This window comes from Schistocerca gregaria, chromosome 5 (genome assembly GCF_023897955.1).
Source record: "Schistocerca gregaria isolate iqSchGreg1 chromosome 5, iqSchGreg1.2, whole genome shotgun sequence".
In the NCBI taxonomy this organism is placed as follows: domain Eukaryota; kingdom Metazoa; phylum Arthropoda; class Insecta; order Orthoptera; family Acrididae; genus Schistocerca; species Schistocerca gregaria.
The window spans coordinates 368496944-368569032 of NC_064924.1; positions in this window are offsets into that span (position 1 = coordinate 368496944).

Genomic DNA, 72089 nt, shown 5'->3' on the forward strand with positions numbered 1-72089 from the left:
AAAACAGGCGTCTGACACAGGCAAAGTAGTATCTATACGGTTTTTAGATTGCTTTCTCAAAGAGAATAAAAAGGGAGAATTTGGAACATTTACAGAGTGAATCACATTTGATAAACCACATCTTAAAGTGTTTATGGGGAAACAAACAAGCAACAACTTGCATTCACGAAGTTATGAAAGAATTGAAAAGAAACTATCCAAAGACAAATGCTTAGGAGTAAAAGAGAGATTTACGATAAAGGAAGTAAAAAAAAAAGGGTCACAAACAGACCTAAACAAATCTAAAAGAAACACAGAGAAACAAAGAATGAGTACTGTGAAGTGGATCAATCGGAGACGTTTCATGAACATCGCCTTTATGACGCACCTTGAGTGCTCACTGCGCCGATATTACGTGGCTCCTACTCTACCGGTAATCAGCCTCTGCAGGAGGGATAAGCGAATGCGTTCGTTTATTTAGCTTATATAACTCATTAGGTTAAGGAACTGCAAACCTACGTTTCTAGCATTTGTAGAATTAGAGAAAGCTGTTGACAACTTTGGATGGAATGCTTTCTTTCAAATTCTGCCGGTGGGAGGGATAAAATACAGGAAGCGAAAGGCTATTTACAATTTGTACAGAAACCAGATGGCAATTATAAGAGTCGAGGGGCATGAAAGTGAGTGCAGTGATTGGGAATGGAGTAAGATAGGGTTGTAGCCTATCCCCGGTGTTACTCAATATGTATATTGAGCAAGCAGTAAAGGAAACAAAACAAAAATTCGAAGTAGGAATTAAAATCCATGGAGAAGAAATAAATACTTTAAGTTTTGCCGATGACATTGTAATTCTGTCACAGACCGCAAGTGACCTGGAAGAGAGTTGAACGGAATCGACAGTGTCTTGAAAAGAAGATATAAAATGAATATCAACAAAAGCAAAACGACGATAATGGAATGCAGTCGAATTACATCTTGTGATGGTGAGGGAACTAGATTAGGAAATGAAACACTTAAAGTATTAGACGGGTTTTGCTACTTGGGGAGCAAAATAAATGATGATGGACGAAGTAGAGAGAATATAAAATGTAGACTAGCTATGGCAAGGAAAGCGCTCTCAAAGAAGAAAAATTTGTTAACATCCGGTATAGATTTAAGTGTCAAGAAGTCTATCTGAACGTATTTGTGTGGAGTGTAGCCGTGTATAAAAGTGAAACATGGACGATAAATAGTTTAGACAAGAAGAGAATAGAGGCGTTCGAAATGTGCTGCTACAGAAGAATGCTGAAGATTAGATGGGTAAACCACGTAACTAATGAGGAAGTACTGAACAGAATTTGGGAGAAAATGAATTTGTGACACAACTTGACTAGAAGAAGGGCTCGGTTGGTAGGATGTGTTCTGAGGCATCAAAGGATGACCAACTTAATAATGGAGGGCAACGTAGAGGGTAAAAATCGTAGAGGGAGACCGAGAGATGAATACATTAAGCAGATTCAGAAGGACGTATATTGCAGTACTTGTTTGGAGATAAAGAAGATGGTACAGCATGGAGTAGGGTGGAGAGCTGCATCAAACCAGTCTCTGAACTGAAGACCACAACAATAGCAACAATTCATCTCCATTAGCTATGCTTCCTATAAGGTACACCGAACGGATGTGTGTGTACAAATGGTCTCCGAATATTTTCGCGAGCAGTCAGAGTTGACAGACACAGCGAATCGCCATTGACAAGTCAACCTCGTGGAGAGAAACAGCAGAGGAAGAAAAGCAGTGGTTGACTCCAAAGAGAAATAGCAGGTCCGGTAGTCGTGGTGTGCAGTTGCTGAGACACAGCGAAATCAAATGGGTTCAAATGGCTCTGAGCACTATGGAACTTAACAGCTGTGGTCATCAGTCGCCTACCACTTAGAACTAGTTAAACCTAACTGACCTAAGGACATCACACACATCCACGCCCGAGGCAGGATTAGAACCTGCGACCGTAGCAGTCACGCGGTTCCGGACTAAGCGCCTTAACCGGGAGACCACCGCGGCCGGCGCAGCGGAATCCCCATCTGTTGGAAAGCGGAACCGTTCCGAAGTAGCAACCACATTCGTCTGTCTTGCGGTTCTTTGTCAGTCCTGCCTGGTAAGGATACCACACAGCGTATCAGTACTCCAGAAGGGGATAGACAATAAAACGCAGACTTTGGTACCCCTCTCCCACATTTCTAGGTGGTATTTAGAATTTACGTTGCTCATAATCGTATTTAGTTGAACTGTCAACGATTTAAATTTGAGTGATATAGTGTATAACAGAGTTTTAGTTGAAATTAGTATCACTCAGGTGAAAGACTTCTTCCATTTTCATTTTTCAGGATCAGATGACCCCATTGACTCAATACAGGTACATTGCCTAAATCATATCAGACACACACAACAGTCTTCTAGCCTTAGGAACTACTAGGTTGTTATTCAATAAAGAAAAACGAATAGACTGAGCAACGTTAAAAGGAAAGACAGGATGAGAAGGACTCACATACTTTGAGGACGAGAGAATCGTTAATCAATGAGGAAAAATAAGGAGGTGAAACGAGAACTTTGGTCTCGTTATGCTTTCATGGGGTACGTCCAATGGTACTGTCATTTCTCTCTTTCTGTCTTAATCGTTAGGGTAACCCTAGGTATTACTGAGGAGAGAATAGTATCGAATAGTAAACGTAACAATCGTTGTCTGTCTTTTGAACAGTTTGATGTGTACCAAACAGACTGGAATGAGCAGAAAAAAAAGAGGGTCGCACTTGAGAGCAGACGTCAGGCGGTAGTTTCGCTGCACCATTCAGCCAGATTAAAAGCACAGAGCTTTTCCACCGTTGCAGAGAAAGAGTGCGAGAGGAGCTCTGAAAGAGACATCGGCGATTAGGAAGGGCGCTCAGGCCAGTCTGTGATTGATAGCGCCGCCGGAGCAGAGCGGCAATTACGCGTTCCGGACCGCTTATCGCGTAGGGAGGCGAGGAAATTATCAGCGTAAATCAAAGCGCCGCGCCGCTGTCCGCGCCCTCTGTCGCTGCGGCCGTGCGTGGCCGAGGTGCACCCAGAGCGGGGGTCACTTCCCGCGGACCCCCGGCGGATTCATTGCAGACCGTACCAACTGAACCACGTTCGCCATGAAAGTCAGCAGCAAGCGTAACTGCACACAAAAAGTAAGTGCGCCTTTTTCGTAAACGTATTACTTGTTTGTTGCTATTCATTGAGGAAAAAAAGATCACAATTTAACGTTTCGTCGACGACGGTTTCCGACATAATTACTCAACAGCCACAAAACGGAAGAACGTCACATATTGACGGTTCTTCTACTTCTACTTCTCCTTGTGCCTTTGTTCTGCATTTACACACGGTCGGCATGGTTACGGTCGGATTTGGCAGGGTTAAATTCAAGTGGCGGCCGGATGCCTTTCCTGTTGCCATCCCGGTGGAGAAATGGTGAAGATGAAGACAACGATGACATAGAAGACAACACAACACCCAGTCCATGACAGAATAAAATCTCCGGCTCCCAGCCGGGAATCGAACGCGAGTACCTTGACACGACAGTCGACCGCGCTGACCACTTTCTTGACACCCGTTTGAGTTCGTCGTTGATCCATTAACTCAGTTTTTTTTTTTTTATTACAGGAGGCAGCTAACCCTCTGACCGAACACGCCGAGTTACCATGCCGGCATCACTGACCTATTGGGGCGGACCGGATATTGGCTGTTCATAGAGATCATTTAAAGTTACCCTAGGAAACAAAATATAGCTGAGAAAATTTTTTACTAGAAGCATGAAAAAGCAGCAGGAAGTGCTGGTAGGAACTAAGAGTGCAAAAACTTTTAAAACAGGAGAAAGGAAAAGAGATATAAAAGGAACATGGGTACAAGGCGTAAGGAAACGAGTTATCGTTAAGTGTTATGAACGGGATATAAAACTGCTGAATTGTTTGTTTCAATGTGGAGAGTACATAACTTCTATAAATTTTTGTGACATTTATGATCTTATGAAGTACTGTACAACTGATGGAAAGAGTGTGAAATGAATTCGCTACATTCAGTGGTTAGAGTTAGTACTCTATCTGTTTGTAACGAGTGTCTAGTCTAATCTAGTTGTTACTTCAATAATCAGAAGTAACTTTAGCAGCCAGAGACAGTATTTACATATAAACTGTCCGTTCTTAATTTTACCTCATCGTATACACCGTCTCTTTGACAAACTTATTAAATAAGTACTTTCCTCAAGAAGAGGAAAGTACTTGTTCTGCAAAGACTTTTGTTTTCAAGTTATCGACAGAGATATTAGTAACTGTGTTAGCTCTGCTGTCTGCATTACGTACTTCTAACTCCATTGAATGATTTAGTTGTGGAAATTAAAGTAATTGTATGAGAGCACGAAATCTAATAGGATCAGTGGTTTCGTAGTTTTCTCTTTAGTTATCATCTTTGTCCCACATAGTTATTTTAACAGTATTGAATCATCTGTTGGCTATCGTCTTGAGATCATCGAACTGTTTTAATAATATGTGTACTGTCGTTAACTGATTTGATATCGTACAGGGCAACTATGTCTCACTGTACAAAAAGGATCAAAATGCGAACATGAATCTTAATATCATTAATTTCATTCTCCAGGACATACCTGACGCAGCATACCACTCTTCATATGTGTATTATTGTTCGTTAGACTATTAGTTTCATTGATGTGTCTATGTTGGGCTGCTACTGCGGTTAAAAATAGGTATAATTAAGATTCCGCTTTTATAAAACTTCGTAGGAACCCTCAACACAAACGCTCTCTCCACAGTAGGTATACTCATACAGCTCACAAACACGATGGAGAAATGCCACAAGAAACTCATTGCAATTAAAGAAATACGATTTACCGTTCAAAATCAGGAAGCTTCAGAATCTACAAAGGAAAACTTGTAGTTCAGCTGGACAAGTTACCCAAACGGTTTCGCACAGCTTTGTTGTGGACAAATCAATTATGTATGCAGCAATAAACTTCCACTCAACTTCAGAAAGGATCTCCACAATCTCAGTAAAATCTGTAAACAAGACATATACACTGATAAATGTTCACGCTCCCACTAAAGACTAGAATAGAAGAAATCCACAAGCAATAGATTACTTTTGGGAACTTAGGACGTCTCAAATAAAATCCCTACAACCCACGTGATTAATTCCGTTAGGAGAAAGCAAGGGACAACTCGGCACAGAGAAAAAATTCAGGAAAATAACAGTAATTCAAAAGGCTCAGAAGACAACAAATAAAAATGGCGAGAGACCAATCTACTTCTGCAAAACTTTTGATCTTAATAACGTGTCCACACAATTTCTTAAACCTGTAAACACAATTACGATAAGGAAATACATAACAGGACTATGGGGGAGTTTCACACAAGCCATGCTGCTATATACAATACGAATAGTAGAGAAATACTTGATGTAAAACAAGAAATGGATCTTTTTTGTTAGACCACCGTTTGCTGCAAATGAAGGTTAGGTTTCAACCTAACAGGAAAAAACCACAAATGAATAAAACATTCAGAATTGATCGAGAATACCCGAAACTCAACAAGAGGAAATTAGGCAATCAAAAACAAAAAAACTGGAAGGAACTTGCACAAGTATTGAAAAACACTGAAATTAGGCAAACCCCAAGAAAGAGAAAACATAGGTGGTGGAATAGGGCATGTGATCAAGCAACAGAAGAGTGAATACAAGCATGGAAAACTTTCAGTAGCAACAAAACTCCTGGAAGATGACAGGAATTGTCGAGAATACTAAAAAATTCATCTAAGGCAGTAGGAAGAGAAAAAAGTAGATATGGTATAGACCGGCTTAAAGAACCTGAACAAGAGTTTATCAAGAATAACACCTGAAACGTTTACAAAATTTTCAGAGAAAATCTGACAGGATATCAACCAACTAATCTGTGATTTCGCCGGCGTGACTGATCACCGGAAACCAACTCGAGAAAAAACTGTCAAATTTTAGCTAAGCATCTTCTCTCACTTCTCAATTGCGAGCCTGCGATAGGAAAACTTGATTTTGAAAAACCCCATCCAATCTTGAGTCGTAAACACCACCTCTTAAAGAATCAAAAGAAATAATTTTGAAGAACAACAAATCTTCCTGGGAAGACTGGATCGTTTGCAGAAATAGGGAATTTAGGTGACAATTGTCTCACACAAGCAACTCACAGAACTATACCAAAGATTTGGGAAACTGAACAAATACCTGTAGAATGGAAACGTGCATTAATTCTACGTCTCCATAAAAAAGGAACGAAAATTGATCGAAATAACGAGAGAGGAATTTCACTGCTCCCTACAGTATACAAAATTCTTTCAAAAGTCCTGCTAAGTCGACTAGAAGAACAGGCGGAGCAATCAGTTGGTGAATATCACGCAGGGCTTCGCAAACGTCGATCTTGTATTAAACTGGCATGGAACAAAACGACAATTTTCTAAATGGGAAGACGTAGAAATACTGTGGTAACTTTTGTCGACTTTAAAAAGGCTTTTTATTCAGCAGATAGGCAAACATTATTCCACACTTGAGAGGGATTCATGATTGACGGAAAAAATAGATCAGTTATCCAACAGACAGTAACAGGTACAACCTCCAAAGTCAAATTAATATGACAAACGTAAGAAGCATTTAATAGTTATACTGGTGTTCCCCAAGGCGATAGTCTCTCCCTCCGTTTATTTAGCATGATTATGGAAAAACTGTGAGAACATGGGAAAGGAAATAAAGGGAACTAAGCTCGAGATTTAAAAAGAGCAAAGAATCAATGTGAAGTGTCTTCCTTTCGCGGACGATCTTGCCTTTCTAACCAACAGTAGAGAAGAACCAAACTAGCACTAGAGAAGCTTAACAAAACCTCACAAAAAAGTGGTCTACAAATCTCCTACGAGAAGACTCAATACATGGAAAAAACCTGCAGGTAAGCTCCCCAGTACATGTCAGTATAGGAAAGTGACACGAGTTGCGTACTTTTTATATCTAGGAGAGATAATCCAACCATCAGGACTGAACTCCATAGTCAATCAAGAAAGAATCTTCAAATTACAAAAAGCATATACTCTCACTTGCAATAACTACAACAAAAATCTATTTCTGTCAATTCAAAGCTAAGGTATTACAACGCAGTGGTTCTACTACAAGCACTCTACGCTGCAGAAACTATAGTGATCCATGGTCGTACGCAAATAAGGGAGATTATAAAGTACGAAAGAAATATTCTGTGGAAAACATATAGACCAGTGTATATTGAAGGAATTTGGATAAAGAGGCCAAAAAGAGAGATCTACAAAGAGATAAAAAAAATAATGGACACCTTCAGAAAGAAAAGGACGAAATTTTTAGACATACCAGCAGGAGGAATAAGGACAGGCTCACATGACAAATCTTTGACATAGCAAATAGTAGCAAGAACACTGAAACAGAGGAACACATTAAGGAACTGGGAATCACACAAGACAACATAAACAACTGTCATCAGTTCAAGAAAAGAACAGAAAAAATGGTCGAAAGAACTCACGAAAGAGCACAGCGAGTGTACAAAGAGAATTTGGGAAGAACGAAGGAAGAAGAAGAAATCACAGCTACTCAAGTTCAATCGTCTCTTAAAAGCGACTAATCGAAACAAGTAATAAATAATTCATCAAAGTAAGTAACACCAGGCGTAAATAAATTCATCATTGGAGAAATAGCATCCAACATGGAGGCTTAACAAATTGTGCACAAGAAACTGTATAATAAAAGTGAACCTTAGTTATATCAAGTAAGCTAACATCTGTTGATACAAATAAAATATTTTGTATATATCGTCTGTCCCTCACAAGATTGTTAGGGAATTATTTTTTTTTTTTTGCTTCCCAAATATCGCCAATTCCGATGGAAAGGATCAGAAAGATTTCAGTCAGAAGAACACAGTATTTCTTTACTTCACTTCTGGGAACTTAATTTGATGACAAATGAACTGACGTTTTTGGTTGATTTCTGCAAGCCAGTAGTACAAAGACACAATAGGGCTTAGAACCGTACTAGGTTAGCATCCGGGGCTATGCTTGGGTAGACAAAATGGTCTATAGAGATATTTTTTATCCAGTATTTATGTCGTTTACAAACTGCAATACTCGTAGCATCTAATGTGCCCACATTAATTAATGCCATTGTTTTTTTTGGAACGTAGCTCTGACCAGAAAGGGATCCTGGTAGCTGGAGTATTAGGATTCTGTTAATCGTGCCTCTTGTGTTCTTTTGGCGATATTTCGATAGGATTTTTCATCCACCCACACATATTTCCTTATGTCTAATCGGGACGTGTAATACTAATTTTAATAGATTTAGCTTTAGATGACTTTTAATGTAAGGAAATATTTTCTTAAAAATTTCTATTCCCTATTTCACCGACTTATGGACTAAATTTCCAAAAAGAGTGAAACATAATTTTTTTTGTTAATTTCCTACAGACAAGCCTGATACAAATTTTTACAAATTTAACTTTGAAAATTCTTTCATAATGAAAGAATTCCATAAAGCCTTTCATCCTCTATTTCACTGCCTTATGCAGATGAATTCACAGAGATACTGAATCAAGCATTTTTTTATTTGTATCCAAGAAGTCAAATACCAAGGTTCATAGATGTAGGTTTGAAAATGTTTTAGTAGTTCTTTAATAATGACTTATTTTCAGAAAAACTTTCAGCTATTATTTCACCCATATACGGATTAAATTTCCAAATAAAGTGAAACATGTATTCCTTTATTATTGACCGAGAAACAAAATACTAATCTTCGTAGGCTCAGCTTCGAAACTGCCTTGTTAGCTACATATTTTCAAATAGCGTGTCATCAACTATTTTACCTTTTTTTTTAGTCATCCGTCTTTTGACTGGTTTGATGCTCCCCTCCAGAAATTCCTCTCCTGTGCCAACCTCTTCATCTCAGAGTAGCACTTCCAATCTTTGTCCTTAATTATTTGCTGGTTGTATTCCAATCTCTGTCTTCCTCTACAGTTTTTACTCTATACAGCTCCCTCTACTACCGTTGAATTCATTCCCTGATGTCTTAACAGATGTCCACATATTCCTTTCCTCTCCGATTCTGTGCAGAACCTCCTCATTCTGTACCTTATCAGTCCACCTAATTTTCAACATTAGTATGTAGCACCACATAACGAATGCTTCGATTCTCTTTTGTTCCGATTTTCCTGCAGTTCTAAGTAGGCTGTTTAGGTTTTCTTATTGGTAACGCCACGTAGCGCTCTGTATAAAAAAACACTGGCTGTGCTGTGTGCAGTCAGTGGCTGGTTGGCATTGTTGTAATACTCGCCATTGTAGTGTTGGGCAGCTGGATGCTAACAGCGCGTAGCGTTGCGCAGTTGGAGGTGAGCCGCCAGCAGTGGTGGACGTGGGGAGAGAGATGGCGGAGTTTAGAAATTTGTAAGAATTGATGTCATGAACTGATACATATATTATGATTATTAAGGTAAATACATTGTTTGTTCTCTATCAAAATCTTTCATTTGCTAACTATGCCTATTAGTAGTTAGTGCCTTCCGTAGTTTGAATCTTTTAGTTAGCTGGAAGTAGTGGCGCTCGCTGTATTGCAGTAGTTTGAGTAACCAAGATTTTTGTGAGGTAAGTGATTTGTGAAATATAAAGGTTAATGTTAGTCAGGGCCATTCTCTTGTAGGGATTATTGAAAGTCAGATTGCGTTGCGCTAAAAACTATTGTGTGTCAGTTTAAGCACAGTCATGTATAATTGTTCTAAGGGGACGTTTCATATGTCGCCCCTTAGCCGAGGATACCTCACTGGAATCTTCTGATTTTTTCCTTGTAGTTTGTGTAATTAGTCTAGACTTTGTTTATTGCTAGCGGGTAATTGTAGAGAGAATCTCCTTTGTAGTTGTAGTCTTTCATTGTTGTACAGTAAAACAGTTGTGGCATGCATGTAGATTTGCACCAAGTATTTCGCAGCTGCGCTTGCAATTAACTAGATATTATTTTCAGTGCTATGTTAATGTGTTCTCTTATATTTGCTCTTCAAATTGTGTTTTTCTGTGTTGTCGTCTGAAATATTGTGACAATAATGGCGTGTGAAAAACGTAATACTAGGCTCCAAAGTAAACTGAGAAATGATAGTGAAGACGAAAGCAGTATGTTAGCGCCACCATGTAATGAATTAACTAATGTTCAAAGTAGTAATTTGGTATTAGTGCATAGGGAAATGGAGCGGGCTTCAAATAATGGCGTAGACAGTGAAACAATTAGTGAACAGGGAAGCATTATCGAACGATCGGTCGGCAACAGCTCGCGTCAGGAATCCGAAACGACAGGACAAAATCTAGGAAATACTGTACATTCTGGTTTTGCGTCCTCACCGTTTTCTCAAATAAGTCAAGACACATTTTCTGCTTGTCAAAATGTGAATGTTGCCGGTGCAAATGCACTGCCGAAAAGCATAGAGGAACAGATTCCAGTCACTAATACATTATTATTGCAATTAATGCAGCAAATGAAACAAAATCAGAGACAAACACACCAACAGTTCGACACAATGGAACAAAATCTTCAAAAGTTAGACACAATGGAACAAAATCTTCAAAAGTTAGACACTATGGAACAAAAGCTTCAAAAGTTAGACACCACACTTCAACAAACACGTGAAGATTTAACTAATGAGTTACATAACATCGAATCTAAATGTCAAAAAGTCTGTAATGACGTAAAAACACAAATTTGTGAGCATTTCCAACCTATTTTTTCGCGGCATGAAAATGCATTACAGAATCACGAAGCAGCCATAAAAGAACTGCAAACTATTATTCATGAAAATCATGAGACCATGCAAGCTAAAATTGACTCAGTTGCATCTACCGATTCGGTTACACAACTTGCAAAAACTCAAGCGAACTTAAAGGACACAGTAGATACCCTGAAAATTGGTTCAGAAAGACACAAAGAGGAAATAATTTCACTATCGGATAAAGTAGCCGAACTTTCAGATCAGTTCACTAACTTATCTACAAAGGTAGATGATGATCTGAATGACACAAAACCTGTAGCCTTCACTGATACTGAAGAGTATGAACAAATTAGAAAATTCAAACAGAATCAAAATCAAATCAACACACAGTACAAAAGAGAAATGCGGGAAGTACAAGATCAATTGGCTCAAGTAATACAAGAATTACATATTTCAGAGGACATTCGCGCCGCAGTACGGGAAGAGGGACATAGCAATACAGAACAACCACAAAATAATAACACAGGGCATTTCGGAAATCATGAAAGAAATTGGCAAGGTACACTGAATTTTGAGATGGAACCGCCGAAACGATGTAACAATGACCGACATGCGACTCGCCGACATGATGATTTTGACTATAAGCTGTTCATTACTACACGTAAATTCAAAAGATTTAAAAAATCTGGCAACGACATTCATCCACAAGCGTAGCTTCATCAATTCTCTCCTTGTTTTCCTTACAACTGGTAATTAGAACACAGATTACAATTTATGTGTGGCTACTTGGAGGATGAATCAGCTGTAAGAATGCGATCGGTCATTCACGATTGCCACAGTGAAGGAGAATTTTATCATGCCTTCCTCTCAGCATATTGGTCTCAAGCTACACAAGACCGAGTAAAACATGGCATCATAATGATGAAACATTTCGAACAATCTGAATTTTCCAGTCTTGTGAAATATTTTGAAAACATGTTGCACAAGAATCAGTACCTGTCAAACCCATACAGCCCCTCAGAACTCATCCGCATTTGCTTAATCAAATTACCGGAACATTTACGGCATATTAATTTGGCAGGACGTTGCAAAGACGACATTGAAGCTTTTCAGGGGCTCTTACAAGAATTAAGAATTGACACTGACAATCGCGGAACGCGAAAACAGGAACACAACAATTACAGGCCACATCCGTCGCAATTCCGCAATGAAAGAAATAATAACTGGACACGACAAGGCTATTCTCACAATACAAATCGTGACTATACCAGACACCACCCGTATGACAACCGTTGGCAGAGTAGTAATAATTACAGGGAAAGATCACCTCTCCGTGCTAGTGACTATCACAGAGACAATCAGAGAAACAAACAATATGGGAAGCAAAATAATTACTATCAAGGGAGACAGAATAACTTTAGACGCAACGGTCCAGCGCGCATTTACGATTCAGAGAGAAATTCTCCACCAAGTGACCGACAAGAAAGAAACTATGGAATCTACCGACATGACGACAGACGATATGATCGTAACGACAGACCTGAATTGCAGCAGAACTGGTGGGATTCAAACAGAGCAGGGCCCTCTAGACAAGGTGAATTTGTAGAAGTTAGATCTCCAAATGCCAATAACGACGCGCGCCAACAAAGACACAATAGGCAATGACTCATACCGCTGGCAGCCACGAAACGTACTTCTGAAACTGACGACGCAGCTGCCGTAGATAGTAATTACGTAAAAATGGAAGACATTAGGGACATCTTACTCCAGGAACAGGACGTAAAATATAACAACATTGCATATTCTGTGATTCACATTACAGTGAATGACGTAAAATTCACGGCAGTACTTGACTCTGGGAGTCCCATTTCAGTCATTAGTGAAACAGCCTTTAGCAAATGCAACAAATCGAACGATTGCCCCACACTTCCGTTACGTAAGATTAAATTACAAGGTGCAATCTTTGGGAAAAGTGTAGATGTACGCTAACAAACTAACTTAGAATTCTCTTGTCAAAGCCACAGCTTCTCTATGAACTTTCTTTTGTTCCATTGTTGTCGACGGAAATTATATTGGGAGTAGAATTTTTCAATGAATACAAAGCAATCTTAAACTTTCACGATGCTGAAATAAGTTTAGAGAAAGAAGGTAAGTCAATAGCTTTGAAATTTGAAGATTGGCTCTCAAACCATGACGAGGAAATTAATCGGCTTTACCTTCTGTTAGACAACAGTTCGGAATTTTCTATGGAACTAGACACTAACAATCACTCAGCCAGTACTGAAACTAATGAGTTAATTCAGAATAAAATTCAAACAATTAAGAATTGTAATGACGCTGATAGGCAGGACCTTTTTGAGATTTTACAAGCACATTCCACAGTTTTTACTCACAAAACAGGAACAATCAAGGGATTTCAGTACCATACGTAATTCCAGCGCATTATAGGGACGTGTTAGAACAGAAATACAATCTATGCTTGACGAGAGCATTATTGAGCCTGCAGTAAGCTCATACAACAACCCATTACATGTTTTTGAGAAGAAACTTGTCTTAGATTCGAGACAAATCAATACTATCATTATTCCTGAAACAGACAGGCCGCAAACGTTGGAAAAACTTCTTCAAAATTTTAATGGTGTAAAAGTATTGTCTTCCACTGATCTCAGATCCAGCTTTTATCAGATCGAACCTCATCCAGAATGTAGAAAATACACAGCTTTCCTTTGTTTCGGCGTTTGTTATCAGTTTCGGAAACTTCCTTTTGGTTTGAACATTTCTTCGGCAGCATTCATTCGCGGGCTAAATTCCATATTATCTGAGCTCTTAAAACGTAACATCACCTTATATGTGGACGATATTCTGGTAACAGAAGCCTCATGGGAACAACATAATCCCTTCCTCAACAGCGTGTTACATGTTTTTGCAGAATCTGGAATTACAGTTAACTTGGAGAACTCTGAATTCGGTAGGACAAAGGTGAAGTTTTTGGGACATATTATTTCTTGTGAAGGCATTCAGCCGGATCCTGAGAAGTTAAAAGCTATCAGAGCCATTCCAGTTCCATCCACAAAAAAACAAGTCCGCAGTTTTCTAGGTCTCGTAAATTTTTATCGTCGTTTTCTGAATATGCAAAATTCTAGTTACACCAAAACTTTGTTCTCTCACTGGAAAAAATACTATTTGGAACTGGGACGAACAAGCACAGTTGGAATTCAATTCTTTGAAAGAATCGCTACTTAACTCGCCAATACTAGCTCATCCAGATCTCTCACAAGATTTTTGCCTTAGCACAGATTCTTCTAAAGTTGGTCTTGGTGCCCATTTATTTCAAGAAGCCATAGAACATGACACTACCGTTCAGAAAACCATTGCTTTTGCTAGCCGAGTGCTAACAAAATCTGAAAAAAATTATTCCGTTACTGAATTACAAGCTTTAGCTATCGTTTGGGCATTTAACAAATTCCGTTTCTTTCTTTATGGTAAGTACGTAAAAGTATACAGTGATCATCGTGCATTACAATTTCTTATGTCTTCAAAATTAAATCATGACAGGTTCAAACGTTGGGCATTGTTTTTGCAAGAATTCCAATTCACAATAGTCTACATTCCCGGCAAGGAGAACATTGTTGCGGACGCACTGTCACGCGCACCGGCTGGGCTTGAGAAAAGTAACACAGAAAGCCACCTCGAGAAAAATATCAGTATTCTTTACATTCAGAAAGACGCCTTTGAAAACTTCATCACCACATCTTTAAAGGACATTGCTCATGAACAAGATAAAGATCCGATTTGGAAAGACTTCAAAAGTAAATGACATGAAAAGACACACACACAGATTCGGCATTATTATCGGGTTAGAAACAACATACTGTTCAAACGATGCACTTTTGATGACAAGCTATGGGTACTTTGCATTCCAGACGATTTTGTTAATAAGCTCATTTACTACATTCATTTCAGCTATGCACATTTTGGTCCACGAAAATGTTATCATATTCTTCGAACGACTTGTTATTTTAACAATATGGAAAAGAGAATTCGAAGAGTCTTGTCTATTTGTGAACTTTGTCAAAAGGCGAAACCATCTACTGTCTCGCATCGTGCTCCATTTTTTCCTATCATTCCTACTAAATTAAAAGAATTTGCTGCTGTTGATCTCTTGGGACCGCTTGTTAGAACATCTAATGGATTTTCGTACGTTCTAGTCGCTGTTGAACTTACTTCAAAATTTGTTTCTTTCACTCCGTTACGTAAAGCCACTGGACGGTCTGTATCCAACGCCTTTCTTAAAAATTTCTTACGTGAAGTTGGACACGTTAGTAAAGTCAGTTCAGATAACGGACCGCAATTCAGATCTGCTGTTTGGTCACGCATGCTTCGTAACCATAAAATCAAATCTGTTTTTATTTCATTGTACTCACCACATTGTAACACGTCTGAACGGATTATGAAAGAAATCAATAAGCTTTGCAGACTTTATTGTCACAGAAAGCATCAGCATTGGGACAGATATTTACACTTATTTCAAAACGTGCTGAATGAAATGCCTCCTGACTCCACTGCGTTACCACCTGTTCTTGTACTGAAGAATAAAGAACCACCGAACAGAATCAGAGAGGTTGTACCTTTTCCGAATACACGTAAACTTCGACACAAAGACATAATTGATTTGGCTAATAAAAATATAAATTCTGCTGCAGACAAAAGGAGAAAATTACACAGCAAAGCAAATGCAAAGAAATTATATATTGGTCAGAAAGTTCTCTTTAAAGCTTATTCATTGTCACATAAGAAGCAACACTTGAGTCACAAATTCTTTCTAGTTTACAATGGACCTTACAGAATCCGACGTGTTGTTGTTGTTGTTGTCTTCAGTCCTGAGACTGGTTTGATGCAGCTCTCCATGCTACTCTATCCTGTGCAAGCTGCTTCATCTCCCAGTACCTACTGCAACCTACATCCTTCTGAATCTGCTTAGTGTACTCATCTCTCGGTCTCCCTCTACGATTTTTACCCTCCACGCTGCCCTCCAATGCTAAATTTGTGATCCCTTGATGCCTCAAAACATGTCCTACCAACCGATCCCTTCTTCTAGTCAAGTTGTGCCACAAACTTCTCTTCTCCCCAATCATATTCAATACCTCCTCATTAGTTACGTGATCTATCCACCTTATCTTCAGTATTCTTCTGTAGCACCACATTTCGAAAGCTTCTATTCTCTTCTTGTGCAAACTAGTTATCGTCCATGTTTCACTTCCATACATGGCTACACTCCATACAAATACTTTCAGAAACGACTTCCTGATCCATAAATCTATATTCGATGTTAACAAATTTCTCTTCTTCAGAAACGCTTTCCTTGCCATTGCCAGTCTACATTTTATATCCTCTCTATTTCGACCATCATCAGTTATTTTACTTCCTAAATAGCAAAACTCCTTTACTACTTTAAGTGTCTCATTTCCTAATCTAATTCCCTCAGCATCACCCGATTTAATTTGACTACATTCCATTATCCTCGTTTTGCTTTTGTTAATGTTCATCTTATATCCTCCTTTCAAGACACTGTCCATTCCGTTCAACTGCTCTTCCAAGTCCTTTGCCGTCTCTGACAGAATTACAACGTCATCGCCGAACCTCAAAGTTTTTACTTCGTCTCCATGAATTTTAATACCTATCCCGAATTTTTCTTTTGTTTCCTTTACTGCTTGCTCAATATACAGATTGAATAACATCGGGGAGAGGCTACAACCCTGTCTCACTCCTTTCCCAACCACTGCTTCCCTTTCATGCCCCTCGACTCTTATGACTGCCATCTGGTTTCTGTACAAATTATAAATAGCCTTTCGCTCCCTGTATATTACCCCTGCCACCTTTAGAATTGGAAAAAGAGTATTCCAGTCAACATTGTCAAAAGCTTTCTCTAAGTCTACAAATGCTAGAAACGTAGGTTTGCCCTTCCTTAATCTTTCTTCTAAGATAAGTCGTAAGGTCAGTATTGCCTCACGTGTTCCAACATTTCGACGGAATCCAAACTGATCCTCCCCGAGGTCTGCATCTACCAGTTTTTCCATTCGTCTGTAAAGAATTCGCGTTAGTATTTTGCAGCCGTGGCTTATTAAACTGATAGTTCGGTAATTTTCACATCTGTCAGCACCTGCTTTCTTTGGGATTGGAATTATTATATTCTTCTTGAAGTCTGAGGGTATTTCGCCTGTCTCATACATCTTGCTCACCAGCTGGTAGAGATTTGTCAGGGCTGGTTGTCCCAAGGCCGTCAGTAGTTCTAATGGAATGTTGTCTACTCCGGGGGTCTTGTTTCAACTCAGGTCTTTCAGTGCTCTGTCAAACTCTTCACGCAGTATCGTATCTCCCATTTCGTCTTCATCTACATCCTCTTCCATCCTCAGGGATGGCTAGAGGACAAATGTAAGGATGTAGAAGCTTATCTCACTAGGAGTAAGATAGATACTGCCTACAGGAAAATTAAAGAGACCTTTGGAGAGAAGAGAACCAAGTGTATGAATATCAAGAGCTCAGATGGCAGCCCAGTTCTAAGCAAAGAAGGGAAGGTAGAAAGGTGGAAGGAGTATATAGAAGGTTTATACAAGGGCGATGTACTTGAGGACAATCCGACGTATACCACATAATAATTGCGTTGAAGTTGAAACTCTGCGTACTAGGAAGAGTAAAGGTTTACACCACATTTCACATGTAAAACCATTTATTGAAATATAATCTGCTTTTAACTTTGTCTTCGCCATAAAAGATTTCACTTCACATTTGTAGTATGGTTTGTCACACTGAGAAACTGTTAACATGCAAGAATGTTTTGAAGTTAACTATCCAGTCTAGAACCCACGGGACATTTTTAAACAGAAATTACGAATGCATTGTTATAGTGAACAGACGACAAAGTGCTATTATTTGTACATTCTTGCTTGTTAGTTGCACGATTACGTAACGACTATAAGGCTTACATACTTAGAACATATACTGTTAATGAGGTTTTAATGCAACATTTTGGTTTAGTTGAAAAGACATTCTTTATTTGAAGTACTTTCTGTGAGATAAAAGATAACTTAGCATTTGGTTTCTTTGATAGCTACACGATTATATCACGACGCTATTAATGTGTGACACAATTTACATTGTGCTTTTGCGGTGTATCTGTTTTATATCTGCATAGTTTTTCTGAATTCTTCTGGAAAGGAAAACATGTTTTAGTAGTTACTTTGTGGTATAGCTACAATGAGACAGCCTTTTCTGTAGCACAATAATACATTGCCGTACAGTACGTACTTCATCACAGCAATAAGCGTAGTAACTACTACACTCCTGGAAATTGAAATAAGAACACCGTGAATTCATTGTCACAGGAAGGGGAAACTCTATTGACACATTCCTGGGGTCAGATACATCACATGATCACACTGACAGAACCACAGGCACATAGACACAGGCAACAGAGCATGCACAATGTCGGCACTAGTACAGTGTATATCCACCTTTCGCAGCAATGCAGGCTGCTATTCTCCCATGGAGACGATCGTAGAGATGCTGGATGTAGTCCTGTGGAACGGCTTGCCATAACATTTCCACCTGGCGTCTCAGTTGGACCAGCGTTCGAGCTGGACGTGCAGACCGCGTGAGACGACGCTTCATCCAGTCTCAAACATGCTCAATGGGGGACAGATCCGGAGATCTTGCTGGCCAGGGTAGTTGACTTACACCTTCTAGAGCACGTTGGGTGGCACGGGATACATGCGGACGTGCATTGTCCTGTTGGAACAGCAAGTTCTCTTGCCGGTCTAGGAATGGTAGAACGATGGGTTCGATGACGGTTTGGATGTACCGTGCACTATTCAGTGTCCCCTCGACGATCACCAGAGGTGTACGGCCAGTGTAGGAGATCGCTCCTCACACCATGATGCCGTGTGTTGGCCCTGTGTGCTTCGGTCGTATGCAGTCCTGATTGTGGCGCTCACCTGCACGGCGCCAAAGACGCATACGACCATCATTGGCACCAAGGCAGAAGCGACTGTCATCGCTGAAGACGACACGTCTCCATTCGTCCCTCCATTCACGCCTGTCGCGACACCACTGGAGGCGGGCTGCACCATGTTGGGGCGTGAGCGGAAGACGGCCTAACGGTGTGCGGGACCGTAGCCCAGCTTCATGGAGACGGTTGCGAATGGTCCTCGCCGATACCCCAGGAGCAACAGTGTCCCTAATTTGCTGGGAAGTGGCGGTGCGGTCCCCTACGGCACTGTGTAGGATCCTACGGTCTTGGCGTGCATCGGTGCGTCGCTGCGGTCCGGTCCCAGGTCGACGGGCACGTGCACCTTCCGCCGACCACTGGCGACAACATCGATGTACTGTGGAGACCTCACGCCCCACGTGTTGAGCAATTCGGCGGTACGTCCACCCGACCTCCCGCATGCCCACTATACGCCCTCGCTCAAAGTCCGTCAGCTGCACATACGGTTCACGTCCACGCTGTCGCGGCATGCTACCAGTGTTAAAGACTTCGATGGAGCTCCGTATGCCACGGCAAACTGGCTGACACTGACGGCGGCGGTGCACAAATGCTGCGCAGCTAGCGCCATTCGACGGCCAACACCGCGGTTCCTGGTGTGTCCGCTGTGCCGTGCGTGTGATCATTGCTTGTACAGCCCTCTCGCAGTGTCCGGAGCAAGTATGGTGGGTCTGACACACCGGTGTCAATGTGTTCTTTTTTCCATTTCCAGGAGTGTATATCTATACGCAAAGCATTTCACTTTTGTTTATCATGAGGTAGGTACATTGACTTCTGCAGAACTTAGCTTTCGGAGGACGATAACTACGACACTTCCACAGAGATTATCTTACAAAAAGACGCACAGTTTAGCGCTACAGTACTCGTATTTGAGTGATTAATTTTGTACCAATAACATTTATTTTTAAAGATATTTGAATTACAATGATACAAATGTTTTCCGTGATACATTTCATTCCATTGCTGTAATCTGTAACACCTGAGGATATAATTACATTAATCCTCAGGGGGGTACACGCTTACTTTGTGTACCATGTGTTTGGCTAGCACAAGGAGCCATAGCTAATATCTTATTTGCTTATACAATTTTACACATCGGTACCATATTACTCTAACACATAAATTACACAGCTATCTGATTATTTAACAGAGGAACAAACATTTTTTTTTTTAATCCATCAGTAACAGATGTTTACGTAATTACACAGTTGGATAACTTCATACTTACGAAATTGTATTTTGTCTGTACTTTGTGAACTGTTCATATTTTTTCAGAACCATTGTGATACTATGAGAGCTTTGAATGATGTATTTGGTATGGGATCACGATTTTTAAAGTATGTTTGAGGTAAATGACACTTTTGACATGAGTAGAGAATTTTTTTAGGTTTTGAAATTATTGGAGGAAGCTACGACGATTTTGAGAATTTGACTGAGGTGTTATGATGTTATTATTACGATGACTATGTGTATTACGCTGTTGCGGTATGTTTATGATCAATAAGCTGATGCTATATGAGTTATCTGATTATACTACGTATCTGTTATGATGAAATATTGAAGAAGTGTCGACGAATAAGGTAAGGAATAATGAGTAGTGGTTAAGGACTCTGGTTTGTGCAAAAGGTTGTTGGAAATCAAGAATCGTACTTTAAGGGGTTATGAAATGTGTGTATATGCGTTAATATATCACTATGGTGGCGAAAAGTGTTTGGACACTATTATATTTATAGGATTTTATTTTCTACACATTTGTAACGCAAATTCTCAACCTGTGAAAATATTTTTAAATGAGACTGCCACTGTAGCGGAAACTGGAGTCGTAAATATTTCGGTAAGAAAGTTAAGTGACCATCTGCACGTAATGCGTCATGGGCACCCAGCTGGGTGACAGCCACGTGGAAACAAGCCATCAGTGTGAGCCTTTCAGAGGCACAGGTGGAGAAAAAAATAAAGTGGTCATTATCCTCGCTATTGACATTTCTTTGTAGAAAGCATCGCAAAAGCGACACGCTCATTACTTGGAAAGATATTTTCTTACATCTGCATACCTGACAATGACAAGCGTCTTTCTACGAGAGTTGAGAGAATTTGTACTAACTTATGAAATGTCACATGACTATTGAATGATATTTTTATGCTTTGCCTTTCATAGTTGCTTGTTTCATTTGATATCTGTTTTCCAGCGGTGTTACAGCGTTGGTTTTATAAAATAAAATTAAATGCATTTGCTAATGTGAAAACTTTCTGTCAACAGATATGTTAAATAATGATTTTATGATCCACATTCTTCAAAAAAAGGAGCACTTGGAAAGGAAAAAACAATGAGAAAGGACTAGTAACAGTAACTGCATATATAATTTTCTTTTCCAGTACTTGGTAATTTTTTTAGAATTAGTTTTTGTAGTGTGCCACTTTAATTTCATAGACATTTAGTGTACTATTTTTTTCTGCTTGTGGGTTTGTCATGTTTAGATATAAGTTATTACATTTACTGCTGCTTGCTTTGCCAATTTCCATTGTTTTTTTTGTTATTGTTGTTTGTGTTAATTTGTTTTGTGATGGTGCATTGCGTCGTCCCTTAGTTTAGCATCTCAGCTCAGCTCAGTAAAGATGTTTAAACATTATTTATTCTGTTTTGTTCGAATGCTCATGTGTGAAGTTGAGGTTTCAAAAGTTATTCTGATCTTTTATGTATGTAATTTTTCTAACACTGATGTATTTGTTATTTCGATTCTTTTGTAAAGCCCCTATTACTACAAATGTTATCTGTATTGTTATGTTCTTTAATGATGTATTTTGTACCTTTGTTATTGTATTCTTATGTTATAAAATTGTAATTGACACCAGTTGATCAAATGAAGTAATTTGTAAGTTACATTTCACTGCACACGTTACTGTTGGTCATAATATATGGACAATATGTGAGAAGTAGGGACTGTTAGTGTTTGCACGTGTGTTAATAATTGAGCAAGGGACTGGTCAACAGCATTGCTCATTCTAAGGACATTTCCAAAAAAAAAAAAAAATTGTGAGTGCACAAGTGGTGGTTTATGGACTTGCTATATTGTCCACAAGACTCTTCGATGGTGATTGTGCACCTACACAGTCGCAACAGATGGTTGCTGGCCATCTCTACAAGGACTGAAGTGGGTCTGCACCTTCGATGGCCCACCAATACCATTATTTCTACAAGGACTGCAGTGGGTCTGCACCTCTGGTGGCCCACCAATACCATAATCTCTACCAAGACTACAGTGGGTTTACTCTGTGATGACCTACCTAACAATAGTCTTCAACTTCGACTGACTCTACTGTGGGTTTGCTCTGTTGTGGCCCATTACCTGTCTGCATGTAAAGAGTCAGCACTGTCTTTCCGTTGGAAGGACAACACTACTTCTTCAAGACTGCATGGAAATCCACTACTTCCGTGTGCATTTTCTTTTATAGCTCAGTCTTTGAGAAAAACACTACTATTTTACTGTGATGAATGATCAGGACTGTCTATATGGACTGTTATAAAATTTTAGCTTTTGACCAACATTGTATCAATAAGTGTGTGCATTTGATTTCTTTGCTATTGTAATCATAATTATGAAAAAAAATTTCAGATCTGTATTGGCCACTGCCCAAAACAATTTGTAAATTTTTGTTGTGGGGAGCATGGGGGCTATGTAAGTAGGCTGTTTAGGTTTTCTTATTGGTAACGCCACGTAGCGCTCTGTATAAAAAAAAACACTGGCTGTGCTGTGTGCAGACAGTGGCTGGTTGGCATTGTTGTAAAACTCGCCGTTGTAGTGTTGGGCAGCTGGATGCTAACAGCGCGTAGCATTGCGCAGTTGGAGGTGAGGCGGTAGCAGTGGTGGACGTGGGGAGAGAGATGGCGGAGTTTTGAAATTTGTAAGAATTGATGTCATGAACTGATACATATATTATGATTATTAAGGTAAATACATTGTTTGTTCTCTATCAAAATCTTTCATTTGCTAACTATCCATATTAGTAGTTAGTGCCTTCTGTAGTTTGAATCTTTTAGTTAGCTGGAAGTAGTGGCGCTCGCTGTATTGCAGTAGTTTGAGTAACCAAGATTTTTGTGAGGTAAGTGATTTGTGGAACATGTAGGTTAATGTTAGTCAGGGCCATTGTCTTGTAGGGACAATTGATAGTCAGATTGCGTTGCGCTAAAAACTATTGTGTGTCAGTTTAAGCACAATCATGTATAATTGTTCAAAGAGGACGTTTCACATAGACGAGTCTTGTAAAATTTTTCTAAGGGGACGTTTCACAGTGCATGTTTCACTACCATAGAATGATGTGCTCCAAACGTACATTCTCAGAAATTTTATTTCTCAAATACGGCCTATGTTTGATGCTACCACATTTCTTTTGGCCAGGAATGCCCTTTTTGCCAATGTTAGTATGATTTTGATGTCGTCCTTGCCCTGTCCGTCATCGGTTATTTTGCTGCCTAGGTAACTTCATAAACATTGTTACCATCAATCCTAATGTTAAGTTTTCTGCTGTTCTCATTTCTGCTGCTTCTCATTACTTTTGTCTTTCTTCCACTTACTCTCAATCCATCTACTGTACTCAATAGACTATTCATTCCATTCAGTATATCATGTAGTTCTTCTTCACTTTCACTGAGGATAGCAATGTCTTCAGCGAATTGTATCATTGATATTCTTTCACCTTTAATTTTAATTCATCTCCCGAACCTTTCTTTTATTCCCACCATTACTTCTTTGAGGTACCGATTGAACAGCAGAGGGAAAAACCTACATTCCTGTCCTACAACCTTTTTAATCCAAGCGCATCATTCTTGGTAGTCCATTCTTACTATTCGCTCTTGGCCTTTGTACATATTGTATAATCCCAGTCTCGCCCTACAGTTTTCTTCTGTTTTTCTCAGAATTTCGTGCATCTTACACGATTTTACATTGCGGAACTCTTTTTCCAGGTCAAAAAATCCAATGAACATGTCTACATTTTTCTTTAGTCTTGCCTCCATTATCAACCGCAATGTCAGAATTGCCTCTCAGATACCTTTACCTTTCCTATAGCCAAACTGATTGTTATTTAGCACATCCTCAGTTTTCTTTTCCAATCTTCGGTACGTTATTCTTGTCAGCAACCTGGATGCATCAATTTTTTAGCTAATTTGTGATAATTTTCGCACTTGTCAGCTCTTTCAGTATTCGGAATTGTGTGGCTGATATTTTTCCGGAAGTCAGATCGTATATCGACAGACTCATCCATTCTATACACCAACACGAAGAGTCGTTTTGTTGGCACTTCCACCAATGGTTTTAGAAATTATGATGGAAGATGTAATGTTATCTAACCCTTCTGCTTTATTTGATCTTAAGCCCTCCAAAGCTCTTTTAAATTCTGATTCTAATACTGGATCCGATATCTTTTCTAAATCGATTCCTGTTTCTTCTTTTATCACATCAGACAAATCTTCCCCTTATAGTGGCCTTCAATGTACTGTTTCCACATACCAGCCCTCGCATCCGCTTTTAGCATTGAAATTCCTGTTGCACTCTTCATGCTACCACGCTTGGATTTAATGTCACCGAAGGTTATTTTGACTTTCAGATTTGCTGAGTCTGTCCTTCCAACAAACATTTCTTATTCGATTTCTTCACATCTTTCATCAGCCATTTTGTCTTAGCTTCCCTGCACTTCCTAGTTATTTCATTCTTCAGCGACTTGCATTTATGTATTCCTGATACTCCTGAGCGTATTTGTACTTCCTTCTTTCATTAACTGAAGTATTTTTTCTGTTACCCATAGTTTCTTCGTAGTTACCTTCTTTGTTCCTATGTTGTTCTTCCTACTTTCTGTGATTGCGCTCTGTAGAGTTGTCCATTCCTCTTCAATTGTACTACCTACTGAGCAATTATTTATTGCTGTATCTATAGTCTTAGAGAACTTCAAGCGTGTCTCGTCACCCCTTAGTACATCCATACCCACTTCTTTGCGTATTGATCCTTCCTTAATAATGTCAGGCTACTCATCATCACTACTGTATTCTGATACGATTCTACATCTGCTCCTGCGTACGCCTTACAATGCAGTATCTGATTTCGGAATCTCTGTCTGACCACGATGTAATCTAACTGAAATCTTCCCGCATCATCCACCTCCTCTTCTGATTGTTGAACAGAGTATTCGCTATTACTAGCTGGAATTTTTTACAGAACACAATTAGTCATTATCCTCTCTCATTTCTTTTCCTTAGCCCATATTCTACTGTAACCTTTTCTTCTACTCCTTCCGCTACAACTGCATTCCAATCCTCCATGTCTCTTATATGTTCATCTCCGTTTATGTGCTGTATTATCCCATCATTGTGCTCTATACTTTCTCTGTCGCTTCATCTCCAGCTTACGATGTCGGCAACTATCGTTGTCTGTGTTGGTTTGCTATAGATTCTGATAAGAATAACCCAATCACTTAACTGTTAATTGTAACACAGTCTACTCCCTACCTTTCTATTCATAACGTATCCTACTCTCGTTATACCACTTTCTGTTGCTGTTGATGTTACTCTGTACTCATCTGACCAGAATTCCTTGTCTTCTTTCCATTTCACTTCACTGACCCCTACTATATTTAGATTGAGGCTTTGCGTTTCCCATCTCAGATTTTCTGTCTTCCCTATCACATTCAAATTTCGGACAGTCCACGCCTTATCTCCTATAACATTATCCTTTCGTTGATTATTCAACCTATTTATGATGGTCACCTCCCTCTTGACAGTCCCCTCCCGGAGATCCGAATGCAGGACTATTCCTGAATCTTCTGCCAATGGAGAGATCATCCTGACACTTTTTCATTTACAGGCCACACGTCCTTGCGGATACACGTTACGTGTCTTTATTGCAGTTTTTCCGATTGCTTTCTGCATCCTCGTGCCGTTGATCTTTGCTGATTCCTCCACCTTTATTGACAATTTCCCATCCCAAGGACAAGAGAATGCCCTGAATCTCTATCCGCTCCTCCACCCTCTTTGACGAGGTCGTTGACAGAATGAGGATGTCTTGTTACGTTGAAAGTCTTCGGCCGCCGATGATGATTATTAATCATAATTCAAAAGGTGGCGGGTTTCGAACTCGGTATCGAGGTCGTATTGATCACTAATCAAAGACGCTACCTCTAGACAACGGGTGTAAGCTTCCCTAAGAAGTGGAATTTCGAAAAATCCCTTTCAAAACTACTGCTACAATAGAAGATCACTTCAGTTATTCACCATGTAAATTTGTGTTTTCTGTAATTTGGTCTGAGCGGTTAACAACGAATGACGGCTCTAAATCTCAAATCAACTTCCAGTAAATTTTTCGCGACGGTTTCTGATTGCACACTCTGTCTCACTAAGATACTCCCATGCTAATGATTCGATCTTTCTCAGTCCGTAAGGTGGTGATACGATGTACAAAGTTCCCTCTGGATTTTACAGTCTCCTGATGTGAGGTGGAGAAAGGAATTTTACTTCTGTATCGAAAATCCTGACGACAAACTTACATAAGGATAAAATTTCAATGTTTGTATGCAACAGAAATTGAAATACTGCACTCTGAGTTTGGTAGTGATAGTGTAAGACTGTTGCATAAGTTGCTCATCCTTTAACAGTCTCTATTTCTGTCAGTGTAATTGTCCGATTAAAGCAAAACATTCAACATTACTGATTCTACCTGGAATCACATTAAGCTGATACGCAAATGCTGTAACGTAGATCAAAAGATACACACATTACTTCAGTTGTAATATTCAGAGTCAGTTCGTTGGATATTGCATCAATATACAATTCCACGAGATGTATGCTACATGGGGACCAGTCGGTTACAAACAAATGAAATATCAACGTGTAAAAACATTTCACACGAGGAAAAGTAAGTCCTAATGACAATGATCCTTTTCCAGATTTCATGAGATAATGATGGTGTCATTTCCAATCCTGAAGGACTGTTACTAACGTCCTTTAAATATTTCACTAAGAGACTTGCGTCATAGCGCTTCTTGTTTCGATGGCAGTCTGCCCAAAGGCGTGCCACAATTTGGCAAATGTACAACAGAATATTCAAAACACGCATGTACGACGAAGTGTCAGCCTGAATCAGGAATTTCTGGGAATGGCTTAAGAATTTTCCCAGGTGAATTGAGAGCATCAGTTCCACATTACGAAAGTGAAGAGTAAAATTAATTACATACAAAAGGAAGACACTAGCGAGAGCTTTAGATTGGTGTTAAAGTGGTATTACATAGCAACGTGCTCAAAATTATCTCTTATGGAAACGTTTATCTTTGGATCAAAGAATAAAAAGGGCTGGATAATTTAGGACTGTTGGACATTTCGATCATGGCTGAGAGTTGAGAAGTTGAGCGACATGTAGGCAGTGTGGACATGGTCTAACAAGCGTATTAGTTCACAGAAGGTGTTGACAAACACAAAGATGTTAATTGAGGATGAAACAGCAGGCAATACTAATGAAATTAACTGAATTTGGAATTTCTTTTTGCAAAGATCGTACATCACAATTAGTAAGTCGGACACCACGTCAGCAAAGGCGAAGGAAGGTGCATTGACAATGCCATACTGAGTACCTAACTAGGAGGAGCGTCCAAAAAGTCATGCAAAACTTTTATTGTCAGTTCAGTTGTAAAATTAATTCAAAATTTTCTGTGGGACATCGTGGAATATTCCCACTCCAGCCTCTACAGTTTCATGAAGTTGCAGTAGCTGGCGGAGCTATAATTAGCCCTCAAAAAGGTACCTGTAACGGAGGTACGTCTCAAGTAGAAAGCTGTCATTGAGCTTCTTCTGGCGGAAAACCATACCATCGCAGATATTCGTAGGCGCTTCTAGAATGTCTACGAGACATGGCGGTGAACAAAATCACGGTATGTCATTGGGCGAGAAGTTCGTCATAGTCGCAACGAGGTCGTGTAAACCATTCTGATACCCCTTTGCCGGCTGGCCGCTCACAGCTGTGAATTCTGCAAATGTTGGAACGTGGGGATACTCATTCGAGGTGATCGACGGACTACAATTAAACGTCTTGCTACTTAGCCATTGGTAGTACCGATACACTCGTCTACCATTTGGTGTACTCAGAGGTGTAGGTTCCTCGCCGCCTGACACAAGACCATAAAAAGCAACGAACGATCATCCATGTGGACCTGCTTGCATGTTATGAGGCTGATAGTGACGATTTGTTTTGGAACATCGTTATAGGCTATGAGACATTGGTTCATCACTTCGAACCGGAAACAGAACAACAATCCATATAAATGCGGCTCCTCCTACACAACCGAGAAGGCTCACAAAACATCATTACAACTTTCTTCCTCATCCACTCTGAAACCTGTATCTACCACCTTTCGACTTCCATCTACTTGGCTCGATTAAGGATGCACTCCGCGGGAAGGAGTACATGGATGATGTGAAGATTATTGACCCAGCAAGACGTTGGCCTCTATATCAACTAGTAGAGTGGTGCCATGTGTGCGGACAGGATCTCCCAGTAGAGCGGCGTAAGGCCGCTGCATTGAACGGAGATTGTGTTGAAATATAAGGTTTTGTAACCAAACGAGTGGAGAACAATGTGGTGTACTGGAATCCTGAAACAAACCAAACCGTTTTCAGTGAAAATGATTGCATTGTTTACTGAACATCCCTCGTATCAAAAGAAATGGTTCAAATGGCTCTGAGCACTATGGGACTTAACATCTATGGTCATCAGTCCCCTAGAACTTAGAATTACTTAAATCTAACTAACCTAAGGACAGCACACAACACCCAGTCATCATGAGGCGGAGAAAATCCCTTACCCCGCCAGGAATCGAACCCGGGAACCCGGGCGTGGGATGCGGACTCCCTGGTATCACCTCGGACCACTGTTCGATTATAGTCTGTCACTGCTGTAAGCCAGAGTGGAACAGAAATCTGAGACCAAGAGATGATAAGCGTACCTAAGCGCAGGCGGCGTATCAGTCGGATACATTCAAAAGGAACGGCACTCCAAAGACACACTTTCGGCAAAACGTCCTTGAAATTCAACTTCGGCCGCGCCGAGTGTTCACACAAAATTCAACTTCACGTTGTTCTACTGTGCTTGAAAGATTTAATAATTTGGAATTCAAGTTCACATCTCCGTTTTCTTTCCGGTTTATTTCTTTTGTGGATGAGGGGCCGCGCTAATCAGTGCCGAATGAGAGAGCAAATTCAGTGAGTGCTCACCGTATGTCACAACTATTCAGTTCAGAATTTCCATGTCTTCACTGAAATTTAGCAGCCTCCTGTTACAGCTCTCGCACTTGCAAACAATTTACCAAATTGGTTCAAACCTCACTTAGACAACGGAATCCTAGCTTTGTAACAGTAGTAAAAAAAACTTAAACGTTCACAGGTATTCCAGTCCCTAAAGCTGAACAGCCTTTCCAAAACTTGTAGAATATTACGAAGTCTCCGCAACGCTATACAGCGGAAGAGTTCGTCGTAATCAGGTATCCACTCCTAAGTTCCCAAGTTGCACGGAATGGATGCCGACTATGAGAAGACGCTACCCAGTCCGACACAGCTTCCACGCGGTCCAACGTCCAAGTTGGAACTATGCTACGCTCTCTGACCTTTCGCCTCACAAAGTACCATCCTGTTCCGCTGCTCGTGAACCACCTAATGTTAATGTAAATCATCCACAAACGGCAGTCACAGAACTACAACGCTCACTTATATTTCAAACCTCACGTCGTTCCACGTCCTGTGTCTTCATACATTGAACATATTACTACGGCATTTGATATTGGAGCTGTAGTTTGATTGAATAGCACTTTGCAAATCTGTGCAAACTACATACAGAAATTTTCTTAATTCTAATGATTAACAAAAATTTAAAATATCTGTCACACAGAATGTTCAAGGGTTTTGCCTCTGATGTACGTAAGTTTGTCCCTCATAGAGTGTATTAATTGCTAATTAAATCAGGTTTGTTGACCTAACAGTTTTTTGGGTATCATACCGCGTCGTAATATGTGTATGAAACCACCATTTCTGCCAAGACCTTCGGTATTGTACCGTGCCATACTTTTCAAAAAAGTATTCTGGGGAAACCAACGTTATGGCCATGGTTATAGCGGCCTTATTCTGGGTCAGTGGACACAGAAGAACGACAGTGTAGCCGCCGTCGTAAAATTAGTTTCTCCAGTACACTTTTTTATCTTATGACGCGGTGCGCGACTCAGGAAAATTTTATGTCAAGTGACGCTTCCGCGAAGCCAATGTAAATATATTTCATCAGGTTAATTAATGTTGTATTAGCTAGTAAAATGTCTACATCTATACTTATTGTTCCAGTTATTCTGTGTGATTATATAACATACTGCTGTGTGTGGCAGATAGTTTTCTATGATTAAAGGATGAATTTCCGCAATAATCCTTGGCAAGAGCCGGCTATATACGTCTACTGTAGCAAATCTAAATGTGTTTCAACCGGTCACTTGTTCCTGTATCCCTATGTCTAAGGAAGCTGGTAACTACTATACAACTATATTACCTAAGCAATGTTCTCCTGATATTGTAAATACTGTGGGGGGGAATGGAATTTATTACTCCTAATTAGGGTCTAAAATTCTTTATTGAAAAGTATATCATGATTTTATACACGGCTTCTGGCTGCATGTGTTCCCTTCTTACGAATATTCGTACGCATTCGTGGCGACATTTCAAAGTCTTTCACCGCTCAATAGAATCGGCATTAGACGTGCATTGTAACATTTGTATGCGATCTAATGCACCCTCCCACGTCTTAGAAATGTTCACCAATAACTGGAAGAGGAAATCCGGCCACAAAAGTCTTTCCTTGGACTGCACATTCTTTAGTCATAAGTTAACAGGAAATATGTGGGCCAACATCATCCGCTTAGTTCTTTGTGTAAGTAATTCACACACTATCGCCTACTTTTGTGAGAGATATCCCAAGACAATGTGGTTCTAGACAAGGTGTTCCCAAACTTCTGCTCTTACGGAGCAGTTTGGGAATCAGGTATGTTGATGGAAAACGTTTCTAATTTTGAAGGTTAATATAATTAATCCAATTTTGAAAACTATTTTTTATTCAGTGATTACTTCAGTTCTAAATTCTAATCAAATCTTTAAAAATGGAAGAAAAATTTTGAAAGATACCTTGTTATTAATAGTTTTTCTCGAAGCTATTATTCCCTTCCTGCGGAACACAGGTTGCAAATTCCTGCTCTAGGCACTCCTAGAGTCTGAGTGCTTTGTGAGATGCCTATGTCTGTAGGACGACCCTGGGTGCAAGTTCATGTGTGAAAGGCAGCTTCTACATCTACATCTACATCTCTGGGCGGTTACACCAAAATAACACGCCAGCGATGTTTTCCACCGCGACACTGTGTAACCGCCAAGAACAGCTCCCCAATCCGAAGCGCTCCTCGTAAGAGAGCAGCCGGAAGGAACGGCGGTTGTCGCGCCGCTGCTGCTGGTGCAGCGCCAGAGTGGCGCGCCGGCGCGTTTCTACGAATAACAATGCAGTGGGGCCGGCCGGCTACGCTCTGCTCTGCCGCCGTTTTCTTTCTGTTTCCTCGAGGACCTCATTAGCATTAAGAGGCGGCTGCTGTTTGCAAACGCTTACCTCCCCCCTACCCCCACCCTCACCCTCAAGAGCAGCCCACCCTCTAATTAGGCTTATCCGCGTGCTCTGCAGGCAACCACCCTAATTACCGGCGGCTCCCGTGTCCGCTGCTACTTGCCTTGCCCCTCCCTCACGTCCTCCTCGTGGACCACTGCCGGCGCCACTGGTGCAGCTATTGAAATCGCGGTCCGAGTTTTCACAGGAGCTCGACGCAGCGACAACATTTGGCAAATGCGCTTGAGGCGATAGACTGTGCACCGGAGCCTACCGACGCTCCCGCACTATGTCGGAACTGGGGGTGCGTCAAGTACGCATGGGCTCTTGTGACTCCCTCTCCAGTGGAGCACGTCTGTAATTGGGAGTTTTCCCACTGGGCCGACAGCTGCTGAGTCTGGCTGCCGAAGAGCTCCCGCATGAGATTTCAGATCTGTGACTTGATTTGCTTTGTTAATGTCAACAGGCGGAGCATATGCTATCCCTCTGCCCAGACACAATGAATCATCACATACATTGCTACCTACTTTTTTCCCTATTGAGTTCTTGGTGCTGCCCACGGAGTAGCAGAAACACCCTTGGAATATCTGTTCAGACACTGAAACGTTGCTACAGTATCGAAATGGCAGGTCTCTCTGCTGTATATCTCACACTAAGCTCTTCTCCTACGTATGTTGTTATGACTATTGTCTCCTCAGAACTTTCTACCGTCACTTGAAGTGTTCGTTTCCGCATAAATTTTGGTCTGACTTGAGTTAATTTTTGTACTTAATTTATATATTCCGCATCTAAAGATAATTTTGTATGTATTTCATCATAAAACGCTATTTTTCTGATAATATAATTTCCTTTTTCAAGTAGATCCATTACGGAACATGTTTTGTGTCACAGAAATTGGTAGTCATAACTTTTAAACGAGTCAAAAACCACTTTACAATGAAACTAATATTATTACTCTTCAGTTTCCTTGTAAACAACATTTTTTCATTTTTACATCTTTTAATTTTATTACCGATAATTTAATCGAAAATTTAACAATGAGAGAAAGCTGATAGTTTTTTATGTTGACGAAATATGCAGCCTTATTATTGATTATTAAGCGCATAGGTTTATAAGTAAGAAATCGCTTCCAGAAAGCATTACCCAAATTAAAGTGGGAAAGTTATTTCAATTAAGACGTTATAATTAAATTCATTGTTATAGGAGGATCTGTAAGCTAGGTACGTAATACTTATAGAAATAATAGGCGCCAAATGCGCGATAATAGTTTCAGTCGTTCTCGAGACTGGTCGATCTATCAAGTTCTTTATGTTGTGTTGAAATATTGCACACTGCGTTTACTTAACAAGTGGATTCAACGTAGGATATTTACTATCTTTACATCTAACGACATTTTTGTACTAAGGGATATATAACAATATGGAGTGTAGAAAAGAGACTCTCTGGATTCCGAAGTTTATGTTGTTGTCAAGTAGGCATTGCGCAAGAGAGAGAGAGAGAGAGAGAGAGAGAGAGAGAGAGAGAGAGGCCGTGAGACCCTGTTGTCATCCGTCTTAAAATTCGCACTCGACCTTTATTATTTTTTTTTTCAAGAACAATATGTGATACTGGCAGATTTCTTTTAGGGAAGAATGCCCCACATTCTTGAGCTTCCTACTTCACGCGTTGTTTGGTCTCTAAGGAAACACAGTTGTTTCACTTCGAGTGTTATAAGGAACACAGTTTTGACGTTACGATCAACGTTAATCTCTTCGGAGTTGTCTATATCTTCTGCCTTGATTGGAGGCAAGCCTTTCAGAGCGGCACCCACTTCTTCGCTAATCACGTCAGCAGTACCTACATCTAGTAGAATCTCTCGAAGTACTCTTTCCCCTCATTCTTCTACTTTGTGTTTTGCCATGGAATCTTCTTTGCACTCTTAACGTTCTTGCGTTTGCTAAACAATTTTTCCGATGGTCACTTTGACCTTTCTCTTTTCCAAATCAACTCTTACGACTACCATTCTCCCTTCGATTTAAATGCATTCTTTCAGGTGCACTTACAGTGTGCTTAACGGCTTTTTTATACTGATTCCATTCTTAAGAGAATTCTATTTCCTACCTTTCTTTTCTTAAAAGGTTTCATCTTTCCTTCTTTCTACGATTAGTTTTATTAATCCATTATTACCGAAGGTTTCTTCAAAATTACCTTCCTTGGACCTATATTTGTCTGTCCACCTACTGTGATTGCCCCTTTTTGGATGTGTCATATACTCTTCGACTGAACTACTAACTGTGGTATTCACTATCGCTGTACCTTTTGCTTCGGAGATCGTCGAGTGCAATCACCGTTCCTCATTATTTCAATATCGCTCCTCTTTATGCATTGACTATTCTTTAAAATTCTCGTAAAATTCAGTCTACTAGTAGACATTTCTACATTGAGATCTGAGTCTACACAATCTGATTAGATGTATCTGGACATCTGTTAAGGGACCCTCATATGGGTCATGAACAGCTTTTACTTTAGCGACGGCCTGAATCATTTTGGGAAACTTACAGTGAGGCGATGGAATATTTTTGGAGGAATGACCTTCAGAAGGAAGGAAGGAAGATTAATGTTTATGGTCCTGCCGACAACGGGGTCAGTAGAGAAGGAGCATAAGCGCAAATAACAGAAAGACGGAGATGGAAGTTATCAGCGACCTGCAAAGGAATCATCCCTGAATTCGCCTTACGTGATATACTGAAATCCACAAAGATCTAAATCTCTGTGGATGGATGGATATTTGAATCGTTGTGCTTCAGAATGCGAGTCCGGTGTGCTAATCACTGCGCCTCCTCGCTCAATAATTCTTCCTCGGGAGTCGAAACCAGAGAAAGTAGTGGTGTTAGAGAAAGGGAACAAGAGTGAAGTCGACATTCTACATCAGTGATGACGAAACATTTTTGTTTCAGGACCAAAATGGACACAGAAAGTTATGGTAGTGAGACATGGACAGTGGGTAAGCCTGAACAGAAGAGAATTGAAGCATTTGAGAGGTCGTGCTACAGACGAATGTTGAAAATTAGGTGGACTCATAGGTTAAGGAATGAGGAGGTTTTGATCAGAATCGGAGAGGAAAGGCATATGTGGAAAACACTGACAAAGATAACGGACAGGATGACTGGACATTTGTTAGGACATCAGGGAAAATTTCCGTGGTACTAGAGGGATCTGTAGAGGGCAAGAACTGTAGATGAAGACAGAGATAGGAATACATCCAGCAAATAGTTGAGGACATAGATTGCAAGTGATATTCTGAGATGAAGAGGTTGGCACAGGAGAGGAATTCGTGGCGGACTGCATCAAAGCAATCATAAAAAAAGAAAAATGACACTTTAGGGTGAAGCCTCGAGCCGCACAGGAAACAGGTAAGGAGGAGGGGAGGGGGGGGGGGGGGGGGGGGGGGGGAGGGAAGAGTGGGCACCCAAGGAGAAATTTTCAATTTTCACCAAACGCTATTGGTAGAAGCTTAATTCTTACACACTTCACGTAGTATAAATTTCCACACTTAATATATTCGAGGGAAGGAGGAAGTAGTATATTGGAAATACATGATTCTTCTCTAGTGACTACTTTTCCTTACCTAAGCGGTAAAGTGGCCAGTGTCATCGCAATAGCGCCCGGCGTTTGTTGCGCCAGTATACGGGCATACGTTGATCAGCCAAAACATTATGACCACAGACCACCGTACCACTGGATGCCGTCTGGTGGCGTTTCGGTCAGTGACGTGGTGGGAAAAGTATGTAAGTGGAGCAGACACGGACGGGGGATCACCGTAGCGAAGATGTTTGCTAAAAATTGAGAAATCCATTGAGATAAGCGACTCCGACAAAGCGCAGATTACTATTACTAAGAGCCTGCCAACGAATATCTCGAAAACGGTGAAGTTAGTCTAACGTTCACTTGCTATTATCGTGAACATCTAGTGAAAGAGAACTACAACCAGGCGCTAAATGCTAGGACGTCCATGACTCTTCAGAAAACGTTTGTATCGGAGACTTGTCTTCTGTGTAAAGTAGGACAGAAGATCTGTGGCATCTCTGTCCGAAGAACACAATGCTGGTGCATGCACAAGTGTTTCCGAGTACACCGTTCGTCGTACACTGTTGATCATGGAGCTCCGCAGCAGACCACCCCTACGTGTTCACACGTTGGCCCAGCGACATTGTCAATTATGAGTGCAGTGGGTAAGGAATTATGAGTGCAGTGGGTAAGGGACGGCGATCAATGTTGATGTCTCGGCGATCATTTCGCCTGATGTCAATCCTGTGGACCCCGTCTTGGTGGTTATCGGGTGCTATCACCGCGTACGGAAATCAGTGGGCCGTTAGTTACGCGAATAACATGACCTTTGGATAGACATCTAATGTCACGTACCTTTACGAACATACTTGATTTGCAGAATCAGTAATTTATTTCGGTCCAAATATAGAAAAACTAGCTATTAAACGGGTGGTCGTAATGTTTAGGCGCATCAGCAAATTTTCTAGACATCTTCAGGCTCTATTATCTGAAGTAATACCAAGCGGCTGCAGCAGTCGGTTCCACATGGGATTTTTCTATTAGACACAATACAACAGAAAACGGAAGGTTTTAAATATTTTGGAAATTTATGGTATGGTCTTATGGGACCAAACTACTTGTGTCATCGGTCACTAATCCTGCACACTACTTGCTCTCTCTAGCTTAAACTAACCTATGCTATGAACAACACACACACTCATGCCAGAGGGAGGACTCGAACCTCCGGCGGGAAGAGCGGTTTGAAATAATATAGCTTAATAAATTTAAAATTAGCAGATAGTTGTAGGTTGGCAGATGATAGCTTTGTACTTAAAAGGGTTTAGAAGTCAGTATTATAAGCGTTTCTTGGAAGTAAATAACTGTCATTGAGGTGAACAGCTCGGCCACCTTCCCTGACGAGTATTGTGGCCACTTTTCGCGAAGGGACACCGTGTCGTCATTAGTGATCCGCAGACGAAACCTTCAGACTGAAATAAATACAGGTAACAAGGAACTACATTTGTAAGCCAAACCACCTTGTTTAGACACTAATATTGTAAAAATTATTTCTCTCTTTGTATGTTAGGTAACAAGAGTAATATAAATAACTTACCTTACATCATACGACTCAACAACAATAAAGGTTTTACTAAAACACAACGGAACAAGTTTCCTTTGTCAGTCTCACTGACATCAGTGGCGATGTATATGAGAACTGATCTTAACAAGTTTTCGACAGTAGCACTCTTCATTGCAAAAGCAATGCAATGATCACATTTCCCATCCCGGTACTGGTAAGCTACATAAATTAATGTGTTATAATTAAAAACCAAAACTGTAATACGAGACACCTTCACAAATGTTTAGTAACCGTTTTTTATTTCTTTTGGCTTTTACTCCTACAGACATTTTCTTGAAATCTGTGTTTATAAAAAATTTTTTATTGGATGTGTAATGTTGCGTAAGGTGTAATGGATGTCTGCTGTAAGAAAGAAACATTTAAGATGCGTAATGTAATGGACGTGTAATGTGACCGATCGGTTCTAGGCGCTTCAGTCCGCAACCGCGATGCTGCTACGGTCGCAGGTTCGAATCCTGCTTCGGTCATGGATGTTTGTGATGTCATTTGGACAGTTAGGTTTAAGTAGTTCTAAGTCTAGGGGACTGATGACCTCAGATGTTGATCTGGGAAGATTCTAAAATCTTCTTGAATGCTCATTCTCATCGATGTGTCTAATGTAAATCTTTTTCTGGTTTGATACTGCCTGCCCAGGGGCAGCGAAGATAACAAATAATAAAATTTCACATTTATACACCTCCTGTAATTATGTTATTGGTATCTCAATATTTATAAATGGTTGCTCATTTGTTTAAATGCTCTTTTAAGGAAGAAGTCCTTGGCTAAATTATTACTAACTAAATGACATTATGAATCTTTCAATATCTTAAAAATTCTTTGAGCTGTAAGAGTCGTCCAGCCTGCTGCTGTAAACAAGCGTAATACAATAAAATCACAGTGGAATATCTGGTTGTCTGTGGTAACTAATTTTAATTGCTGTTTTCAAATAAATGTCTTTTCTGGTGCGAATGTCAAGTTTTATTTCCCAATGCTTTATAGCTCCAAGCTGACAGCTTATAGCCCCATTTCAGTGGTAGCCATACTGTGGTTGTTGGTATCGGAGTTCTTTCATAACAGAAAAGACGTTTGAGACTAAAATTGTAGTTGTAACATTATTATCTACTTACATGTGTTCTTGTGCACTCTTCAAGTGGTTTTGTGTTCGCAGTTAATTCAGTTTATTACAGTGGAGACTCTAGATGTGCTGGGGATTGCGCATCAAAAGAAGGAACATCTTCTTTGCGACTAAAAATTATTCAAAGCCAGCCGCTTGAAGGCAGCGTTAATGAGTTGGCCCAGGTTGGCGATTTACGTGAAGCTGAGGTTGGCGATGTATGTCAAGCTGGGCTTGTTTTTCGCTAGTCGCTCATAGGTGTGCAGAATAACACAGACTCGCTTCAGGACAGTGTCCCTTCCCGGTATCAGTTATTTGGAGTGCAAGCACATCTTGATTATTTAACCAGACGGATGCAGGACTTGTGCTAAGTTTGAGCTGAACCTAAGCAAGGAGAAATATTTATAAAGTTGCAAGGACAGTTAGAAAACTTAAACACCGCGCTAATTTACTGCTGTGGAAAGGATGTCGTGATGAGCACACCGGGTTAGAAAATAGGCAACAGACGAAGTGTATTTTGTGTAATGGTGAAGGAATGGGGCTATGGACATTTTAGGCGTCTACCCAACTGTGTTATGGCTATTGTACAAGGCATTACGAAGTTGTGAGATACACGTGACCACATGAGGGACTTTTTGTATTAGTCGGTTGGGTTACAAGTGTAAGATACGGTGTTGCAGATTCTTGACCTTGTGCTTTTTCATATTATTTGCACACTAACTAGCGCCTGCTTGGCTAGTATGTTTGGTCTGGTTATTCAGTAATGGGACACTTTGAGTGGTTTGCGAAGTAGAATTGTTAATGAAGGTTTGTGAAATAGACTGAGGAATGACTTAATCAACAGCTCTCTTCAGACTACAACGTCAACAAGTCACCCTCCTGGATAGCATTAAGAGCATTACACGTGTCCAGTTACAACTGTGTGTAGGGTTAAGCGAAACCGTGCTCGCCAATGATATAGTCGACGGCATGAATGCGAAGGACCATTCCCAAATGATTTTCGGCAACAGACCTAGCAGCTTTTGCGACTTAGATTGAGTGGCGCGAAAAATGGAGAGTAACAATTTTGCAGATCAGGAAGGATTTCTTACAGCCAGGGAAAATAGCTTGCCTGGATCCTTTTCCGTCAGTATCATGGGAGTAAACAATCCTGAACGGATTAGCGGGAATATCTTCATATGTAATAAACTGGGATATTTTGCTAGACAATATCTAACAGATCGTTGAAAAGTTAATCGCAGATGATGGTTTCGTAAGTGAGGCTGGAGGCGACGACCACGTTGCCCACCTGAGGCTTGCTGTAAGCTAAGCGGAGCTATAAGTCTTCCCTCCGCCTGACATGTTCCGCCTCAATCATGAATTGGCCTATGGACTGCTTGATTCCGACAGTAGCATTTTCTTACTGAATTATTCTTCATATCTGAAGAATAAGCATGTTTGTAAACTTCCAAATTTAAAACCACTGGATAAACAAGGGCGCACCGTTACTGACCAGACATTGCTCTTGTTAGGTGAGATGATATTTCGTTTAAGAGGTCAGCGATTCTCACGGCCGGTCAGGATACTTACTGCCGAATAGCAATCAGTTGACCTACTGCTGCGTTGATACTTTATACACAGGTCAATTTGTGTTTCAGACAACTCTGGGAACACGTTTTTTTTTTAAATTACCTCCTAATGAGGAGTTTCAGTTTTGTAATCATGGACAACATTCAGGCACTAGTAATGTGGACTCAATGGCATTTCAATTTGATGCCGAACATTTACGGCCAGGTGCAGCCCGGAGGTTATTGGATTTGCTAGGACAATTTCTAGATGTGCTGACAGACTAGTTGGGTGTCATGGATCAGATGGAGTATGAGATCCAACTCACTGTCTAGATCCCAGTGAGGCAATCTCCCTACAGTGTGTTGCCACCCAAGACGCAGGAACTAAGGAAGTTGTTGAAAAGTTGCTTGTGGACGTGTAATTAGGCCCTCTGCATCCCCGTAAGCTTCGACAATGTTTTTGGTTCCAGAGGGGAATGGTGAATGGTACAGACCCGTGGTCGAAGCCTGATCTTCACACATGTTCTACTTGATTTGTAGATGTGGGTTCTTTTGCGGTTTTTGCTCTGAAATTCTTGCAATTGTCGGCTCTCAGTATCTCCGGACGTTTGTGTATGATGGTTTTCCGAATGTCTGCTCAAATATCTCCAGTTTCATACATTGTACCCACAGAATGAATAATCATTTGATTGAAATTTTAGACACTGTGATGGAATGTTATTCGTCTCCCTATGTGATCTTAAGTCGGCCACAGCTCTATTAAATTCAGATTCTAATACTGGATCGCCAATCTCTTACCTATCGACAGTTGTTTCTTTTTCAATCGCCATCGGACAAGTCCTCCTCCTCATAGCTGCCTCCACCGTACTCTTTCAGCCTATCCGTTTTCTCTTCTGTATGTGTAATTCCGTTAACATTCTTAATGTCAACGAAATTGCTTTTAAATTCATTGAATGATGACTTTTCCATGTGTGGAGTCAGTCCTTCCGGCATTCATTTCTTCTTCGATTTCTTCACCTTTTTCATGAAGTCGTTTACCTTAGCTTCCCTGCACTTCCTATTTATGTCATTCCCAAGAAACTTTCCCGAAGATTTTTGTACTTCCTTCTTTCGTCGACCGGCAGTAGTATTTCTTCAGTTACCCATGGTCTCCTCGCTGTTACCTTCCTTGTCCCGACGATTTTCTTTCCACCTTCTGTGTTTGCCTATCTTAGAGATGTCCATTTCTCTTCAACTGAAATGCGTACAGAGCTATTCCTTATCGCAATATCGATACCTCCAGATAGTTTCAAGCATGTTTCCTAATTCCTTAGTACTGCCGTATCCCACTTCTTTGTCCATTTATTCTTCCTGATTTGTATCTTCAATTTCAACCCACTCTTTATCATTACTTAACTATGATATGAGTCTATATCTGCTCTTGTGTACGTCATAGACTCCAGTATCTGATTTCGGAATACGTTCCTGGCCATGATGTAATCTAATTAGTATCTTGCTGTGTTTCCCAGTCATCTCCAAAACAATCTTCTCCTTTTTGCAATTTTTAAACAGAGTATTAGCTAATGCTAGCTAAAACTTATTTCTGAATTTAGTTAGGTTTCCTCCTCTGTCAGTCTTACAACCAAGTACATATTCTCCCGTAAACCTTCCATTACTCCTTTCCTTACAACCGAATTCCATCTCCAAGGCTTGTTAGATTTTCATCTCTATTTGAGTATTGAATTACCCGTTCGTATCCTCATATACTCTCCCTAGGAGAACGGTTGTTCTCAGTGTTGGTTTGCTATCGATTATGACGAGAACAGTCCTATCATTGAACTGTTCACAGTAACTCACTCTCTGCTCTACCTTCCTATTTACGACGAACCAAACTCCCATTATAACACATTTTGCTGCTGTTGATATTACCTTATACGTGTCTGACCAGAAATCATGGGCTTCTTTGAACTTCACCTGGCTGAATTCCATTGTATTTTGATTGAGCCTTATCATTTCCCTTTTCAGATTTTCTGGTTTCTTCATCACGGTCTAACTTGTAACATTCTAGAACCCGACACGTTGAACGGTACTTTTTCGTCGGTTATTCGATCTCTCTCTCATGGTCACCTCTCTCTTGGCAGTCATCTCCCATGTATCCTAAGGGGGAATCACGTCTTGAAGATGTACACTGATTAGCAAGAACATTACGATCATCTATCTAGTAGCCGCTAAGTCCACCTTTCGTACGGATAACAGCGGCGACGCGTTGTAGTTCTGAAGCAATGAGGCCATAGTAGATTGCTGGAGGGAATTGCCACCACATCTGTACACACAATTCACCGAATTGCTTTAAATTCCGTGGATGGCGATGGGGTGGGTAGGGTGGGGGGAGCGATGAGCTTTGACTCCACGTTCAATCACATCCCACATATGTGCGATCGGGTTCAGATCTGGAGAGCTGGGGCATCAGCACATCAATTGGAAATTGTCATAGTGTTCCTCGAACCACTTCATCAAACTTCTACCCTTGTAACATAGCGCAATATCTTACTGAAAAATACCACTGCAGTCGGAGTGTACGTGGTTATCAACCAGTGTACAATACTTCCTGACCATCATGGTGCCTTCTATGAGCTCCACTGGACCCATTGACGCCCGTGTAAATGTTCCCCAGTGCATAATGGAGCGCCGCCAGCTTATCTCGGTCCTGCAAGGAGATGTTCCTCTGGAGGACAACGCATTCACGCTCTCCCAGTGGCATGATGAAGAAGGTATCGGGATTCGTCAGACCGTACAAAGATCCGCCACAGCACCAACGTCCAGTGCCGACGGCTACGTGTCCATCTGAGTCGTAGTTGCTGAGGTCGTGGTGTTATTACCAGTCTGACCAGCCTACAACATCCGACAACTGTAATAAGGGGTGGCCGCCCAACCCCACGATATCTGGACGAGGTTTCGCCTTGATTTCGCTATGTGTTGAAGACATGCACCACAGCACTCTTCAGACACCAGACAAGTCCTGCAGTTTCCGAAATGCTCCTGTCAAGCCTGTAGACCATCACAGTCTGCCCTCGGTCAGACTCAGATAGATCGCGCTCTTTCCGGATTCCACACACGGACAGCAAGCTCGCTGCTACTACATGCACCGTGCGTGTGTGAGACTATCAGTCATTCTTCGTCTGGAGACGTCGCTATCGCCTGGAAGGACTTACATCGGTGGTAGATCGGTGGACATAACTTTCTGGTTGATCAATGGACGTTGCGTATGTAGTGGTTTCCATTGCCTTGTGCATCCTCATGTTGATCAGTGCTGATTTTTCCACCTTTTACGGGCGTCTCCCCACCCTAAAGATAGGAGAGTGATGTGAATCTCTGTCCGCTCCACTGCCCTCTTTGACAAGACTGTTGGCAGAGTGAGGGTGATTTCTAAGCCAGGAAGTCTTTGTCTGCCGTTTCTATGAATTTTATTAAAATTTTAAGCTACAGCGATATCAGAAACATGAGCTCAGGGTGTTGTGATTGCCAGTCAAAGACGCTACCTCTAGATTACGGGCGAACATTGGGGAGATTTAGAAGGATTCAGACTTCCTGATGGATTTCCTATTTAGGTAATACGTAATTAGAAGTCCATGTTCGAAGTGCCTGAGCTACCCTGAGCGTGTTACTGTTGCTCTACAGACAACACAGTACTAGCCGTCTTCTCTGATACTGACATTGCTGCCTTTAGTGACATCTAGTGATCGATTCTGGAAAACATTGTGGTTCCTGCATACTTTTGATAAGGTTGTGTATATATGTTGGGTACCCCTTACAATCCTATAGTTTCGGACTCACGCACACCATGATCTAATTCGTTTAGTATTGTCCTGTAATTCCACGTCTTTTCCTCATCCTTTTTATGGTGTATAAACAGTGCATTTGTTACGAACACCTGAAATATACTACAGAACTCACACAGTTTTTCTCATTCTCACTGCCGAAACTGTACGCTCTCACAGCTCTCTCTCTTTTTTTTTTTTCACAGCGTCCTTTTCCTTCGTGTCTATTAGACTTTCATATTCCCCTACATACTGACCTACCTTCTAGTACACCCTATCTGTATACTCGTTCTGGGTCTTCACCTTCCACTTATGAGGTGGACATCTAGAAGATAACGATTGTTGCTTGTGTTCTACTGACATCTGCATTGAGAATAATCTACTTAGTGAACTGTTGGCAGTAACTTACACTTCCCATTTATAGCTCTAGTTAGAACATTTTGTATTACTGTCAATACTATCCAATATGAGCTTGACCAACTATCTTTAACTGTTTTTTAATTTACTTTCCTGTTGTCGCTGAAATGAGGTTTAGCAGTGCAAATTTTATAGCTTCATTATATCGTTTAGACATATGACGTTGTACACTACGACTTATAGAATATTACTCGCTCATTGGTTTTTCAACCTTTTTTCACTGGCCACCACCTTAATGTCAGTCATTCCCCAAAGATAAAATTGGGGAACCAAAATACATAATTTTAGGCCACTGGAGAGACGGTGTGATAATTAGGGTTAAAGGCGCAATTAACATCACTTGTGTACGTCATTGCGGTTTCTGACTGGCTGTTCAGGTGAGCATTGTGTGTTCGCACCAAAGAGACTGTACAGTGATGCAAATTGCAGTAGCCCTGTTCCAGATTGCGTTGCACAACTGCTACATAAATGATAAGTCTGCGATGTTTCGCTCTTCATTGCGGTAATTCCACCAAGCTGTCACATTAAGAAATTATACACTCACGCGGGTTCGTTTGTGAAGCAATTTTCAAGACCTCGACACCCCCAGTGGCGTTGTTCATCAGTGTGCCTCTTCGTTAACCTGCGGGGCGAGTAGTAATGCTGGCCTTTGAAGTTATACAACGCTATCTCGATGTTAATCTGCAACCTGGCACTCAGCCCGTGCGTCATGCGAAATTGTAAAAGAGGTTTTGATTCAGAATCAAACTTGTAAATATTTTGGTGAATGAATCTAGCAAATTGAAAAAGTTTTATAACTTCTAAAACCATTCAGATTATCTTGAATCTTGTGATATGTATCCCAGATACTGACTCTGGACTCCGCTATTAATGTTTCATATCTACGCATAATTAATGCACCGGTTGTCACCACACTACGCTGTTACTGAGAGATCTAATACGTTATTAAGAAACAAACCCCTTGAATCCCCCACCTGGGCAATTAAATGAAGTATTAATATCTTGGTAGAAAGGTAATGTTGGGAAGGGATTTTCTCGTGTTGCTGTTGAGATAACATTATGCCCTTTCATACAAAAACCAGTAATAGAGACTTGCCCGGCAAACGAATCCCTTATAAACAGTATATAGCGAAAGAATTCAAAAAATTAATTGTTGTGGTGAAAAGCGATTCTCTGCGTATCTGAACAGAATACATGAACCAGGTAATTGGAAAAGTTCTTATCTCAGAAAACACAATTCGGGTTTCGCAGTGACAGTATTCTATGCATTGTCATTTGTGATACTGGAATGGCATTCGATGCTTTCCACATATGGTAAGCCTCGTTATCGTGATTTGCACAATTAGAATAGGTTCAGTTCAAATGATTGAAATGGCTCTGAGCACTATGGGGCTTAACATCTGAGGTCATCTGTCCCCTAGAACTTAGAACTACTTAAACCTAACTAACCTAAGGATATCACACACATCCTTGCTCAAGGCAGGATTCTAACCTGCACCCGTGGCAGTTGCGCCGTTCCAGACCGAAGCACCTAGAACTTTTTGGCCACACCGCCCGGCATAAGCTCAGTCATAATTGGTTTGTCAGATAAACTGTAATTACCAGTCCAAGGCCTATTATCGTAATATAATACAATCAAAATCCCAGTATAGTAGGGTAGCTAGGATACCGGGCAGTCATAAGGGCTTTATCACCATCAGCCTCCCAAAAAAGGTGGGGCTTGGTGGACAAATTTGTAAAAAATATTTTACATTACAACTGACATTTTCTCACGATCTCGCCTTTGTTGGGAACAGCTAAAAAGTCATAGACACCATAGAAAAATCACAAATTCGCACGACATGGTTTCTCTTGGATCTCATATGATGAAACGCCATTATCTGAGAGATTGTGACGATCTTCTCGTGGTAGTAACAAACGGAGAAACGGCAGACATCTCTGATTTTAAGCAATTATCAAGCCAACGAGGAATAACTCAGAGGTCAAACAACAAAAAATTGGAAACTCCTAAAACCATACTTGCAGACGTGGAAGCACTACAACAGGACTTTCATATCGATCAACGCACGATTGAGACACTGTTATTGTTGTCCTCTTCAGTCCTGAGACTGGTTTGATGCAACTCTCCATGCTACTCTATCCTGTGCAAGCTTCTTCATCTCCCAGTACCTACTGCAACCTACATCCTTCTGAATTTGCTTAGTGTATTCATCTCTTTGTCTCCCTCTACGATTTTTACCCTCCACGCTGCCCTCCAATACTAAACTGGTGATCCCTTGACGCCTCAGAACATGTCCTACCAACCGATCCCTTCTTCTAGTCAAGTTGTGCCACAAACTTCTCTTCTCCCCAATTCTGTTCAATACCTCCTCATTAGTTATGTGATCTACCCATCTAATCTTCAGCATTCTTCTGTAGCACCACATTTCGAAAGCTTCTATTCTCTTGTTCTCCAAACTATTTATCGTCCTTGTTTCACTTCCATACATGGCTACACTCTATACAAATACTTTCAAACACGACTAACTGACACTTAAATCTATACTCGATGTTAACAAATTTCTCTTCTTCAGAAACGCTTTCCTTGCCATTGCCAGTCTACATTTTGTAACCTCTCTACTTCGGCCATTATCAGTTATTTTGCTCCCCAAATAGCAAACCTCCTTTACTACTTTAAGTGTCTCATATACTAATCTAATTCCCTCAGCATCTCCCGACTTAATTCGAGTACATTCCATTATCCTTGTTTTGCTTTTGTTGATGTTCATCTTATATTCTCCTTTCAAGACACTATCCATTCAGTTCAACTGCTCTTCCAAATCCTTTGCCGCCTCTGACAGAATTACAATGTCATCGTCGAACCTTAAAGTTTTTATTTAATCTCCATGGATTTTAATACCTACTCCGAATTTTTCTTTTGTTTCCTTTACTGCTTGCTCACTATACATATTGAACAACATCGAGGAGAGGCTACAACTCTGTCTCACTCCCAAACTCATCTTCCCCAAGGTCGGCTTCTACTAGTTTTTCCTTTCGTCTGTAAAGAATTCGTGTTAGTATTTTGCAGCCGTGACTTTTTAAACTAATAGTTCGGTAATTTTCACATCTGTCAACACCTGCTTTCTTTGGGATTGAAATTACTATATTCTTCTTGAAGTCTGAGGGTATTTCCCCTGTCTCATATATCTTGCTCACCAGATGGTAGAGTTTTGTCAGGACTGGCTCTTACAAGGCTGTCAGTAGTTCTAATGGAATGTTGTCTACTACCGGGGCCTTGTTTCGACTCAGGTCTTTCAGTGCTTTGTCAAACTCATCACGCAGCATCGTATGTCCCATTTCATCTTCATCTACATCCTATTCCATTTCCGTAATATTGTCCTCAAGTACATCGCTCTTGTATAGACCCTCTATATACTCCTTCCACCTTTCTGCTTTCCCTTCTTTGCTTAGAACTGGGTTTCCATCTGAGCTCTTGATATTCATACAAGTACCTCTCTTTTCTCCATAGGTCTCTTTAATTCTCCTTTAGGCAGTATCTATCTTACCGCTAGTGAGATGAGCCTCTACTTCCTGACATTTGTCCTCTAGCCATGCCTGCTTAGCCATTTTGCACTTCCTGTCGATCTAATTCTTGAGACGTTGGTATTCCTTTTTGCCTGCTTCATTTACTGCAATTTTATATTTTCTCCTTTCATCAATTAAATTCAATGTTTCTTATGTTACCCAAGCATTTCTACTAGTCCTCGTCTTTTTACCTACTTGTCCTCTTCTGCCTTCACTACTTCATCCCTCAGAGCTACCCATTCTTCCTCTACGATTGAGACAATACACAAGTCATATTATCAGTAGAAACAACTGAACTAGGCGTAGAAACCAATCATTAAGAAAATAGAGACACAGGAAAGACAAACGCTTAGAAAAATTACCGGACTAACACACGGCGAAAGAAAATGGTTGAAGAGACTAACAACGTAAGTGTAACACAAAGACAAAATAACAGACACGTGCAGGAAAGGACAGAATCTTATACTCACATACACACGGAACATAAATTCTGCAAGTCACCCATCCAGATAGAGGAAACACACGTATGTAAAGGAACTTAAAGACCGCTTGCAACAACTAGTCACAATGACAGGTACCATGAAAGATCGGAAACGTTCAGGAATACCGTCATCACACACCAATATTAAACCAAAACTCAAAAGAAGAATACGGAATATAGGTTTCCAGAAGAATGAAATAAACAATGGAGCGAACGCATAGAGATAATTCGGGAAGAGGGAGTGAAAACATAAAGTGACAAAGAGACTGTGTTTAATATGTTGCTTTACTAAAGAAATGAATGTAAATAATAAGGATAATAAAAGATGAACATTTTAATAATAGCTACGCGATCTACCGTAAACATACTTTTCCAACTCTCAAAGCAGTTTGAACAACGATTGAAGGTTCAACTAACAATCTTCCAACTTGTTAAAGTTGTAGATACTCTCCTAGATGCTTCCCAATGAATTGGTACACCCACAAGGAAACGTAAACACAGATGTAGGGCTAATACGCTTGACAAGTGCATAGAGCAAAGAATTGTAGCCTTGAAACTTTGGAATATCGTTCGATTCGTAAAACACCATTATGATAAAACTAGACCAGCGGAAATAGAGCACAGATTCAAGGAAAATAGCACACGGAATAGCTATAGAATTACAGAGAAGAAATGTTGACATACCAGGCACTGGCTATATGCTTTAGGTGACCAGATGGGACACTGGAAATGAATAATAAAGATAACTGTGAACTCTTAGCAACCTATTTTAGGGGGCTTTTGTGAATTCATATTTTAAATATCCGAGCCAAAACATGGAATCCAAACTCCCAAGAATAGAAGAATTTGACAAAGCAATTAATGAAATTAAAAACAATAAAGCTCAAGGTGAAAATGCTATAGTAAAAAGTACTATTGAAATCATTTAGAAAGTAGGTAGACATGTGAAAAATGGTTGGTAAAAAGCTTAGATAGAAAATGTTTGAACGTCTTAAAGACATCTGGCAGAGAAAACAATCCCTAAAAAATGACTGTCCCATAATCCACCCATTCCACAGGGAAGGGTATAAAACTGATTTACATGACTACAGACGGATATCATTACTGCGCTACTTATAAAATTCTCTCAAAAATTGTACTTAAAAAGCCTGAAAGAAAAAGGACCATTTAGTTTTAAAATATTTAGCAGGTTTTAGGTAAATAGACCCTGTGTGGAACAATTTCTCACATTCAAGACGATCTGACATATCAGCAAGGACAGACGAGGCGGGACGCGTTTGAAGACGTAAGAGAAAGCTATGATTCAGTGAAACACGTTGACTATTGCATACAAGAAAAGTTAAAAGTGGACAGAAAGACGAGACAGTTGATAAATCAATCATTAACTTATACCAGCTCAGAAGTTAAATTCCAAGGTGAAATGTCTGAATCTTCTGATATAAAGACAAGGTCCCGACAGGGAGATGGATTATCTCTAATATTGTTAAATCTTGTTATCGAAAATGGGATTAGGTCACGAGAAAAAAGTAAAAGGAGTAAATTATGTGAAACTAAAATTCGTTTATAAATTGTAGCTTATGCAGACGATCTAGCGATCTTTACAATCAACAGAGAAGAGGCGATTACAGCCCTTGTAAAACTGAATTCAGTAGCAGCTAGAAGTGGACCCAAAATTTCTTGTGAAGAACCCGAATACATGCAAGGTTCTCCTAGATGGAAAACACATCATTGCAAAATATCTGAATTATTCAAATTGAAATACCTATAACTATCATTCAACCCCTTGTACCACATCATAAAACATGCAAAGAGGGAATAATTAATTCACAAAAAGCTTATACAGTTACATGGAAAAGACACAATGAAGAGATTCTGGCATGAAACGGAAGTATATCGAGTTACATCGAGTAAATCTCGGATACTTTCACAGAAAGGAGATTGTAATTTTGTGGTCACGTTCTCAGAATGGACGATAATAGATTCTCCACCTTGCCATCTCACCAACACTTATAACAATAAGATAATTGAAATTGAAACGGATCTTAAGGAAAGAGGCATTACCAACAAAGCTCTTCGGGATAGAGCTGCGCCGTCGGGAGTGGCCGAGCGGTTCTAGGCGATAAAGCCTAGATCCGCGTGATCGCTACGGTCGCTGCCTCGGGCATGGATGTGTGTGATGTCCTTAGGTTGGTTAGGTTTAAGTAGTTCTAAGTTCTGGGGACTGATGGCCACCGCAGTTAAGTCCAATAGTGGTCAGAGCCATTTTTTTTATAGAGCCTCATTCAAAACTTCAACTTAATCGGTTATTTCTAAAATGTTACAAATCACTATTGATAAATTATACAGGCGGAAGAAAAAACACCAGAAAACCTATTTCACAATTTAATAACAAATTTTTTCCTACTGTGTAGAATTGTTTGTTTTTAGAACGTGTAAGGCTAATATTATCTAGTTTGGAAAATATAACACATACAGTTATCCTCTTCTAGCAAAAGATGAGGGATCAGGTGCAATTGAAGCCACTTATGAAAATTACTTGGAAGTAAAAGCTATTTTTTAATGAATGACCTTATTTCAAACACAATGAATTTCATGTAAAGTACGCTTGTCTGTCTGGAGCGTACTATTATGCAGAAATAATACCATACGTAATGATGGCATGAAGTATACTTACCTGATAACCAAATAACTTATTGTTTGTAAATGTATTGAGTATAAGACACTGAATATGTTCAACATCATCTTTATATCGCTAAGTGTCAAGGAAACTATTCTAAGTTCACAAAATATTGATAAAAGCTTGTTACAAATTAAGATTGCCCGCTTGCTCACAAAACTTATTCAAGAATGAATACAAATCGTGTATCAGAAATGTCTGATTCTATTCATTTTTCAGTGATCTTCATCCACTTCTGGCCTAGGGTCATCTTGATGCTTTCTGCCTGCAATACACATCGTAGTTTCTCAATACCGTCTTCCTTCTTGTTAACAGAATCTTCCGTCGGTTCTTGGTCGGTTCTATAATGTTGGGGGGGGGGGGGGGGGGGGGGCAACATTATAGTAAATGAAAAGCACCAGTTTGCTTTTGTTCTACAAAATTACTTTTTTATTTAACCTATTTTCGGCTTACAAGGACATCTTGAGGCATTTACTGAGTATCATCACGAAGGAAGTTAGAATGTTTGCATACAGCATTGGAAGAGATCTAACACGTCTAGACTGAAGTAGAAACATACAGTAAGTAACAACTTCGACAATGTGCAACGAAAAAGAAAATAATTGAACAGTACCTAAATAACAAAGAAGTAGACAGGAAAAACTTTAACACAAAATGGGAATAGCATGGCTACATAACAGATTCTATTAATAAACAAAACTAACAAAATGAAATAAACGAAAATTAGTACTAGACAAGGCTACATTAGGAGGTATGAAACATGGAGAGTCATACACAAACAAATTAAATGAAGAGACAATTATCAGTGTAACTACAGAAAACATAAGGAACTTAAGGAATATCATTAAGCTAAACAGAACTAAATGAATGCAGGAAAATGGAGTCGTTTGAGGGAACCTACAGTAAATGCACTCTTTGACAGTGTGGTGGTACTGCATTTTAATATTAACATTATAATCAAAACATTGGCTGTGTAACAGTTTGCATTAAATAAATGAACAAAGTAAAATATGAACAATATTTGATGAGACAACTACAAGAGGTGTTAAACACGGACAGTAGTACAAGTACTAGTTAAAGGAAAACCTTAACTATTGTAACTACAGTCCATGTGGAATATAAAGACAAATTCAACAAGAGAAAAGAACTTAATGCATACTGGAAAATGGGAATACGTGGGAAGAGATAGTGGGGAAAGTAATGAACAACAGAGATGATTACATGAAGTTTAGGAGAGGGGAAGTATTGAGCTGTTTCTGGTCATTTAGGATTAGATCTGGACTGTAAGCAAGAAGTTCGTTAATTTGCAGGGCTTCCAGCAGGTTGAGTTTATGGCCTTTGTTTGCTAGGTGAAGTACATGGGACACTGGCTGGTAGTTGTGACCCTCACTCAGTACATGCTCAGTCAGAATTCTGCAACCTCCAGCTGTGTTCATGTTCAGCCAGCCTAGTTGCTATGTCTCTGACTGACTGACGAATGTAAAATTTATCACAATCAGAACAGGTGATTTTGTGTACCCCATTGCTGTCTAATAACTTGATCTTACCTTTGCTATTAAAAACACCCTGGGCTGTCATGTTCCTGATGTAGTAAGAAAGCCTATACTTTCAGGATTTCAGTGCTTTGGCTACAATCTGTGATACCTCACCTAGAAATGGTAGTGCATTCCTTTCTCACAGCGGATGGGGAAACAGGTGGGGTGTAGAGGACGGGTATAATTTTCCGTTTTTGTTTTCTGTGCAAGATGGGATCAGTAAGTACTAGATTGTAGCCATTGGCTGTGGAAATAAATTTTATTGTACCTAACTCTGCTTTAAAATCATCTCTGGACATGGGGATAGGTATGAGACGGTTTACCACTGAGTGGAAAGCTGTACGTTTGTGAGCTATTGGGTGTTGTAAACAGGAAGAAATTACTGTTTCTGTAGTTGTAGTTTTCCAGTAAATTTTGAAACAACGTGTGTGTACTGATGTCAATGGTGAGATCTAAGAAGTTTATGGATTTGTTGCCAATTTCCATTGTGAACTGGATATTTATATTTGACTGTTTAGGTTTTTCAAAAAAGTGTTATCTTGTAGTACAAGTCGACATACACAGGGTTCTTGTTGGGGATGTATGTATTGACCTTCAGTAATATGTAGGTACCGGTATGGCTTTATAGATGATTTGATTCAGTTGTTTGCAATTATTTGACTTTACTTTTCTGAAATGAACTCATGGCTAATAGAGAACAAATGACACTTTGTCCCGCCTTCTATGGCTTCTTACCATTCTTTCAGTTGAGATGATGACCTTTTTTGTATAAAGGGATAAATCGTGTTTTAAAGTTCAGTATTTCACTTGTTTTTGCTGCATAAACTTTGAAGCGCGCAAGAAGGCTTGATTTGGTGATACGTTCGTAGACCTGCACAAGGCCGCACGTACCGAGACAGAGCTCTCGTGAATGATAAGTAATTTAGGCTGTAATTAAATGTAGTTGAACACTTTTAACTAATTAAATACGTTCTTTAGTGTACTCGTCAAGCTCACCATTAAAAGATTTCCTTTTATTTGCGTAGTGTTCCAGTAATCGCAAAAAGTTCGTCTGTTTTCTTACTGATCCTTAGGCTTACTCTATCGAGTGTGCATATGTAGCGTTACAGCGCAATTGTAAGAGCATTTGCTATAAATTTAACTGATTAAATACGTTCATTAGGGTGCTTTTCAAGCTCAACATTAAACGTGTTCCTTTTATTTGCGTATTGTTCCAGTAATCAGTAAAAGTTCGTTTTATTTACATTTCGCGGCTTTGCCTTACTTTCCGACTTAGCATACTTTGCGTTATACCGCAATATTAAGTGCATTTGCTATAGATTAACTGATTAAATGCGTTCATTAGTGTTCTAATGGAATATGGAGAGATGAAGGTAACAAAAACCACAGTGAGAAGATGAAGAGATTTTGGGAGAAGTAGGCAGAAAGTACATCAGCGAAATTAGTTTGATCGTGCTCAAATCTGGTTATAAGGCTGAAAAAATGGAGGATGTAAATGGATGCTAGTTATTTACTTAGCCAGTAAGTTAAGTAATATAGTCGGGCAGTATAAAGGCACCAGACAATCAATTCCGGCGTAACGCTTTGAATTGTAGAGAAGTTATAAAGAAATATTACGATAGTTTCATAAATATATTGGAAAATGTGCTAGAACATTTCATAAATTAAAAAAAATGCAGACGTATTGAAAGGCGGGTAACTGGAAACATGTAGAAGAAGATGGTGCAGAAATAGAATTGGAACATTAAGAGAGAATTTGGCTCAGAAGTGAGATTAAAATTGAGCGACACGATATCAGTGATACTGTTTGCAAGTGACATAATTTGTTGTGAGCATGGAATGTATTGATAGCAAGTCAGTTGACAGCGTGAGATTAAGGAGTAACAGAATGAATGAGGACATTCCCCTCAAAAGAGTTTGCCGAATTCATAGGTTTAAACCTGAGCTATACATTCAGTAAACGGTCATAATCGAAATTATACTTATTTTGCTATTTATTTTCTGGTTACAGTTTTCGGTTGTGTCATCCTCAGGCCAATGTGTTACCGACGTTGCAGCGAAGGCACGACTAAAGTGAACGTGGTTTTCTGAGTACCACTGAGCAGTGTAAGGACAACAACGTATGGAGCACAGCATTGTACTGAAGACAATGTTGGACTGCGTGGAAATCGAAAGAACTTAATGGAAGCGTTTGAGATTTGATTATAACAGCAGCACGTAGCGAATTAGGTTGGCCTATAGGAATTGAAGAGCTTTCCAAAAAGATCAGCGAGGAGATGAATATGAGGAAAACATTAACCAAACAGAGGGACAGAATGACAGAACATGTGGTAAGATATTAGCCAATTTTCTCCATGCTTGTACAGGGAACCGTAAACAGTAAAAATTGTTGATTAATACAACAAACAGTTCTATTGTTGGCTGAAGAGGTTGGCAAAAACAAGAAAATGTCTCGAGGGAGACCAAACCGATCAGAAGACTGTTGGAAAAAAATATCTTCCAGTTGGTATTTTTTAGAAGTACCTCGCAAGGTTCAGAAGATCATGAGCATCGAAGATTTTTGTGTTTTTGTAGTGTACACTCGATGCCTCCTAACAATATGACCTCATATGAGTCTCATACACTTCTTCCGGTAAAGGTTAAATGGAAAACATCCAGGGAAATGTTACTGAGTAATATTTAATATATACTCATTTCTCTCTTAATTCCTACCGTCCATATAGCCAGCTGACTGAGAGCCCCTTTTATGCGTTGGAAACAGCGAGTTTTTTCTGGTTAAGTGTGTTACCTTTAGCTGTGAGATCCAGAAGAAACACACAGATACAATGGTTCACTCACGCTCTTCGGAGGACGCGTGTCTGGTTCCTTAAGATTGAACGTAAGACATCGAAATGTTATGTCCCCCATTCAGAGAGTGCTTTTCTTTATAATACTGCCTAGAAATCTGCCTGGTCGTCTTGTTCTCAGTAACACTTCTCGACATTCAAATTTCGACGGTAAAATTTTTGAACTTCGGCATTATTGAAGCGCATCAGATGCGGGACGGGGTGAACTGATGCCACTTTCCACAGCTGTGGACATCGAAACTCTCCAAGCAGTGACTGCTACGAGGTGGCGCGACGGTGCCACACGTCGTTCATCTCTGTCCGTTCCTAGCTACTAGTGTCTAGAACTTTTTCATGTTCCTTACTCTAACAATAATCTTTCTGCAGGTCCAGGTGGCATAGCTACCGAAACTGCCACGCAAAATGAATTACGTGAATTCGACATGATTGATGCAGCTGTTCCTTTACAATTATTACAGATGTAGGGAAGTGCAAATGATCGAATGTTTCCCAGTTTCAGTGTTACGAAGTAAAATTTCTGATTTTATGTCGTGCTTAGCACGAAAAGAATCATTTGTCGTTAGAACTTGATTCACTAGCCGTTACTTATTTAATTTTAATCTAATAACCCATGGTAGTAGATGTGTGAGATTTAAACCCATGGCATCTGTTACATAAATTCCACTCTCTGCATAATGAGGAGCTGTTGAACGAGCTGTTGAGAGAGAGCAAATTAAATTCTGACTTTACTATGTTGTTGTTACAGAGATCAAAATAAATCATCTTTAATTGTCTGTCAGTCCGCAGCTCGTGGTCTTGCGATAGGGCTCTCGCTTCCCGCGCACGGGGTCCTGGGTTCGATTCCCGGCGGAGTCAGGGATTTCTCCTGCCTCGAAATGACTGGGTGTTGTTGTGTCGTCATCATCATCATCATCATCATCATCATTCATCCCCATTACGGTCGGCAATGGTAAACCACCTCCGTTAGGACCTTGCCTAGTCCAGCGGTGCGGTTCTCCCGCATCGTCCACTACACTCCTCCGAGTATGAGACCTCATCATCAAGTGTCTGTAAAAATGTAATTGCATAGTGTTTAATACGAGCGAATATATCCAAAGAACACGAATCAGGAAAGAGTAGGAAAAACAGTGACATACACAATGGCTGCTGATGAGAAAATGATATGGAGATTTGGGGTTGGATTGTAAAGTGAATTGGTCGTTTCCTGTAAAGATCTTACATGGCGATGGCATTGTTTTAAGACTCCCCGTTCGAACGACCACAGCCACTCCATGTAGAGTAATTGTCAAAGGTTGGTTAATGTTTCATTTCAACACTCGTCAAAATTTGAACGAAACAATATAAAATGTAATTTATTGTCTCATTACAGTATCTTTCACGACTTGAATTAAATTAACGTTAAAACTGTAGCTTTCGTCTCAATTTTATTTCTGTAGTTAAAACATGATTTCATCTCAGCTTAGGAGAGAGAAATAGCAATTCTGGTTATTCAAATGAAAAATTATTAGTTGCGTTGATAGAATGTAATGACATATTTTCGCTCTTTTACTATCAGCTTCGTCGATAGGACGTCCTATACCAACACCTCATCTGTTTTACTGTCAAATCTGAGTTTTATTGTCACGTCATTTACCTCTTCGAAACTCCAACGTTCTCGACGTTTACGTCTCTGTGCTGGTGGCTCAACTCTCAGCAAAATCAGAACATACCTGTAGAAGATTCCATCAGGCCGAAAAAAACGTTGAGTATTTCAATATATGTAAGACCAATATGACGCAACCGATCAGCTCAGAAGATCTTACCATCGATTGCATCGGCAAAAAAAACCTACAATTATTTCAGTTGTAGAGAACTATATGTGACAGAGTTTTGTCGGAGGTTAGTTTAAACTCAGTGGTATGGCAAAAAAAACGGTAACGAGAGGCATCAAAAAAGAAATCAAAATATGATGCAAGCACACTATGCGACCCATCACACGTAGATGAATACCATACGAGAATAGATGTGATTAGGAGAATGTCGTTTCGAACATCGATGAGTTCATTCACTTAACAATTTCATAAGAACAGTAAAACGACATTTCTACACCAGTTCTGCTGTAAATTTCTGTGTTGGTGGTACGAACGTTCAGATGACTATGGAGATGAGAGCTCCTGTGTGGAATAGGAAGCTATAAACGATAATGAGCGGATTTGAAATTTTTCGTTAATTTGTTGACAGGGGTAGAGATCTCTGTAAATAAATTTCCATTGTGCTTCCCTTTGGTGCAAAACTTGCACCATATTCTCCATTCAAAAGCGGCAGGGGCACCATCTTCAGTTTTGACAGGTGCCTCGTGCACAGGAATCGTCTTATAAACCTCACAAGAGTAAATAATTATAGATCAGATCAGGTCAGCACGCAGCGTACGACATCGGAACACCTATCCATGCTCATCAGATGTCAATGTTAATGAAAATCCAAAATGTAGTAAGATATGAGTAACCAATATAAACAAAGAAGTAAATATCAACTACAAAGAGCTGCTGCATCGCTGTCTCAATACGAGGTCCTCGTTTCATGTCAATGAGTTGAGTGTAGCTGATGTACCGGTCTAACATTCAACGCAATACTGTACGTTCCCTACAGTGTCAGTAACTGCGTAATCACTAAATCACATGTGCACATCGTAAAAGAAACGATTCATAGAACCTCAGCTCCACTTGCAATGATCTCACCATAAGTTTGCCTCCTTAGGTTTTCTTCCCTTCCTTTTTGGTGCCTGTTTTCTCAATCGTAGGGTTTCTAATGTCAATCTGAAATATTTTTTATTCTCTGTCATAGATGGAAGTTCTGAATGCGGAAACAACCTGCGTGTTATCGAGGAATAGATTCGGGTTAAATGTACCTGTATTAACTTTATTTTTCATTAACTGCATTTATAAGGAATATCGCATAAAGAAAATACTTTGCATCGTAATTTTGCAATCTGTGACGTATATCACCTTATAGCAATGACAATGCCAACAATCTTATTATATTTCAGATGCTGCCAAGACTTCATCTTATTCCGAATGCAGCCAGTTGTGTTCGTCTTCCCTTTGAGTCAGTAACGATGAAGTTTTTTCTCTTCATTGTAAGCTTCATCTGTCCTAGCGGGATACCTCTGCAAAGGAAAAGGCACATTACATCCTGTAATTAATATATTGACCGTCTCTTTGAGAGTGAGAAAACAATAACGTAGGGTAAGAAATACCATCCTGAAAATGAAAGCGTTCTTTCATATGTTCATGCAGATGTTTTTTTAAGCATTCTCTTTGACGCATCTTCTGAAACATACGAGGGTCACTCCAAAAGAAATGCACATTATTTTTGTAAAAATATAGTTTTCATTCTGCATGTGTGGAAGTTTTACAGTGTATAGATACATCCTTCCCATTTGTTTTCATACTTAGTTCAACCTGTTCCCGTGAGTGGCGTCGTCACAGCATGTTTTGAAGATGGATGATACACTTGACGTTCGTCAGAAGCAACGTGCTGTCATAGAATTCCTGTGCTGTGAAAAAGGTGTATGGAGATGCTGCTGTCGATCACAGTACAGTTAGTCGGTGGGCAGCGGCAGGCCTCATACTGCACACACTACAGACAATGTGCAAAGAGTTAACAAATTGGTTACTGCTGACAGACGCATCACAATGAACGAATTTTCACACTACGTTGGGATGGGGGAAGGAAGTGTTTGCAGAGTACTGAAAGTGTTGACGTTAAAAAATGTTTGTACCAGGTGGGTTCCCAGAATGTTGACAGTGACTCACAAAGAAACAAGAAAAGCGGTATGCAATGAACTTCTGGAACAGTACGAGAATGGTGGAGATGAATTTCTTCGAAGAAATGTGACAGGTGATGAAACATGGCTCACCAGAGGTGAAGAGGCAAACAATGAAGTGGAATAATGCAAATTCAGCCAAGAAAAGAAATTCAAAACCACACCTTCTGCTGGAAAAGTTATGGCTACGGTGTTTTTCGATACCGGAGGACCCTTGCTTGTGGACATCATGCCAAGTGGAACCACCATAAATTCTGATGCATATGTGACGGTAGTGAAGAAACTTCAAGCTCGACTGCGTCGTGTTCGACTAAATCGGCAAAAGCAGGATGTTTTGCTGTTGCACGACAGTGCACGGCCACATGTCAGTCCTAAATCCACGAAAGCGATCACAAAAATCGGATGGACAACACTGAAATACCCACCTTACAGTCCTGACCTGGCTCCATGTGACTATCATCTCTTTGGGAAAGTAAAAGACTCTCTTTGTTAAACAAGGTCTGAAGATGATGTCTCCCTTGTGCAAGCTTCCACACAGTGGCTCCAACAGGTTGGTCCAGAATTTTACCTTGCGGGTATAGAGGCGCTGGTTCCAAGATGGCAATAGGCAGTTGAGAGGGATGGAAAATGTGTGGAGAAATGAAAATATTGTTCCCAAAGCATGTATCTACACACTGTAAAACATTAAAACATGTAGAATAAAAGATGGATTTTTTTAAAAAAAAGTAGAGTGCATATCTTTTGGAGTGACCCTCGTATTTCCAGGGAGTAGTTATTGAGTAAAGTGTGCAATATACCTAACTGTATCAGTCAAAAATTCTACATTAGACATCATACGTTTTTAAACCTCAAATTTCTTTAGATATGAGAACTGGTGCTACAGTTACTAACTGATCCTTTACATGTTTGGACGTTACAACGGTTCGTATTTCTAATTTCTCAGTTTTTACATTAGCAAAGCTAGTGTTAAGGCAAACATACTTTCGTCCTCAGAGATATAGTGACTCTTTTTTTAAAAGATTATACAGGGCCTTATCGTCCAGATTCTCCAGAGACCGGCTTGCGAAGCCGAGCGCATTAAAGCGCTCGCTTCCGGGACACGGATAGCGGGTCGACACCGCATCGAATCTGCCAGGCGGATGAACGATGAGGGCCGGTGCGCAGTCAGCCTCGATGCGGTATCCCAAGTCAGATACGGTGTATAATTGGTTGGTACCTACTTCTCGTCCCAGTTTAACGATTCACAAAAAATTACAAGCCGTACTCACACATCAGATAACGCAAGGAAGAGGCAGATGGGGAACGCAGATTTCCGTCCCGTGACTGAAGGGGATGGGGTGAGGCGGGAGGGGGGAGGGGATGATGTCAAGAAGGGTATCACGTCATCCAATAAACAATGCCAAATTCTATATACACGTCGACCCTTGAAGAATGCTAGCGAGCAGAAGAAGTCAAACGAAGAAAGCGTAATTTTTGTTCTTATCATTTAAATGCAATCAGTAATAATTAATACTGTGAAATCCAAGAAAGCAGATAATAATTTTTACGATAGAATCAATCGCCTTCGTGGTTTTTGGCGCGTGGGGTTGACTTCAGTCAACTGGTTTTATAACTATTTCTTTTCTGGCATGAGAAGATGTACACAATGCCATCACAAATCGAAATAAATTAGATTATTTCGGAGGTTGTTTTAATATCCATACCCTTTTGGCATTAACTTTTGGGTAGTTTTGATCAAATATGTCACCCATATTGCAGAAACTAATCACATAGTTAATTGTTCAAGTGATACGTACAGTTTTTTCCCTCTGATATGACTATGGAGTCAGGTACCTCCCAGAATTTTATTAACTATTGATGCAGTAACACAGTGTAACATTCTCGATATTTGAATTTGTTCGTGTAGTACTGGATCTTCCTTCAGGTAGATTATATTCTACATAACTTTAGTAACATTTTAGTTCAGCCGCTTAATAATTCACTGCTAAAAATTGAGGAGCCGAATAGTTATAACACTTCAGCAATATTGCGTGATTTTCTACTTGAAACGGACTACCAAAACAATTTTTACGGCGCCATGTTACTTCCATCTATTCGATAGAATGAAACAAAAACAATGTAACTGTTTCACAAATCTTATGAATAGAGCTATTCTCCAACCAGTTTACCTGATAGACGTTATATTGTGACATGTAACAACGAAACAAAATGTATCAGTACCATGAATGCATTTTCTCTTCCAGGCTGGTAAGTTCAAACAATCTTTCATTATTACACTCTGCTTTACACGTTTCCGTACACGAGTGAGAGAAACAAATTTTTATCTGGAAAACGTTATTCTCAAACTAAATTTGTTTTGCGGGAATTTCAATGTTTTCGCTGCAGATCATCGTGTAAGATTTACGCCGCTATTTTAAACTATAAATCTCTTAGCGTGCGTGAACAGTCCAAAGATAATATGTAGATTTTTAATTACTTCCTACAAGCTAAATCTCAGCGTGCTTAGGGTAATTAAGAAACTACGTAAAAAACATCCACCCAATATATCACCCAGAACCAACACGGCAGCGCTGAGAAATGAAGTTTTTAGACTTCCGAATTGGAACGAAAAAGATTATAGTGCTGAACATTAATATTCACTATCTACAACATTCTCTCAAAACAGATTCTGAACAACATCTCATATTCGATCTTATTTCAGTACTTAATTTTCTGCACTAATAATGAACAGACAACACAAAAGGAAAAGAAATGGGAGTTTCTTTGATTAAGTAAATTAACTTTTTGTAAGATTGTCACTCACATGTTTCTGATCACCCAATTTCTATTGTATCAAAAATACTTAAAAGTGTAAAGTTTTCTCGGCTTGAAGAGTCCTGTTTGGTTGTTAAATCTATGTACATAATCGGTTTTGTCGATGACTTACCATTGCACATAGTTTTTTGATTAAAAAGGTGCCTCTTAGGAAACTCAAACGATTTAATTCAGTAGAGAGTTGTGTGAAATCAATTCCGAGCAAGATCCAAATCCGCGTTTCTCCGTAATGATTTAGCTTATCTTTGGGATCTGCAAAACACATAATCCGTATGCTGAAATAGTTCGTTTAGGAAGGAAGTGGCGGCTTTCTTACCTCAGTAACCTCTAGCTGAGCGCATGCTCCTTCACTTGTGACTGGACTGCCAACAAGACTTTAAAAAGAACTTTAAGAAAATAGATACTAACATCTAATAATTTTTCACCTTTATTAAAAATTTAAAAATATGAATGATCTATTTTTAAAAAATTTAAAAATGTTTTTGTAGATCTACGGCTGACAGTATCTACTTTATTCAAGTCTTCGACCAGCACCACTTCCATTCCATATGCCCAAGAAGGACAAGATGGAATTGCAGAAAACTTAGAGAGAACAATCGCTCTTTCTATTTTATTGCTAGTACTTAATCGAGTGCTATTTATTATCTGGGTGTACACTGTAAATTCCTAAGACAATAAAAACTGGTTGTACTGTAAGGGTGAAGCACAATTGAGTGTTTATTGCACCCCTTTCAACGTAGAAAAATCTGGAAATGCCCACGCTGTTCTGAATATAGCTAAAAGCTGTTTTAATTATTCATTATCAGACAGTGGGTGGACGTATAGCAATCACACTTCGCCGTATGAAGACGGCAACCTATCTGTATTCTGAAACACTGCTAGTCGCCGAGGCAACAGCACATTAATTACGGGATCGGTCTCAAGTAGTAGCCGAACGAACAGCATTAAGGGAATTTGCGTGCAATGGACACTTGGTCAGATACTTGGCAAGCAGTCACTGCCCATATTGGCAAACGAAGCTTCACGTCTTAAGTAGGACAGACAACACAGCAAGTTGGGTGTAGCTGACTAGGGGCTTATAGCGTGATCAGAAGAGTCACTTTTTCAAGGAGTGCACCATGTCGAGAGAGCGGACGGCCTTATGAGGTATCGTACGGGCTGGAGGTTTTTTTGTGATATTTTAGGTTTCATTACTTGACTTGGACTCACAAATTCAGAACATAGTGAGCTGAAGAGATTAATTTCAACGTTCTCAGAGATCAAGTGTTGCCCTTTGTTTTAATTTGTTTTTAAGAGTAGCTGTGAACCCTCTCGTCTTTCGAGGTAATACCAGCCTATTTCAAAGGTTTTTCGCTTACGTTACTGCTACGGTGAACACGGAAGCACTTTAAATCACCCAAGTTTCATCCCACAGAAAATGCCTTGTACGATTCGCAAAAGTTGTCGTTGATGTAGAGACCACGGCTGGAAAGTAAATATCTTGTTTTTGATTACCAGATGCATACTAAAGTTTCTTTTCTTTTGCATCTTTTCCTCACTGAAATTGGGAAGAATAGCAGGGTTAATAAGGAAAGTCGGTCAATAAGTAGTACCAACAAGGTAGGCAAACAAATTTCTCAAACGATATAACTCATTAAAGTTGTGTGAAATCAATTCAGAGCAAGACCACAGTGGAAACGGATATTCGAGGCACATTATCGCACAATAGAGGAAAACGAACCCTTGTCGCAGTTGCTAGTATACACAAACTAATGCATTCGTACACAGTATAGTATTCCATCACAACGACTGGAAAATTGTTGCCTGCAGTTTCACTGTGCTTATATGAAAGTAATGATTAATTTGCACCTCTTATTACAGAAGACGCCAATTGAACCCTCGAAGAATGTTTGTGTCACTTCTTCCAGATCCGGTATATTGAAGAATTTAGTTCACAAAACATACCTTCAGAATATTTTACAGCATGCGTTACAGATAACAGGTTTTGTCCTATACTGTATTCCTGGGATGGACGAACTAATACCTTCATATGCGATACCAATTCTTAGATGATAAGGGTCAACCAAGCTGCACGGTAAAAGTTAAAACGTCCCCATTGAAAAATTGTGAATGACAGTGATGGTAAACTTCTACTTTATTTGGCTTTCAAACAGCTGAGCAAAACTGAACGTACTCAGACATTTCTCTCTTTACTTATTCTGATCATCACTAAACTGACACACAATATTTTTTGCGCAACGGAATGTGACTTTCAATAATCCCTACAAAAGAATGACCCTGAGTAACAATAACCTATACCTTTCACGAATCATTTACCTCACAAAAATCGTCGTTACTCGAACTGCTGCAAAACAGCGAGCGCCCATACTGCCAGCTAAATAAAAGATTCTAACTAATGAAGGCACTAACTTCTGATAGGCATAGGGAATGAAAGATTTTGATAGAGAACGAACAATGTATTCACCTTTATAGTGTTCAAACCTCATCATACACACATATAATTTTATGACATCTAACTAAACAAATTTCCTTTTAAAGCTCTGGCATCGCTCTCGCAACACCCACCACTGTTGGCGGCTCACCTCTGACTGCGCAACGCTGCGCGCTGTTCACATGCAACTGGCCAACAGCGAGTACAACCAGCCACACACACCGCAGTCAGCGATTTTAAAACGGAGCACTACGTGGCATTACAAACATAAAAACCTAAACTGCCTACTTATACAGAGCACTACGTGACATTATCAACATAAAAACCTAAACAGCCTGCTTACAAAGTAACAATGCCAAAGTGCTTACCTGTGTGCTAGTCGTCCGAGGTGAAAAATTTGGCCGGCCGCGGTGGTCTCGCGGTTCTAGGCGCACAGTCCGGAACCGTGCGACTGCTACGGTCGCAGGTTCGAATCCTTCCTCGGGCATGGATGTGTGTGATGTCCTAAGGTTAGTTAGGTTTAAGTAGTTCTAAGTTATAGGGGACTGATGACCACAGCAGTTGAGTCCCATAGTGCTCAGAGCCATTTGAACCATTTGAAAAATTTGTTTCAAGGCTTCAAAATTGCACACTGCTTCTAGAAACCCAGTAAGAATTGCACGTCTGCTTGGGCACAATAAAGAATCACAGCATCAAAATTAAATCCAAAAAAATAAATATTTTTAAATTTTAACTAAGTCCTTTTTTTCTACTGAATATGTGGGACAAACGGAGTAGTTGTTCGTTAATTGCATTCATTAAAAGTTATTTAGGCCCGAATATATTTTTTCGTATATTTATTTGATAAGTACTATCCAACTGTTTCTTCAAATAACTGAGAACTTGTAACAGGATGAGTACAAGAGATATTTCCAAGCAATCAGGATTAAATTTTTAATTTTTTATTAATCCAAGTAATTTGTGTGCCGCAAGAGGAAGTCGTAGGATTGGGTGAAACTGTGAGCGGTCTGTACCCTGAAAATTTTTAATCTGCAGATTCTCAAATTTAATTTTACAACAAATAACCTGCAAATTAATCTGATACAGTTTAAATCTGCATCATGCAACAGTTCAGCACCATGGAAAGCTTCCATAAAATTTATCAACTGAAAAAAATCCGAATTTAAATTTAAATAAAAAGTAATTAATACATCACTGTATCCAAAAATAATCCTACATAACATATTATTTGAATATTTCTAAAAATTTGGAATCATGGAAATTGACCAGCGGCAGTCAGAAAAATACAGGCAGTAAAATCCTTTGAAATACAACTTCAGTATAACTGAATTGGTCATTTTAGAAACAACGTAATTCCAAATTTTATGCAAAATGACCTGTATATATCCTGGCCTTCTCTAAGGATAGCTGCAGCCTTCTGCACAGAAACGACGTGATCACCACTTACTGTGCAGCCATTTTGTGTCTAATTTTGTAACTCCTGGAGTTCAGGTGTTTCTAATGATAACGTGGCAGCGCTGTCGATTCTGTTGGCAGTGTTGTGTGATCTGTTTATTCAAGTAATAAGATTTGTCGTAATTGAAAAGTTGGTTGTCTTTCCTACAGAATAGAACATCCTTGGTCTTGAAACTTCCTGGCAGATTAAAACTGTGTATCCGACCGAGACTCGAACTCGGGACCTTTGCCTTTCGCGGGCAAGCGCTCTACCATCTGAGCCACCGAAGCACTACTGACGCCCCGTACTCACAGCTTTACTTCTGCCAGTACCTCGTCTCCTACCTTCCAAACTTTACAGAAGCTCTCCTGCGAACCATGCAGAACTAGCACTCCTGAAAGAAAGGATATTGTGGAGACATGGCTCAGTCACAGCCTGGGGGATGTTTCCACATTGAGATTTTCACTCTGCAGCGGATTGTGCGCTGATATGAAACTTCCTGGCAGATTAAAACTGTGTGCCTGACCGAGACTCGAACACAGGAACTTTGCCTTTCGCGGGCAAGTGCTCTACCATCTGAGCTCTCGAAGCACGACGCACGCCCGGTAAACACAGCTTTACTTCTGCCAGTACCTCGTCTCCTACCTTTCAAACTTTACAGAAGCTCTCCTGCGAACCATGCAGAACTAGCACTCCTGAAAGAAGAGATATTGTGGAGACATGGCTCAGCCACAGCCTGGGGGATGTTTCCAGAATGAGATTTTCACTCTGCAGCGGAAGGTAGGAAGGTTGGAGACGAGGTACTGGCAAAAGTAAATATGTGAGTACCGGGCGAGAGTCGTGCTTCGGTAGCTCAGATTAAACAGTCGGCTTTCAGCCGTGATACCATGCGGATGGGCTCTGCGCGCCGGGCAGTGCTCCGCAGGTGTTGTTGTTTACCCGCTAGCGCGCGGTCGCGTCGTTGTCTTGCCGTATAGTACCTGTACCGACCCGACATGGCGTTCTCATATCGAAAAGCTACAATCAAGATAGCGTTCAACGCATCGTACACGAGACCGAAGGCCCATGAAATTGAACGATTTCTACGAGACATCATGCACATAGAACCACAAGAACTGATAGGAATTCATCTGTCTATTGTAACCAGCACAGTGTACCTCAAACTGATTGACGAAGCGGCCTGCGACAGATTACTCCAACGATCTGCGAACGGCTTTCGCTTCTGTGACGCAGACGGTAACGTGAGCGTGGTAGGAGTTGACCATGCTGGTCTGGGGGTGCGTACCGTGCGCCTCTTTGAACTACCGTTCGAAGTTCCTGCCAACCTAGTCGTTGATGCGCTGCGGCCATACGGCACAGTTCTGAGTCACACAGAGGAGAAATGGAACACATTCGAAACGTATCCTGTCCTTAACGGGGTACGACAAGTGCGCATAGAACTTACGAAGCACATTCCATCATTTGTTTTCGTTGGTGGCTGCCGCGCAATTGTTATATATGATGGACAACCGAGGACCTTCTCGGGCTGCGGCCAGGAGGGCCATGTTAGAACTGAGTGTCTGCAGCGACGCCTCGTTCAGGTGCCCCGCAATGAACTTCCCCAACGATCCACTATGACCTCTCTCCCGCTAACGTATGTGGAGGCTTCACGACATGATGTGATGGATGATCGTCACATGCTACCTCCTCAAGCCGCTGCCAGCTCCGTTGGAGAGTCAACGCCGTCGACGACGACGCACCCCAACGGTGTAGAGGTTCCTACAGCCTCTGCCCACCGCAGCGTCGTGGGCGCCCAGCCACCGTCACTGTCGGGATCGGACACAGGGGTTCCTAGCGACCGAGTCTGTGTCGAGTCCCGCCCTCCAGTGGATGTCGAATCTCGGCCCCGAAAGCAAAAATCACCCAAGCGCCACAAGAAGTGGCGATTGTCAGCTGAAGAACAGGACAGGGATGTGCAGCCAGCGGAAGACATCGACTTCGTTGACTCGCCAACAACTGCAACAGACTCCAGTGGCATCATTCACCAGAATGTGCCTGAAGACAAGGAACACACTCCTAAATCTGGTGGCCCAGAAAACGAGCCGCATTGCGTCGACTCCCAAAATGTGGGCTCCTGTGAAAGCGACCAGTACCCAATGACATCACAATCGTCTCTTGGTGATTGGGCAGACGATATGGAGGCAGATGATGCACAGCACACATCGATATCTCCACCAGAGCCCATTGCTGACATTGAGCCCGGAGGGCTCTGCCAGTCAGGGACTCATACGGCACAGTAATGCACAGCGTGCTGATGGATGGCTGTGTGGTGTGTAAGATCACTATGGGCTTGCACCGGCACACTGCCTCCGCCACTTGATATGTGTCAGTCATACCGTGAGGGAACAGTCAATGTAAATGGTGTCCACTCCACTGTCAAGACCCGCATGTTACACGACATGATCAGAGCAGCTGACTTGGACATTGCCCTATTCCAGGAGGTCCGTCCCGAACTGCGTTCAGACCTATATGGCTACACCACGTACAGCCTACCCGTAGGCGATGGCGCAGGAGGAAAGACCATCCTTCTCCGAGATGGCATAGACGTGACGGACGTGACGTACTTGCCGAACGGGCGAGGCATCGCACTCACACTTGGCGCAGTCCTCCTCATTAACGTCTACGCTGCCTCCGGTAATTCGCACCGAGGTGACAGGCATGTCTTCTATTCGGAAGAGGTAGCCCCACTTTTGCAAGGAAATATGGACCATTACATAGTGGGCGGCGATTTTAACAGTGTTCTGCGGCCCGAGGACCAGATACCGCATTACGTCCCATGTCCGGCTCTACAAGCATTGGTACGTGACCTCGCGCTCCACGACACATGGCTCGTGCATCATGAGACCCAGAGTGGATATACGCACTTTACCAGCCATTCTGCCAGTCGTCTGGACCGGATATACGTCTCGCGTGCCCTGCGCACAGCAACCCGTGATGGAGAAGTCTGGCCGACGGCCTTCACGGACCATCTCGCGTACATCTGCACTGTCACCTTGCCCCGACAACTCACAAGACGCAGCAGGGGCCCGTGGACGCTGAACGTCTCCCTCCTTCGCGAGGAAGCGTGTCGGCGAGCAGTCACTGACACGTGGCGTCGATGTATCAGGCGCCTGCCCATGTATGCTTCCACGTTGCTGTGGCGGCTGGGATGTGTCAAACCTGCACTCCGAAAGACCTTGATGGTCTACGGGAGTGACAGATCGAACTGGCAAAGGGCAACATCGGAATTTTACTGTACAGCGTTACGTGAGCTGGCGACGCAACCACCGGCTCCCGAACGTCAGATGTCCGTACAACGAATCGAAGCTCATCTACTTCGCATCAGGACAGAGCAGCTAGAAGGTGTCCGCATCCGTGCGCGAGTGCAAGACTGTATCCCCAACGAAACAGCGTCAGTGTATCACATTTTGCGCGAGAGGCGCCACCTCAAACGTCAGCTCATTACGGCGGTAAACACGGAGGAGGGCGGCCGCGCAGTGACACAAACGGACATCCCGCACACGTTCGCCAGACACTATGGGACCTTGTACATGGAAGATCCGCGAAATGTACGTGATTATGAATAGCTGTTGCACGATTTTCCCGCCCCTCGGGACGTGGCGCCCGATGATAGTCTGCTGTTGCCCATTACACCCGACGAGCTGACATCGGCCTTGGCACGTGGAGCACCGAACAAGTCGCCTGGACCGGACGGTTTACCCCTGGAATTCTACAGCACTTTTTACCACCTAATGGAAGACAAGTGGCTCCAAATGTTTCAAGACCTGATCCGCCCTGATTTCACTATCCCCACAGAATTCACAGAAGGCATCTTGATCCCAGTACCGAAACCGAATGGTGGTTGTAGGTGGCAGGATTTTCGCCCACTCACACTCCTCAACAACGACTACAAGATCTTCGCCCGTATCCTCCGCGCGCGTCTCCACACCGCTATCGGAAAGCCATCCACACCAATCAGACATGTGTAGGTGGTGACAGCAACATTCATACGGCGTTAGCAGCATACCGCGACGTAATTACTTTGACGGCGACCTGCAACATACGAGGCGCTCTTGTCGCCGTAGATTTTGACCACGCATTCGACCGCGTCGACCACGGCTTCTTACGCGCAGTTTTGCAACACATAGGCCTCTCTCCGGAGTCTGCACAGGTGGTCCTTCGACTGGTCCACGGAGCGCGCTCCCGCATGATGGTCAACGGTTATCGGGCTGGTCACATTGTTGTTGGAGGGTCAGTGCAACAAGGGTGCCCCCTGTCGGGTATATTATTTGCTGCAGCGCTTGAACCAGCTGTACATGGTCTACGGCAGCTATCTCCTTGCGGGACGGGACCTTTCGTTGTGGTGCATTCGCCGATGACGTGGTGTTCCTGGCCAGATCAAAGGATGAAATGGCGCTACAGTGGCAACGCCAGTAAGGGGCGGTCGCTGGGAGCGTCATCAACGAGAAGAAGACAAAATACATGGATGTCGGAGGGGGGCTTTCCCACACAACGGCAGTGCCCTTTGACAAGGTGCCCGTACTCAAGTGTTTAGGAGTGCAATTCTATAGCAATGTCCGCCGCACGGCGGCGGCTACGTACCGTCGGCTCCTACACCAGACACGTGCTCTGCTGCAGGACAACAAACTCCGGCGCTTGGATATGCTCCTCAGAACACGTTATGTCAACACCTATCTTGTCTCAAAACTGAACTATTTTGCGCATATCCTTCCCTTGACGGCTACGATGGCCGGCAGATTTCAAGCAGCACATGGACATTTCGTAAGCACCGGTCTTGTTTTTAAAGTCCGATACGCCACCCTGACACTACCGCTGCGGGCTGGCGGTATCGGTTTGATTCATGTACACTCCTGGAAATTGAAATAAGAACACCGTGAATTCATTGTCCCAGGAAGGGGAAACTTTATTGACACATTCCTGGGGTCAGATACATCACATGATCACACTGACAGAACCACAGGCACATAGACACAGGCAACAGAGCATGCACAATGTCGGCACTAGTACAGTGTATATCCACCTTTCGCAGCAATGCAGGCTGCTATTCTCCCATGGAGACGATCGTAGAGATGCTGGATGTAGTCCTGTGGAACGGCTTGCCATGCCATTTCCACCTGGCGCCTCAGTTGGACCAGCGTTCGTGCTGGACGTGCAGACCGCGTGAGACGGCGCTTCATCCAGTCTCAAACATGCTCAATGGGGGACATATACGGAGATCTTGCTGGCCAGGGTAGTTGACTTACACCTTCTAGAGCACGTTGGGTGGCACGGGATACATGCGGACGTGCATTGTCCTGTTGGAACAGCAAGTTCCCTTGCCGGTCTAGGAATGGTAGAACGATGGGTTCGATGACGGTTTGGATGTACCGTGCATTATTCAGTGTCCCCTCGACGATCACCAGAGGTGTACGGCCAGTGTAGGAGATCGCCCCCCACACCATGATGCCGGGTGTTGGCCCTGTGTGCCTCGGTCGTATGCAGTCCTGATTGTGGCGCTCACCTGCACGGCGCCAAACACGCATACGGCCATCATTGGCACCAAGGCAGAAGCGACTCTCATCGCTGAAGACGACACGTCTCCATTCGTCCCTCCATTCACGCCTGTCGCGACACCACTGGAGGCGGGCTGCACGATGTTGGAGCGTGAGCGCTAGACGGCCTAACAGTGTGCGGGACCGTAGCCCAGCTTCATGGAGACGGCTGCGAATGGTCCTCGCCGATACCCCAGGAGCAACAGTGTCCCTAATTAGCTGGGAAGTGGCGGTGCGGTCCCCTACGGCACTGCGTAGGATCCTACGGTCTTAGCGTGCATCCGTGCGTCGCTGCGGTCCGGTTCCAGGTCGACGGGCACGTGCACCTTTCGCCGACCACTGGCGACAACATCGATGTACTGTTGAGATCTCACGCCCCACGTGTTGAGCGTTTCGGCGGTACGTCCACCCGGCCTCCCGCATGCCCACTATACGCCCTCGCTCAAAGTTCGTCAACTGCACATACGGTTCACGTCCAAGCTGTCGCGGCATGCTACCAGTGTTAAGGACTGCGATGGAGCTCCGTATGCCACGGCAAACTGGCTGACACTGACGGCGGCGGTGCACAAATGCTGCGCAGCTAGCGCCATTCGACGGCCAACACCGCGGTTCCTGGTGTGTCCGCTGTGCCGTGCGTGTGATCATTGCTTGTACAGCCCTCTCGCAGTGTCCGGAGCAAGTATGGTGGGTCTGACACACCGGTGTCAATGTGTTCTTTTTTCCATTTCCAGGAATGTATATAACCGTACGCGATCGCTTTATCTCAACACTATGCGTCGCAAGTGGACCTCTGCCCACGCACTCAGACGGGCACCCTGTTAGCGGAAGTGGCACCACACTCTCTGCATCCCCCGGTTTCTGTAGGACACATTTCACCGGCACTCACCCACATCAGAGAGTTCTATATGGACTTCAGCTACTTACGGTCAGAACTTCCGACGACACGGAAGCCCGGCACAAAAGACTATTATCGCCTCTATCAACAGCGGCAACCTGTAAATACGGTCGTCCACAGACATCCTGAAGTTGCCTGGAACACCGTGTGGCGAACGGTACACACGCCTTTTCTACCTACGACGGTGCGTTCATTGTGGTATGTGGTTGTGAATGGGAAGTTCGCTACTCGTCAGAGGCTACATTCCGCACATCTGACGGACGACCCCTTGTGTCCGACATGCTCACTTGCTGACTCGGATGCACACCGTCTGACGTGTGAGGCGACAAGCGAGTGCTGGCTACTGACGCAGCGCATGCTGGCGGTACTCTTGCGGCGATCGCCGGAATCTATCTCCCCTGATGACGTATTGCGCCCCGACGGCGTATACTTTCCATCAACCCGAACCAACGCCGTTAACTGGCTAAAAGGCATGGCCGTTTACTACATATTTTGCGATGCTCCCAAAGGCACACTCGACTTTTGGTCCCTACTGATGACAACACATGCAGCTTTCAGCCGCCAC